Below are 68631 nucleotides of genomic sequence, written 5' to 3'. Positions count from 1 at the left end.
TATGAACCCAGGACCTTCTTGCTGTGAGGCGACCGCGTTAACCACTGCACCACCCTCCTCGTATTGGCGCACAAACTGTAGAAATGTTATTTGCTTTTACAAGGAAGCGTCAAACAGACGTCCCACCATGACGTCAGCGAGTCCACAATCCACCGCTTTTCCGTCCGCGCCCACGCCGCGGGAAATTCAGAGGAAATGGCGTGGATGAAAACGAGTAAATGTGTCATTACGTGTTTCCTGTTTTATTTTGAAGGCTCGCCGGTCTTTCTATTTCTGTTCCTGCCCTGCCTTGCTCACCTGCTCCCCATTTCCCCGGCCGGCTCCCAGCAGTTATGATACCCCGGGTAGGCCGGACTCTGCCGGATGGTTGTGTTAGTGTAACCGGTAGTAGTTTACAGTCGTCACCCTCTCCCGGAAGCGCGCCCTCGCGCTTTGTTATTCCCGCGCTCCGAAGAGACTTCTGAGGATCTGCACACTTCCGGATCCCACCGCTGCCACCAATGTAACCGGTTTTTTTCTTGCCCGGTGCGGGATTCGATTGTACTGCACCAAAAGGCGACATCACTAGCCGCTCGGCTAAAGGGTCAGACCCGTTAGCTAGGGGCTAACGTGTCTTATTAGTAGTTTACATTAGCATTTGTTAGCCGGGCGCTTCAGGCCTTGTCCACGAGCCTTCCTGCTGTTTGTACCCGTCGCTGCAGCTGTTGTGAGTTCGTGTCCTCCATCAAAGCGTCGCTCTCGTCCAGCCCGCGGCCCGTCCCCCGCCGTCTGCATCCGGGTCCTCACGTCCTGCTCTCGGCGAGACAGAACGTGGTCCGCCACCCTTTCCATCCGAGATCACTCGTCCTCATGAATCGCCCCCATGTTGTTTGGGCGCCATTATGTGCAAAGAGAGGGTGCTGTAACTGAGGACAAAGCTGCATTTTTACCCCCCCCCCCGAATTATTGATAAACTCGGGCAGATGTTTAAAGAGTAAAGGTCTCGTGCCTGTGGACTGGACCGATGTGGATTCAAAGTGAACGCCGTTTTTAATGAACCCGTGTGGACTACTAAACATTCTGGAACGGTAGGGCCTATTTCTATTATGAACAAACCGTTCTCACTAGTGGTGTAATTGGGCACAGGTCTTCAGCAGTGTCGTCCAGCAGAGGTCGCTGTTTATTAAAAAGGTTTCAAACAGGGGAAAAAGCTCGGGTCTTTTGCATGAAGACCTTATCCAGCCCATTATCCGAGCGGCTTATCCTGCTGACGGGGTGGCAGGGATGCTGGAGCCTATCCCAGCAGCCACTGGGCGGCAGGCGGGGAGACACCCCGGACAGGCCGCCAGGCCATCACAGGGCAACAGGCTAAATGAAACAAAACCTGCTTTGCATCAAAAGAGCATTAGTTAATTAAGCGGCGATAGATTGCAGCTACATTATTACACTAATGAGATGTGATTTTAACCTTTGTTTACCCGGGCTTGTGCGCTTTTTCAGCAACGTCCTGCTGCACATTCACCCCTGGGAGCTGCCCAGTACAACCACAGTCTTCACTGGTTGCCACTGAGCAGCTCCACCGGAGCGGTTGGTTTGGGGGTTAAGTGCCTTGCTCAAGGGCACATCAGCCGTGGGTATCGAGGGAGGGGCGAGTGCACACATTTTCCTGCTGGTCTGGGGATCGAATGAGCGACCTTCTTGTCACAAGCCCGCTTCTCTAACCTTTAGGCCACAGAATCCCCCCCCCCCCTCCAACTTTTCATATCTAAAACCCTCAAACACAGCATAAGACATTAACCAACATTTTTCATCTGCAGGTGACCAATCCCTGTGATGGCCTGGCGGCCTGTCCGGGGTGTCTCCCCCGGGGGCCTGCCGCCCAGTGGCTGCTGGGATAGGCTCCAGCATCCCCGCCACCCTCAGAGCAGGATAAGCGGTTCGGATAATGGATGGATGGATAAATGACCAACATCATGTTTCTATACCTTTATCCATAACTGTTCCTAACCGTCTCAAGAACTGCGAGGACGTGGTCAGGCTTCTTTATCACAACCAACTTTATTGGTCAAGTGTGCCCAGTAGGATTCCTGTTCACAGCAGCTTCTGGCACTCGCAGACATCCCTCACACAAAAAGACAAAAAAACAAAACAAAACAGAAGAAATAAATGGAACAACAACAACAGGACGGTGGAGGCAAGCGTGTGCGCACAACAGGTTTGTCACTACTACAGAGTCTCGTTATGGTTGAGTAATCACCAACCTATGCCCATATATGAGATACTCTGTTGCCCATACCATATGCCATACCACAACTCCACAACCCATCATGCCCATGTACAATGCTATATACTCCCACTATATTACACTGTATTATCTTGTGTACCAGAAGTATACACTACATATTCACCTCACAACTACATACTGTATTGTATACTACCTATGTTACAACCACAACAATAACGGCAGTGATTATAACCAGTGTACAGCAGCTGTATGTGTATTTATGATTGTACATTTGTATTGCACAAATATTTGTATTGCACATCTGGTTTAGAGAGGCGGTGCACATCTTAGATATGTAGGTGGGACATCTTGACCAGAGGGGGTTGTTTCTTCCTGTCCTCTGGGTCTTCCTCTAGTGCACCAGCCACCTGCGTGTCCTCCCTCACCCCATCCATAAACCTCCTCTTTGGCCTTCCTCTTCTCCTCTCCCCTGGCAGCTCCATATTCAGCCTCCTTCTCCCAGCTTCATCTCTGCCACCTCCAGCTCCGCCTCCTGCCTTCTCATCGGAGCCACTGTCTCCAAACCATACAACATAGCTGGTCTCACCACCATCTTGTAGACCTCCCCTTTAACTCTTGCTGGTACCCTTCTGTCACAAAGCAAGGTTCAAGATCCTTTATTGTGACGTCTCGTTATACAAGCACAAGAGAGTCAAATTCTTGTGTTTCGGCTCCTCAACGCTGCAGCAACAGTTGCGACAAAATAACAACAACAACAAAAACAACAACAAAAAGCAGTAATAATAGTGTGTGGCGTATGTAGGGTGCTGTGTGTATGTAGGCTCTGCCTTAATAAAAGTGCTTATGTGTGTGTCGTTGTTTGCATATTTGTGTGTTTGCATATGCCAAGCTAAGTGTGTGTGTGTGTGTGTGTGTGTGTGTGTGTGTGTGTGTGTGTGTGTGTGTGTGTGTGTGTGTGTGTGTGTTTGTGTGTGTGTGTGTAAACTGATGATCCATTGAAGACCATAGGTCAGTACCAGTCAGTCCGGCAACAGGCTTAGTGTCTTTGTTCAAAAGCCTGGGGGCCTGGTGGACAAAGCTGTTCCAGAACCTACTGGTCCGGGCTTTCAGGCTGCAGTACCGCTTGCCTGATGGTAGCAAATCACTACTGACACTCTTCTCCACCCACTCCACCCTGCCTGCACTCTCTTCGTCACCTCTCCTCCACACTCCCCATTACTTTGAACAGTTGACCCCAAGTATTTAAACTCATCCACCTTTGTCTCCTCTGCTCCTTGCATCCTCACCATCCCACTGTCCTCCCTCTCATTCACGTGTAGGTATTCTGTCTTGCTCCTACTGACTTTCATTCCCCTTCTCTCCAGTGCATACCTCCACCTCTCCAGGCTCTCCTCACCCTGCATCCTACTCTTGCTACAGATCACAGTGTCGTCCGCAAACATCATAGCCCATGGAGACTCCTGCCTGATCTCGTCCGTCAACCTGTCCATCACCACTGCAAACAAGAAAGGGCTCAGAGCCGATTCTTGGTGTAATCCCCCCTCCACCTTGAACTCATCTGTCATTCCAACCACACACCTCACCACTGTCACACTTCCCTCATACATATCCTGCACCACTCCTACATACTTCTCTGCGACTCCCGACTTCCTCAGACAATACCACACCTCCTCTCTCGGCACCCTGTAATATGCTTTCTCTAAATCTACAAAGACACAATGTACCTCCTTCTGGCCTCCTCTATACTTCTCCATCAACACTCTCAAAGCAAACATCGCATCAAACGGCATGGTAGCCCAGTGGTTAGCACTGTTGCCTCACAGCAAAAAGATCCTGGGTTCAAACCCCTGGGTTGTCCAACCTTGGGGGGGGGGGTCATCCCAGGTCGTCCCCTGTGTGGAGTTTGTATGTTCTCCCCGTGTCTGAGGTGGGTTTTCTCCGGGTGCTCCGGTTTCCCCCACCATCAAGCGAAGCATGCATGTTAAGGTTTATACTCCTGTCTGTGCCCCTGACCAAGGCAATGGGAAAAGAACTGGAGCTGGTCCCCGGGCGCAGCATGAAGACGGCAGCCCACTGCTCCTAGCTACACAGATCACAGCTCGGGTGGGTTAATTTGCAGTAGTGCTCTTTCGTGGCATGAAACCATACTGCTGCTCGCTAATCGTCACCTCTCCTCATAACCTAGCTTCTATTACTCTTTCCCATATCTTCATGCTGTGGCTGATCAACTTTATACCTCTGTAGTTGCTACAGTTCTGCACATCACCCTTGTTCTTGAAAATCGGTACCAGTATGCTTCTTCGCTCCTGAGGCATCCTCTCACTTTCCAAGATTGTGTTAAACAATCTTGTTTAAAAACTCCACTGCCATCTCCCCTAAACACCTCCATACCTCCACAGGTATGTCATCTGGACCAACCACCTTTCCACTCTTCATCCTCCTCATAGCCTCACTTCCTCCTTGCAAATCCACCTCACTTCCTGATTCACTATCCCCACATCATCCAACCTTCTCTCTCTCTCATTTTCTTGATTGATCAGCCCCTCAAAGTACTCCTTCCACCTTCTTAACATGCTTTCCTCATTTGTAAGCACGTTTCCAACTTTAATTACTCTAACCTGCTGCACATCCTTCCCAGCTCAGTTCCTCTTACTAGCCAATCGGTACAAGTCCTTTTCTCCTGCCTTAGTGTCCAACCTCTAATACAATCACCATATACATGTTCCTTTGTCTTCACCACCTTTCTTCGCTTTACGCCGCATCTCCTTGTACTCTTGTCTACTTTCTTCATCTCTCTGACTATCCCACTTCTTCTTCACCAACCTCTTCCTCTGTATACTTTCCTATACTTCCTCATTCTACCACCAAGTCTCCTTGTCTTCCTTCCTCTGTCCAGATGACACACCAAGTACCTTCCTAGCTGTCTCCCTCACCATTTTAGCAGCAGTTGCTCAGCCGTCCGCCAACTCTTCACTATCACTCAGTGCCTGTCTTAACTCCTCCCTGAACTCCACACAACAGTCTTTAGCCTTCTTCAGCTGCCACCATTTTATCTGCCTTCACTCTCTTCCTCTTCTTGATCTCCAAAGTCATCCTACACCTGCACCATGCTGTTAAGTACTCATGAGAGAGATGGCCTGTGGGAAAAAAATGTCCCAATGTCTAGTGGTTTTGGTGCCCATTGCTCTGTAGTGCTTGACAGAGGGTAGGAGATCAAACAGACTGTGTCCTGGGTATGGGGAGTCTACGCTGATTATGCTTGCCTGTTTCCGGGGTCTGTTGTCCTTACTGTTTGCTGCAGTCTGTTCCTATCCTGTTTTGTTGCTGCTCCGAACCAGACCGTGATAGATATGCATGGGGCAAATTCAATGCCTGTAGTGTAGAACTGGCTCAACAGCTCCTGTGGCAGACCAGATTTCCTCAATTGCTGCAGAAAGTACATCCTCTGCTGGGCCTTTCTGAGGATGGAGTTGTTGGTCTCCCACCTCAGGTCTTTGGAAAGGATAGTTCCCAGAAAATTGAAGGTCTCCACGGTTGACACAGGGCCGTTGGATGAATAATGTGAGGGGGAGCAGTGCTGAGGGGTGTCTCTTAAAGTCCACTGTCATCTCCACAGTCTTGAGCATGTTCAGCTCCAAGTTGTTCTGACTACACCAGAGCACCAGCTGCTCAACCTCTCACCGATATGCAGACTTGTCGCCATCCTGGACGAGTCCAATGACCGTAGTGTCATCTGCAAACTTCAGTAGTTTAACAGCTGGGTCCTTAGAGATGCAGTCGTATGTGTAAAGGGAGAATACAAGTGGGGAGAGTACACATCTCTGGGGAGCACCAGTGCTTACTGTCCGTATACCAGAAGTGACTCCCCTCAGCCTCACCTGCTGTTTCCTGCCTGTCAGTAAGCTAGTGATCCACTGGCAGGTGGCGGGGGATACAGTGAGCTGGGAGAGGTTGGAGGCGAGGATTTCTGGGACGATAGTGTTGAACGCCGAGCTGAAGTCCATAAACAGGGTCCTTGCATAAGTGCTGGGCAGTCAGGGTGTTGCAGGATGTATTGCAGTCCCATGTGACTGCATCGTCCACGGACCTGTTTGCCCGGTAGGCAAACTGCAGGTGGTCCAGCAGGTGTTATTCATGAGCTGACCTCCGAGTGAGATGTACAAGCAAGGTGGTAAGGGTGGGCGGAGTTTCATAATCGAATGATTTGAAATGATTGGCTGTATGTAAATGAGTGTCTGACAATGTCATGAGCATCAGAAAAAACAAGTTAAGCTGAGAGAAGTTGAACAATAAAAATGGAAAAACTGAAATCTGCCTCACACTTCTTTTCAGCAGAGACTACAACATTAGTGAAGTAATACGGGATGTTAGTGGATATTAGCGTTTCAGTTTTGGTCCACTTGAGTGAACAGTTCTTATTCCCAACTAACAGGCGATAAACATTTTTCACTAATGACCTTGAACCTTTGAAAATGAGTTTGTGCCAGTCCAAATTGAAAATAGTCTGTATTACAACATATTTGAAAATGAACACTGCAGACACAAACAGGCCTTGAAAGTCCAACAAACCCAAGTCAACCAATGCGAAAACGGGGAAATAGGTCAGATAGAAGGCGGATTGAAGAAAGAGGCACAAAAGATGAAATGTAATCCATTTAATGGGAATATTATTTTTCTTTTAATTAATACAATATCTTAACCCACATTCTCTCAAATGCACCTTTGACAAAACACTTAAGCGCTGGTAACTGTTGAAATCTTAAATGCTGAAAAAATATTTCTAAGACGTCATAAAACCAGAAAACTAAATGATAAAGTCTCTCTATACATATAAATACTATAAAATCTGTGTCATCTCGTCACGTCTCTACTCTCGTCACCGTATTCATATCTAGCTCTCACCTGCAAAACAGGCTACGTGTTAAGTGGCTATAGTGAAAATTTGGCAACTTATTTGGCTGTCAGTGGATTTTGCAGGATTCGGCCCCATGCAGTTCAGCACACCGTTTTCATTCTATCTACCAACCCCACCAAAGAAGAAGATGAAGAAGAAAGAAACATAACTAAATGAAATACAGCTTCAGGGTTTCATTTCAAAATGAAATGTTCTAACAAGTCACCTGATTTTCGGTATAAAAGGCACAGGAGAAGACGCCATGCTGTTGAGAATGACTCTTTTGAATGGCTCAACATGGCAGACAGTGTCGGTAGTGTTCAGATGTGGTTTTACGTCCAGAGACTTGAGCATTTCTCATCGTGGAACCGAACCCGTCCAACGCGCATGTGGATAAAAACCGAAGGCCTAAACGACCAGTTTTGTCTCCAAATGCCAGAACAAGAGGATCAAGATGCTCTTTGCTCTCAAACAAGACCCCCTCTACCCAGCCGACGTGGTCTCTCGATGTCGTTTCGGGTCTGGGTTTTTGTGTCCGGGGCAGCAGGGGCATTTCATTTCAGTGCAAGTCGCGTTCTGCTCCACTTGTTTTTGGCTTCCCTTCGGGAACTAAAACCGAAGGCCGCCTCGTAGCCACGACTCGGACACGCGTGTCAGATGCGCCGTCGTCTCCTCTGTGCGCTCCACGACTCGAGCCACGACTCGACCCCTATGCGCTCCACGACTCGGACGCGCGTGTCAGAGGCGCTGTCGTCTCCTCTGTGCGCTCCACGACTCGAGCCACGACTCGAGCCCTGTGCGCTCCACGACTCGGACGCGCGTGTCAGAGGCGCTGTCGTCTCCTCTGTGCGCTCCACGACTCGAGCCACGACTCGGGCCCTGTGCGCTCCACGACTCGGACGCGCGTGTCAGAGGCGCTGTCGTCTCCTCTGTGCGCTCCACGACTCGAGCCACGACTCGAGCCCTGTGCGCTCCACGACTCGAGCCACGACGCGAGCCCTGTGCGCTCCACGACTCGAGCCACGACGCGAGCCACCGTCCGAGTCGTGGAGCGCACAGAGGCGAGGTCGTCTCCTGTGCGCGCGCGGGGTGTCTTCGGTTCAGGGGAAATGGCTTTGGTGATGAAGATGAAGGCCAGCCGCTCACCGGCCAGTGTAGCAGCCCTCTGTGAGGCGGTGTGTGATCCTAGTCCAGCGACGCACAAGGGCGGCAACAAGAGAGACAACAACCCACGTTACACCCTAAACATCCAAACCTTGCAACTCCGGCGGGAAACGGAGCTTTCCACGCGTGAAGAACTCGTCTGACACACCACCGCCCAGCGGCCAGCCGGAGGACCGTCTGAACCCCCCCCCGCTCAAGCAAGGATGCGTGAGAGCCGGCGGAGCTCAGAGTTGCAAGGTTTTTCCAATAACACGTCACCGCGTCTTTGAGCGAGGCACCCCCACCCCACCCCACCCCACCCCCACCCATCCACCTCTTCACTAGTTGTCAGCCACTCCGGATATATGAGCGTAGGGCTATATATTCACTAAAACAAAAAAAAAACAAAAAAAGAAATGTAGAGCACGAGCAGAAAATGAAAAAAAAACCATAACAAAATAAATTATAGTAAACTCAAAAAACGCAAACTTTTCAGTCGAGACGAATAAAATAGGACACCAACTAACTCAAAAATAAAACACGACTTCCGTTGCCTACTCTCGATGGATATGAAAATAATTACACTTCCGGTTATGGAAAGGGGGGGGGCGCCGCTTGGAACAGCAGTTATATAAATGTATTTACAGAAACGTCGCTTTGGCGCGTCTCGCGGTTGAGTACGAAGTGAAAGGAGTGCGCGAGAGACGGTGGAGTCACGCGCACCGATCCGTGCCACCGGATCCATATGAGAGTGGTCGACGAGTTCTTCCGAGGACGTGCATCGACGACGACAAAGGGTCATCGGTCGTCGGCATTCAGCACGACACCAGTCAAACCAACCAAAACCTGACGAATAACCATAACGGCTAAGCTACAACCAAAGAAACGGTAACAAAAGTGGTCACATTTAAAATAGGGGGGGGGGCACGTGGGGAGTACATATTATGATATCTCTGGTTTGGCTGATGAAGCTTCGGGGGTGTTCATCAAGCTGACACCTCGTGATATTCGGAAATATAAAAGTGACCCTTCATTTCTAGACATTTGTCACGGTGCAGCCTCCACATATAAGACTAACCTCCCCAGCCCCCCCACCCCCACCCCCATCCCATCTCCCCACCCCCCAAAAAAAAGATTTTTCAGCAATCGTTTCACTATTCTTCTTCCAGTCCATCTCCACACCCCTTAGAAGTCCGACACGGCGTGGGTGGTCGTCGTGGTCGTCGTGGCCTCGCCGGTCCGCGTTTCCGTGGCAACCATGTGTCGGGTGGTTCTGGTGGTCTTGGTCAACAAGGTGACAGTCCCTTCCTGGTCGGAGGAGATGTGGCGCTCCTCCGACACCTTCTGGGTGGCGAAGTCCAGCCCGGAGGTGTGCAGGCAGAAGGTTCCGGACAGCTCCCCTTCACCCCCCACCTCACCCCGCCGCCGGGCCTGGGGAGAGCCCTCGGGGGTTATCTGGAGGAAGCCTGGAGGTTGTGGAGGAATGGAGGAACGAAGGGAAAAAGGGAAAATATAGGAGAGGAAGAGGAGGAAAGGGGGGGAATAAAGGAGGTAGCAGGGCGAAGTGAGGAGAGGAGAAGGGAAAATGGAAAAGAAAAAGGAAACTTAAAGTAGTAGATTAAGTAGATGTATAGTTTTGTACATACATATATTATATATATATGTATGTCAAATCATATGTAAGTATATGATTTGATACCTATGATACAAAAAGAGGAGGGGGGTGTATAGAATGAAATTTAAATAACTTGAGTAGCAACAACATTATGAATACACTTAAAATCATAAAAGGTAACAATAGAGATAGATATCCGAGTTATACTCGTGTGTGAATACTACCTCCCAACCCATCCCCAACACACACACACGTACACACACATATAACACTGTCCTTGTTCAATGACAAACTGCCAATTTTTTCAAATGCTCCATTACACTTTGCCAGAAGAAAGGATTAGCTGATGTTAAGATAAATACAAAAGATCCGGTCCCAAAATTCTTCAGTCTTAAAAAGTTATTTGCCATGCTTTAGAGCAAAGGGCACTAGAACTTGTTTGATTTCAGTGTTATTAAATTTTAAACTTTGAATATCTCAATTTGTGGAAAAGTGTTCTTACCTGTGGAGTGTGGCTTCAGCGTGAATTTGGGGACCTTGAACCAAGAAGAACCCTCTCTGTTGTCAGCCTCTATCTCCCTGGTGGCCTCCTCCTCGCCCCAAACGTGGGACTGTTCTGACCTTGACTCCATGGTGAAGCTAGTGGACAGCAGAGCAGGAGACTCCGAGCTGTCCCGTTCCAGCATCTCTATCCTGGCATGTGAAGATACCACATCCTCCCTGGCTACCATCTCTGCCTCTTCTTCTTCTTCTCCTCCCACATCACCCCTCTTTTTACTCAAATGAGCAGACATCTCTTCTGGTTTGACCTTTGCCTCTTTCATTTCTGCATCCTCCTCCCTGGCACCAATTTTAGCATATGGAGAGGAGAACGCCACCTTGGGCAGTTTGATTTTACTGCTGGTCCTTTCTTTGTCATCTTTGGCTCCGTTGTGGAGACTTGCCTCTCTCTCGCCATTGAGGCTTGAACTTGAACCTTCACCCTCAAGCTTGACATCAAATGAGCCTGACTTGGCATGTGAAAATGACAGTTTGGGCATTTTAATCTTTCCACCTTTTACCTTTTCCTCTCCCTCCATCTCTCCCTCTGAGCTTGCTGCTGCTCCTTTATCTTTGGAGCTCAACTTCCCGAAGGTCTGCTTCATTTTGATTTTGGGCATCTTTACTTTGACATTGCTTACTTCTGCCTCTGTTGATGCCTGCCCTTCTTGGGCTCCTGCTGACATGTCTGCTTGGTCTGTTTGAGGAGGGTCTACCAGCACAAATACAGCTTTCTTTATTTTGGGCATCTTAGGGCCTTCATACCCAAGCTCTTTCCCATAAACATGAATTCCTGCTTCAGGAGAGGCGATGGAAGGTAATGGGACACCAAATTTAGGGATTTTTACTTTCTGGCCTTTTGCTGATTTCTCCTTCTCATCATGTGATGTGCCGATATTAAAATCCATGTCCAGGGTCCTGAGGGATTTGACTTCTACACTGGGGATTGAGAGGCTGCTCTCTCCACCTACTCCTGTGGACTTCGCACCCGAGTCTTGTGAAGGACCGGAGAATTCCACATCGGGGAGGGAAGCGTTTGGAAGTGCTGTACTGCCTAATTCAACCTCTGGTAGCTCAATGCTTCCTTTGTCAGGTTTGGTTTTCTTGATTTTGAATCGACCACTCACCCCTTCATCATCCTTCTCTTTTCCAGGCTTTTTCATTTCCACTTTTGCATCACTGTTGTTTTTCATTTTTGGCATTCCAATCTTGAATTTGGTTCCTTTTATTTTAGGCCCCTTTACTTTGCCGGTGGTACCTGTTGTATTGAGATCCAAGTCAGGTAGTTCAATCTTCTTTCTGTCCTTTTTGTCTTCACCTCTGTGAAGCCCTATATCGAGCTCCAGGTCTCCTTTTGGACCTTTGATGTCTATTGTTGGCATCCTAAGTTTCAAACCCTTATGCTCTCCCTCGTCACTGAGGTCAGTTTTCCCATGATATTCTGTTTTTTGTTTAGATTTACCAATATTCACATCAAGGACCACATCAACCTGTGGTGCCTTAATGTCGCCCTCTGTCTCAGCCTTGGGTAATTTGATATCTGTATCAGTAGACATCCCCTTTGCCACTGATATATCCACATTTGGCAGTTCGACGTCTGGCGCTTTGAATTTTCCTTCCTTGACATCAATATTCACATCTGGTGCTTTAAGATCTCTAATATTTATTTCAGGAAGTGAAACATCTACTTTTGGCACTTTGACATGTGGTGTTTCAAATTTGCCTCCACCCCCTTTTGTGTCAATTTCTGGGCCTTCCATTTCCCCTGATTTCCATGTGGGTAGTGATACATCAACATGAGGCATCTTAATATGAGGCATTTTGATCTTGCCTCCTCCCTTGGCCCCCTCTTTTGCAGTTGATGCATCGATATCAACTTTTCCCTTTGGAAGAGATATATCAACTTTTGGCATTTTGACATAAGCCGTCTTGAATGCTCCATCATCTCCCTCAATTTCTACCTCTGGACCTTCAGCCTTCCCAGATTTCCCTTTTAGCAATGACATGTCCACAGAGGGCACTGCCATGTGAGGCATTTTAAATTCCCCTCCACCTGTCTTTAGCTTCATCTCAGGCCCTTCAACCTCAGCCTTTCCTTTTGGTAGTGAAATGTCCACTTTGGGTAATTTGACATGAGGCATCTTGAACTTCCCTCCCTCTCCTTCTAATTCTGTATCAGGAGTTTCAACTTTGCCCGGCTTTGTCCTGGCAAGCGATATGTCAACATCAGGCATTTTCATAAGAGGCATTTTGGATTTCTCTCCTCCACCTTTTATCTTGACTTCTGGACCTTTAATCTCAACAGTTTTTCCTTTGGGTGGTGGAATATCGACTTTTGGCTTTTTGATACCTGGCATTTCAAACTTGGCTTCTTCTCCTTCAACCTCCACAACTATATCTGGTGTGTCAGTTTTTCCAGTTTGTACAGCAGGCAGTGAAATGTCAATGCTTGGCATTTTTACACCTGGTAACCTAAACTTCCCACCACTTTCCCCCTCTATCTTAGGGTCCGCTCCTTCAACATTTCCACCTTTTCCTTTTGGGAGAGAAATGTCAATATTTGGAATTTTTACATGAGGCATTTTGAACTTTTCTCTCTCTCCCTCAACATCCACTTCTGGTGACTTTATCCCCCCAAACCTTGCTTTGGGCAGTGATATGTCCAAGGTTGGCATATTAATCAGTGGTGGTTTGAATTTCCCACCCTCTACTTTGATATCCATCTCTGGCCCTTCAATCTTCCCTGTATTTTCTTTGGGAAGAGATATGTCTACATCAGAGACTTTCATATCGGGGATCTTAAATTTTCCTGCTCCATCTCCTTCTATCTCCATTTGCGGTCCTTCCATTTTTCCAGTTTTTACTTTTGGTAGTGACACATCAATGGAGGGCATCGTAAACTGTGGCATTTCAAGTTTTCCACCTTCCCCTTCAAACTCCACTGCTGGGCCCTCTAACTTTCCTTTGGGCAGTGAGATATCAACATCAGGCATTCTAATATGAGGCATTTTAAATTTATCTCCTTTACCCCCTATCTTGACATCTGGACCCTCAACTTCAACAGTTTTTCCTTTGGGCAGAGATATATTGACTTTTGGCATTTTTAACCTAGATTTTCCACCCTCAACCTCTACATCCATATGTGGTGTCTCACTCCTTCCCATTTTTACTGTTGGTAGAATTATGTCAACATTTGGCATTTTGACATGAGGCACTTTAAACTTGACACCTCCCTCCCTTTCTGGTTGAGTATCTGATGGACTCGGGTCCCTCAGTCGGCCTTTGGGAATAGAAATGTCTATTGATGGCATTGTGATCTGTGGCATCTCGATTTTTCCTCCATCTCCTTCGAGGTCCACTTCTGGTTCTTTGAATTTGGCAGACTTTCCTTTTGGAAGGGATATATCCACATCGGGCATGTTGATGTGAGGAATCTTGAACTTCCCTCCCTCTGCCTCAGCTTCAATCTCACTTCCTTTGATGTCAATTGTTTTTCCCTTGGGAAGTGGCAGGTCAATGTCAGGCATTTTAATGTTTGGCATTCTGAATTTACCACTTTCTCCGTCAGTCTTCGTTTCATGCTTAACTCTAGGCAGAGATATATCCAAATCTATCTTGGGGACAGAGACATCAATTGTGGGTAATTTAGGGATCTTGAGGTTTCCCTCATAGCCTCTGATATCAGCCTCTGAGACGTCAACTTCAGATTTGGGGAGAAGGACCTCTGTTTCTGGAGACTTTGCTACTGGTAGTGACAGCTCAACAGAGGGCATCTTGACCTTAGCTTTAGTGTCAAGGTCACCACTTGGCCTGCGTAAATCTCCCTCTTTAGACCCAAACCCTGGCATAGAGAACTTGGGCAATTTGATGTTGACATCAGGTGCTTGGAAGCTTCCTTTTGTCTCTATATCTCCTTCCATCCTGGCATCAACCTCTCCCTCTGGTAAATTACCCTTCGATGATATTTTAAATTTGGGGAATTTCACCTTGTATTTAGTTTTATCATCTACTCTCACCTCATGCTGAGGAGTGTCAATTTTACCCTTCTTCACTTTAACGTCCACCTCAGGACAAGACAAGGACATGTCATCCTTCTTAGATATTCCAAATGAAGGCATTTTGATTTTAGGCTTTTTTGCTTTTACTTTAACTTTCCCATCACCATCGAACTCTACAGATGGTGCTCTGAGCTCTCCTTCTGCATGTGGTGGACTGAGGGAAATATTTCCCTTGGGTGCCTGTCCCTCTATCTCCAGGTCACTGCTCTTGGCCTTCCCACCAAACTTTGGTAGAGAGAATTTGGGCATTTTGAGGGAGACATCGGGCAAATCAAAGCTGCCGCCCGAGGAAGGCCTCCCGCCCTCTGCCTTAAGAAGCTCCACCTCCACATCATCCCCTTTTGTTTTGGTGAGGCCAAAATCTACCTTCGGAGCTGAGATGTCAACCGTTGGTAGTTTGACAGTGGGAAGTTTAATGGATCCACTTGTAGCCTCTACAGTACCCGTTTCAATGCCCATACCCTTAATTTTCCCTTTGGGCAGCTTAGCATCTCCTTTGACAGCTAGGGCAGCATTTATATCATCTTTGCCTTTTGTGCCTATCTTTGGCAAGGAGGGCATTCTAAAATGACCACTAGATATCTCAAGATTTCCAGATGCATCAACACTACCAGAATCTACCTTGGGGCTGTCTTTGTGTCCGGATGGGAGGCTAAGGTCAATATCAAATTTGGGGACATTGATATCAAGAATTGGCATGTGGAGCCTACCACTTTTTTTACCAGTTGCATCCAACTCTACTTCACCAGATACTGCCTTTTTGGGTAGTGAGACATCTATTTCAGGCATCTCAAAACTGCCACCTCTGACCTCAGGGCCCTTTATATTGACATCTGCTTCTTTTGTTTTTATTTCTGGGAGTGTTACATCAACTTCGGGCATTTCAAACTTTCCTCTTTTTCCTGACAGTCCTTCAACACTGACACTTCCCTCTGCTTTTCCTGTGGGAAGGGAAATATCCACAGATGGCATCTCAACATTTCCTCCCTTCATCTCTGGTCTTTCTACTTTGACATCACCCTCTGGAAGACTGACCTTTGGTAGGGAAACATCAAATTTGGGCATTTTAAATTTACTCCCTTTTATTTTGGGACCCCCAATATTGACATCACCCTCTACTTTTCCTTTAGGCGGTGAAAGATCAATGTCTGGCATGTTGGGCTTTTCTCCTTTCATCTCAGGTGCTTCAATATTCACCTCTCCTCCCTTAGCTTTCATCTTAGGAAGGGAGATATCAATAGAGGGCATATGGAATTTGCCTCCTTTGCCAACATGCCCCTCAGTCTCAATCCCTCCCTCGACTTTTCCTTTAGGAAGTGTAATATCAATATCTGGCACCTCAATTTTTCCTCCCTTCATGTCTGCTCCACCAGTGTTGACATCACCTTGTGGAAGATTCACCTTTGGTAGTGATAAATCAAATCTGGGCATTTTGAATTTACCACCTTTTACCTCAGGCCCCCGAATATTGACATCACCTTCAATGCTTCCTGTAGGATGGGAAATGTCGGTACTTGGCAAATCAGCCCCCTCTATGCTAACTTCCCCTCTTGGTGATTTAATTTTAGGCAATGAAACATCAAGTGATGGCATTTTGAATTTTCCACCTTTGACTTCAGGTGCTTCCATATCAAATTCCAGTCCCTTGGTTTTCATTTTAGGAAGCGAGATATCGACTGAAGGAATATCAATATTTCCTTTCATCTCTGGTCCTTTCACATTGACATCACCCTCTGGAAGATTCATCTTTGGTAATGAAATATCAAATTTTGGTACTTTGAATTTACCTCCTTTTCCATCAGGGCCCTCAATAGTGACATCACCTTCAACTTTTCCTTTTGGAAGTGAAATGTCAATATCTGGCATCTCAATCTTTTCCCCTTTGATTTTAGGTCCTTCAACATCAACATCAACACCCTTGGTTTTCAGTTTAGGAAGAGAGATATTGATAGAAGGTAAATGGAACTTTCCTCCTTTGTTTCCCGGTCCTTCAATCTCAAAATCTCCTTCTATTTTTCCTTTTGGGAGTGAAATATCAATGGCTGGCATTTCAATGTTTCCTTTCATTTCTGGTCCTGCCAAATTGACGCCACTCTCTGGAAGATTCATCTTTGGAAGGGACACATCAAATTTGGGCATTTTGAACTTTCCACCTTTTCCACCAGGGCCTTCAATTTTTCCCTTGGGGGGTGAAATGTCCACAGATGGGATTTCAGTCTTTCCTTTGACATTCAAATCACCTTCAGGGAGATTCATCTTCGGTAAGGAAAGGTCAAATTTTGGCATTTTAAATTTACCCCCTTTTCCATCAGGACACTCAATGTTGACATCACCTTCAACTTTTCCTGTTGGAAGTGAAATGTCAATATTTGGCATCTCAATCTTTTCACCTCTGATTTCAGGTCCTTCAACATCAACATCAACTCCCTTGGTTTTCATTTTAGGAAGAGAGATATCAATGGAAGGTATATGGAACTTGCCTCCTTTTCCTCCATGTCCATCAATCCCAATATCTCCCTCCACTTTTCCTTTTGGAAGAGAAATATCAATGGTCGGCATTTCAATGTTCCCTTTCATTTCTGGCCCCTTCACATTGGCATCACCTTGTGGTAGAGTCACCTTTGGTAGTGAAACATCTAATTTGGGCATTTTGAATTTACCACCTTTTACCTCAGGACCCTCAACACTGACATCACCTTCAACCTTTCCTTTTGGAAGAGAAATATCAATACTTGGCATATTAGGACTCTCTATGCTGACCTCCCCTTTTGGTGATTTAATTTTAGGGAGTGAAACATCAAGTGAAGGCATGTCGAACTTTCCACCTTTGACTTCAGCTCCCTCAATATCAATATCCAGTCCCTTGGTTTTCATCTTAGGAAGAGAGATATCGATTGTGGGCATTTCAGTCTTTCCTTTCATATTTGGTCCTTTCACATTGACATCACCCTCTGGAAGATTCATCTTTGGTAATGAAACATCAAATTTGGGCAGTTTGAATTTACCACTTTTTCCACCTGGACCATCAATGTTAACATCCGCCTCACATGTTCCCTTTGGAATTGAGATGTCAGTGGTTGGCATCTCAATCTTTCCACCTTTAATTTTAGGACCTTCAACATCAACATCAATATCAGCTCCTTTGGATTTCATTTTAGGAAGAGAGATATTAATGGAGGGCATATGGAACTTGCCTCCTTTGCCTTCGTGTCCTCCAATTTCAATATCTCCCTCTACTTTGCCTCTCGGGAGAGTAATGTCAGTGGTTGGCATTTCAATGTTTCCTTTCATATCTGGTCCTTTCACATTGACATCACCCTCTGGAAGATTTATCTTTGGTAGTGAAACATCAAATTTAGGCATTTTAAATTTACTCCCTTTTATTTTGGGTCCCTCAACGTTGACATCACCCTCTACTTTTCCTTTAGGCAGTGAAAGATCAGTGTCTGGCATGTTGGGCTTTCCACCTTTCATCTCAGGTCCTTCAATATTCACCTCTCCTCCCTTAGCTTTCATCTTAGGAAGGGAGATATTAATAGAGGGCATATGGAATTTACCTCCTTTGGCAGCATGCCCCTCAGTCTCTATCCTGCCCTCTACTTTTCCTTTAGGGAGTGTAATATCGATATCTGGCATCTCAGTTTTTCCTCCCCTCATGTCTGCTCCAGCTAGGTGGACATTACCTTGTGGCAGATTCACCTTTGGTAGTGTTACATCAAATTTGGGCATTTTGAATTTACCTCCTTTTACCTCAGGACCCTCAACACTGACATCACCTTCAACCTTTCCTTTTGGAAGAGAAATGTCAATAGTTGGCATATTAGGACTCTCCATGCTGACCTCCCCTTTTGGTGATTTAATTTTGGGGAGTGAAACATCAAGTGAAGGCATGTCGAACTTTCCACCGTGGACTTTAGGTGCTTCAATATCAACATCCAGTCCCTTGGTTTTCATTTTAGGAAGAGAGATATCGATTGAGGGCATGTCAATCTTTCCTTTCATATCTGGTCCTTTCACATTGACATCACCCTCAGGAAGATTCATCTTTGGTAGTGAAACATCAAATTTGGGCATTTTGAATTTACCTCCTTTTACCTCAGGACCCTCAACATTGACTTTACCTTCAACCTTTCCTTTTGGAAGAGAAATGTCAATACTTGGCACATCAGGACCCTCTCTGCTGACCTCCCCTTCGGGTGATTTAATTTTAGGTAGTGAAACATCAAGTGAAGGCATGTCGAACTTTCCACCGTGGACTTTAGGTGCTTCAATATCAACATCCAGTCCCTTGGTTTTCATTTTAGGAAGAGAGATATCGATTGAGGGCATGTCAATCTTTCCTTTCATATCTGGTCCTTTCACATTGACATCACCCTCAGGAAGATTCATCTTTGGTAGTGAAACATCAAATTTGGGCATTTTGAATTTACCTCCTTTTACCTCAGGACCCTCAACATTGACTTTACCTTCAACCTTTCCTTTTGGAAGAGAAATGTCAATACTTGGCACATCAGGACCCTCTCTGCTGACCTCCCCTTCGGGTGATTCAATTTTAGGTAGTGAAACATCAAGTGAAGGCATGTTGAACTCTCCACCTTGGACTTCAGGTGCTTCAATATCAACATCCAGTCCCTTGGTTTTCATTTTAGGAAGAGAGATATCGATTGAGGGCATGTCAATCTTTCCTTTCATATCTGGTCCTTTCACATTGACATCACCCTCAGGAAGAGTAATCTTTGGTAATGAAACATCAAATTTGGGCATTTTGAATTTACCTCCTTTTCCATCAGGGCCCTCAATGTTAAAATCCCCCTCACATGTTCCCTTCGGAAGTGAGATGTCAGTGGTTGGTATCTCAATCTTTCCACCTTTGATTTTAGGACCTTTAATGTCAACATCAACATCAATATCAGCTCCCTTGGTTTTCATTTTAGGAAGAGAAATATTAATGGAAGGCATATGGAACTTGCCCCCTTTGCTCCCATGTCCTTCAATTTCAATATCTCCCTCTACTTTTCCTTTTGGGAGAGAAATGTCAGTAGTTTGCATTTCAATGTTTCCTTTCATATCTGGTCCTTTCACATTGACATCACCCTCTGGAAGATTTACCTTTGGTAGGGAAACATCAAATTTGGGCATTTTAAATTTACTTCCTTTTATTTTGGGTCCCTCAATGTTGACATCACCCTCTACTTTTCCTTTAGGCAGTGAAAGATCAATGTCTGGCATGTTGAGCTTTCCTCCTTTCATCTCACGTCCTTCAATATTCACCTCTCCTCCCTTAGCTTTCATCTTAGGAAGGGAGATATTAATAGAGGGCATATGGAATTTACCTCCTTTGCCAACATGTCCCTCAGTCTCAATCGCTCCCTTGACTTTTCCTTTAGGGAGTGTAATATCAATATCTGGCATCTCAATTTTCCCTCCCTTCATGTCTGCTCCACCTATGTTGACATCACCTTGTGGAAGATTCACCTTTGGTAGTGATAAATCAAATCTGGGCATTTTGAATTTACCTCCTTTTACCTCAGGACCCTCAATATTGACATCACCCTCAATGCTTCCTGTAGGACGGGAAATGTCGGTACTTGGCAAATCAGCCCCCTCTATGCTAACTTCCCCTTTTGGTGATTTAATTTTTGGTAGCGAAACGTCAAGTGATGGCATGTTGAACTTTCCGCCTTGGGCTTCAGGTGCTTCAATATCAACATCCAGTCCCTTGGTTTTCATTTTAGGAAGAGAGATATTGATTGAGGGCATGTCAATCTTTCCTTTCATCTCTGATCCTTTCATATTGGCATCACCCTCTGGAAGATCCATCTTTGGTAATGAAACATCAAATTTGGGCAGTTTGAATTTACCTCCTTTTCCATCAGGGCCCTCAATAGTGACATCACCGTCAGCTTTTCCTTTCGGAAGATCAATAGAAGTGGTTGGCATTTCAATGTTTCCTTTCACCTCTGGTCCTTTCATATTGATGTTTCCTTCAGGAAGAGTCATCTTTGGTAGTGAAATATCAAATTTGGGCATTTTAAATTTACCCCCCTTAATCTCAGAGCCCTCAATGTTGACATCACCTTCTACTTTTCCTTTAGGGAGTGAAAGGTCAATGTCTGGCATATTGAGCTTTCCTTCTTTCATCTCAGGTCCATCAATATTTACCTCTCCCCCCTTAGATTTCATCTTGGGTAGAGAAATACCTACAGAGGGTATATGGAATTTCCCCCCTTTTTCAATTCCCCCAACCTCAAACTCTCCCTCTGCTTTTTCTTTAGAGGAGGAAATATCAATGTCTGGCATCTCAATCTTTTTTGCCTTTATATCCAGTCCTTGTAGGTGCACATCACCCTCTGGAAATTTCACTTTTGGTAGTGAGACATCAAATTTGGGCATTTTGAATTTACCTCCTTTGCCTTCAGTGCCTTCAATGAGCCCATCTCCTGCCAAACTTAGATCTGCTTCAGGTGACTTGGCCTTGGGAAGAGAGATGTCAAATGAGGGCATGGTGAATTTAGTTCCGTTTCCACCCTCTCCTTCAATATTTATGTCTTTCTCTATTTTTCCTTTGGGAAGTGAAACGTCAACGGCGGGTATCTCAATCTTTCCTCCTTTCAACTCAGGACCTTTGATGTTGACATCACCCCCCTTTGATTTGATCTTTGGTAGTGACAAGCTCAAAGAGGGCATTTGGAACTTTCCTCCTTTAGTTTCTGGGCATTTGATTGTCACTTCTCCTTCAGGTGATTTCACTGCAGGGAGAGATGTGTCGAGTGACGCTGTCCCAAACTCTGCTCCACCTTTGACTTGTGGACCTTCGATATTAACTTCTCCGTCTTTGGACTTAATCTTTGGCGAAGAGATGTCAAAAGTGGGCATCTTGAACTTGGCTCCTTTTCTACCAGAGCCTTCAAGGTCCCCTTCTACTTTCCCTTTGGCAATTGAGAGGTCAATGGATGGCAGTTCAATCTTTCCTCCCTTTGCCTCTGGCAGCTTCATTTTAGGAGGACAGATGTCAGAAGGTATGGTGAATTTTCCTTTCAGTCCTTCACCTCCCTCAATATTCAAATCCCCCTCAACCTTTCCTTGAGGGAGAGAAATATCAGTTTTTGGCATCTTTATTGTACCACCTTTGATTTCAGGTCCCTCTGGAGTGAGCTCACCCTCTGGTGACTTCAATTTTGGGAGGGATATGTCAAATTTTGGCATTTTAAACTGGCCTTTTTTTTCCACAATGCCAACCTCACTCTTGGCTTTAGTTTTTGGGAATGAAATGTCTACTGATGGCACATCAAATTCTCCTCCTTTGATCTCAGGGCCTTCTATATCAACCACACCACCAGATGCTCTCATCTTTGGCAGTGAGATGTTAAGAGAGGGCATTTTAAACCTGCCTCCCTTAGTAGATGGTCCCTCTATTTCAAAATTTCTCTCTGCCTCTTCTTTTGGCAGGGATATATCAATAGATGGCACCTGTATTTTACCACTAGCCTTTACGTCTGCCCCTTCTATAGCAACATGACCCTCTGGTTGTTTTACTTTTGGTAAAGAAACATCAAAGGTTGGTATTTCGATTTTGCTTCCCATCCCAGCACTCCCTCCCAGCTCAACATCACCTTCCATTTTCCCTTTGGGTAAGGAAAAGTCAATTTTTGGCATTTTAAATTTACCATCTTTTGCTTCTGGACCTTCAATGTTGACTTCCACCTCATCTGTCTTCATTTTAGGGAGAGAAATATCAAGGGGTGGTGCCTGAAATTTTGCTCCTTTGTCTTCTTCAATGTCAATTTCAACTTTGCCTTTGGGAAGAGTCAGGTCCACTTTCGGCAACTTGAAGCCTCCTTTGATTTCTGGTCCTTTGATATCAACTTCTCCCCGTGGTTGCCTAATTTTGGGGTAAGAGATATCAAAATCAGGCATTTTGAATTTCCCATCTCCACCAACAAAATGCTCCATATCAACATCTTCTTCTCCGTGTGTTTTCATCTTGGGGAGAGAAATGTCAATAGAAGGCAAGCTGATTCCCCCTCCAGCTTTCGGGCAATTGATCTCAACTTTGGGCAATTCCATTTTGGGTGAGGAGATGTCAACTGTTGGCATGGCGATATTGGGGGCTTTGAAATTGGGGCCTTCAACCTCATCAGGAACTCTCCGCTCAGTATCCAACCCCAGATTGGCATCAGGCACAGAGATGTCGATGGCAGGCATTTGGATTCCCATCTTTCCACCTGCCTCATGCTGTGGGAAGAAGACTCCCATGTGGGATTTTCCCTTCACTTTTGGCAAAGAGATATCCACAGAGGGCATCTTAATTGATGGGTCTTTCCCCGAGATCCCCTCAAAACTGCCCTCTGTCTTTGGTTTGGTGACATGCATTTTGGGGAGGTCTACATCAACCTCACCCTTTATCTTTGGCTCAGGGGCTTTGATATCCCCCTCCACGCCTGCCTTCATAGAGGGTAAAGAGAAGTCCACATCTACCTCAGGAGCTGTGATGTCAATATGGGGTATTTTCAAACCTGTTGTTTCAGGGTCTTTCACTTTTAACTTAATGTCACCATCTACTTCATCACAGTCAGAGTGACGTGAAAGTCTGACTTTGGGTAGTTTTAGCTTTGGCATTCTCAGCTTTCCATCTCCTTTGCCAACATCATCATCCCCTCGCCCTTTTAGGACTTTGATTTTTCCCTCAGCCCCAGCTGCATTCACTCCTCCTTTGATGTCCATTTTAGGTGCCTTGATTCTTGCTTTCCCTTCCCCAGTGGGCAAAGATGCATCAGCTCTCCCAGAAGGAAGTGAGAACTTCACATCAGGTGTGCTCAACTTTGCTTCCCCTTTCTCCACCTCCATATTGCCATCAAGGTCGCCAGAGAAACTGAACTCTACTGATGGTGGGTGGAATTTTGCATCTGGCGGCTTCAGATCCACAGAACTGGTAGCAAAGGATGTGTCAGTCTTTGTGTTTTTGGTCTTGGGAAAGGTGATTCCAAACTTGTGTCCCTTCCCCTTGGATTTCCCTTTAGCTCCAGACACGTCAGGTGAAGAGATATCTACCTTCCCCTCCAGTTTTTCAGTTTCCACTTTTCCTCCTGCTGCAGCACCAGCATACCCCTTTACTTTCATACGGGGAAACCTGGGAAAACAGGATACATAAAATATAGAGAGGAGTGGGGGGAAACAGAATAGCACAGTGAAGGTTTTTTTTCCGCTTTCAATATGTTTTTTTGTCTTATTTCTCTTGTTGTTTACAGTAGTTGAGTTTTTATTGTGCAGCACAACTTGCATTGAATTTGAACTATACAGTACAGTGGGAATTGAGTTTGAAATGTATAGTAGCCGAATTAACTTAAGAGTAAGTGAGAAGGGGTTGGAAAAAAACAAGTGTATACTTCCTAGTACTCCTTTTCAGACATGTGACAAATAATCTGATGCATGCGGAGATTTGTTCGCTAAGTTTGATGTGTGGATTTGTTGATCACTTATTAATATTGGCAATGGCTTATCTGTATGTTATATGCTGCTTATTTATACATGTTTGAAATAACTCATCATTCATGCAATAAATCATCATCATTCATTCAAGTATAATGTTAAGAGATAGTTGTTAAAAGTCTAATTTTAAAATGCTATGCATTAATTTGGGAAAATATCATTAAGTAATCATTCAATATCGCGACAAAATTTCAGTCTGTAGACATGCAAGTGTCTTTATGCATACTCAATATAGACATGCAAGTTTGTTTTTGTTGCTTGATGACATTGGCCCTCTGTTGTCTGAACCCCCCCCCCTCCCCTTAATTTGTTCATTTTTTTTGTCAATGTCACTAAACTAAGTTTGTCACTAAAGCTGTTTACCCAATATCAAATACAGCCCCAGTCTATATGGGTCCAAGCATTTTCCTCTATCAAAGATTTTAGTTAACAACTTACCTTTGAATGGTACCCTACTTCGGTCCTGGTTTTAGCTTTCATATATTTTGCATAAGCAGATGGTCAAGGTTTTCAACTAGTGGATGTCTTGGTTCAGAACAAACCTCTTTGTGATGCTTGCAGACAGCCATATCTACCTTTGATTATGTATCATGTGATTAAGCATCCTCCAACACGTGAATAGACCACTGACGTGTATATGCGCTGTTATCATTTTATATATCTTTTTTTTAGCGATCTCGACAGTAATTTAACTTCTCTGACATGCCAATAGACGTGTTCTCTTGTTTACATGCGCCAAATGTGCGTGCGCAGATTGTGAGGCAAAAAAAAGGGGCCACGAGTCTTGTGTTTGTAAACATAACTACTGTAAACTACTAATAAGACACGCTAACCGCTAGACTAAAGGGTCAGACCCGCGAGCCAGCGGCCAGCGTGTCTTCTTATCCATGCACGTTACAATATACTTGGCGTGACTATGAGGCGTTCCGCCACGTCCCTCCAGCCGATGTTTGGCACCTTGGTGACGTCACTTGTCCACTGAGCTCCAGCAAGGCAGAAACGGGCCGGGAAGTTTTTCTCCGGCGCTTAGCGGAAGTTTCGACTCGTACTGCTTGTTTCTGTCTTCCTTGTGTTGCAAGCGGAGGCCCGCCTCTGTAGGAGGGGGCTTTGTGGGTAATCTGTGGGAGTGACGTGGACACAGCCGCGTGTGTATTGTAGCGAATTCGGGGGGCAGTCTGGGAGACCGTCGCCACAGCCGGGACGCGAACGCGTGTCTCTCACTCCGCAAGCGACAACGTTAACCAGTCGACTAAAGCAGTGGTTCTCAACCTTTTTGGGGTCCTGGACCCCCTGCGTATTTTTGATCTACCCTGAGGACCCCTCCGCCTGATCTTGGGGGAGGGGGGTTGCAATTTGATAGAAACAGTAGAAACTGCATTTTAAATTGCATTATAGCATTTATTCACTCTTTGGGGCAAAAATAAGAGCGTTCAGTTGTAACTTAGATATAGTTAACAAAACAGAATTCTAATGCAGGAACTTTCAGATATATGTAACAACAGAATTTTTATGCAGTAACTTTTAACAATGCAAACGGGAGCGAGATCTCTTATTAAAATACAATAAATTACACTTGTGAAACAGATGTAATTAGAGAAAAAAAGTCCTGTTACCCTTTATAGTTTAGGTAGATAAAGGTCTCAGTCACATTTGAGTAAAATAATCCTATTTCTATAAATGTCATAGGATCTTTTTTTTAAAGATATTTTATTTTCACGGACCCCTTGCAATTACACCACGGACCACTAGGGGTCCGCGGACCCCCGGTTGAGAAACACTGGACTAAAGGGTCCGACCCGTTAATCAAGGGCCAACGTGTCTACTTATTCATGCACGTTACAGTATGTTCCGTTTCTTCGCCGCAGCCACAGAGAGAGCGGTGTGCCGACGGATCGCAAGGCTGCCCGCCAGAGGGAGCTTGTGCGTCAAATTGTGCTGCAGTGCTGAAATAAAAGCGCCCCCTTCTCCACCGCAGAGTTGGTCCGGACTCTGAAGCTTGCTACCAGCTACGAGCTAGGCTAAGCTAAACAGGCTAGCGAGACACCAGAGGCTTCCAACTACTGGAGTGGTGACACCGGGGGCTCGTCTGGGACCTACCCTGCAAGTAAGAGACACACCTTATTGTTCGGCGAGGGAAGAATAAGAGTAAACCTGCAGCGTACCGAGCGAGAGGGGGGAAAATGGCAGCGCTCGGGACGAACAAGCGGACGGAGCGAGAGAAAATGGCGGGGAGGGGGGGTGTCGACTCGGCAGCGTCAAGAAGTACGTCAAGTTAATCGTCCAGAATATCAATGCAAATCTATTTTAAGCGGGTGTGACAGAGACTTTTCGAGCTAACGCGAACTCTGTTAAACCAGCGGCATGCCGCTAGCGTGGAGCTAGCATTAGCCGCATGTGAAACGGCGGCCCACACAACACCGCTGTGGCCAACCGCGGGATGGCGACTCACCCCAGGTCCACCCTTGTATCCTGCCAACCCCTTCACTGCACCGTCGGCCCAGCTAATGGCTGCATATTCCCTCAGTTGGATTACAGCCTCACTAGAGGCGCAGCCTTCGTCCCCTGACCCATTGTCACCATTTTGCAAAGGAACTGATTCAACCCCAGCTTCTGCTTCCACTGCTGGTTCCCGGCTACTTAACCCCTTCACCCCCTAGAACTGTAATTATTGTGACACCAGCACCCCAGCTGCCCTGGCCCACGCACCATTCCCACAACAGACTTTGCCACCATTCACCACTTGTATGTCTCAGCATGTAGGACCGGGTCATGGAGCGCGTGCCCTGGGCTGCAAACGCACCCTGCCCAGAGATACACCGCCGCAAAGGGGTGGAGAACCCAAGCTGTGTGATTATGGCCTTGCAGACAGCAGTGATGAGCACTAAGGACAAAAGGAGAGGATTCCCATGCTGCGGCCAGGTCAGTTTGATGGATGCATGGAAAGGCTTTCGTTCCACTTTGAAAGCTGTGCATGAGCTAACCGCTGGACAGAGGAAACTATAGCGGTTCAGCTTAGGTTCGGTTTATTGGAGCAGCTGGTGCTATTGTCCATAAGAATTCAAGATCTGGTCGGTGGAGCTATCAGCGGATTGTAGATGAGATAGAGGCCACCTACGGGCTGTGCTCGGAGCACGCGGCACTCATCGGCATTGAACTGAAACAAAGAATCAGGCAGCCAAGTGAACCCTTGCATGCATTGAGAGATGACATCTATGAAAAGGTTTCTATCTTGTATGGTGATCGTACAGAGCTGGAGCAGGACGCCATCGGTGTGGAGACCTTCATTAATGCCCTGGCCGACGCAGAGATGGTGCAAAAACTCTTGGAGGAGCAGCCATGCACCCTGGCGAGAGCCTATAACATAGCCCACAGGTATGAGACAACTAGGAGGGCCGCCAAAGCAGTCACACAGCTGATGTGGGCAGGTGCGCCCAGTTCTACAGAGTGGAGAGCCAGAGCAGCTACACTACGTGGAAATGCTTACGCGCTGCAGCGTGAGGAACCAGGGAGAGCAGCTGTATGGACCACTCACCCACCAGAGGGGGTGCAAAAATCTCACCAGCGGTGGTGGGCCCAGAGAAATAAGGGGCAGGGGAAAAAGGACTTTGGGAAGCTTGTCGGCCACAACTGCTCAGGCATTGGACACATTCAAAGAAATTGCCCCTCCCCTTGCTGGCCCGAGCAGCGTGCTGTGAGTGCCAGGCCGACACCAGCATCTAACCCAGGCACAGTGGTCATCAGAACTAAAGGCCAGGAAGACGAGACCTGTGCGCAGGTAACAATGCACGGGCTGGAGATTTGCGCCTTGCAGGACTCTGATGCTCAGAGGAGTGTGCTACCATTCCACCGCTTCAACTCCTTTCCCCATCAAGGCCAGACCCCCCCATACAACGATTGGTTGCTCGAACCCTGCAGGGCGTCAGGCCAGAAGGCCTGCCAGTCTTACGAGAAGTTGACATCCCAGTGTACATTGGGGGCTATGTTACAAGTGTGAACTTTGTTGTGGCCGACACTGCTGGGAACACCGAGGTCATCCTGGGGCATGCTTTCCTGCAGCAGGCACGGGCCTGCTTGGACTATGGCCACGGAGAAATAACACTCTTCGGGGAAAAAGTACCCCAATGTTTCAGAGGTACACACATTGTTTCTCAGCCATGTTTTGCCACACGTTCTGCGCGCACATCTTGTTTACAACGCAGCTTTTACGTCACGCTTTAAGGGGTCTATTCAGTTTAGCTAACATTTTTCATTGAGCAACATAAAACATTGAAGTATTGAAGATTGAGTGACGCCATGATTAAAAAAAAGAAATAATTTGGGATCAAAGGAGTAGGCTAAAAAGTCAATCGAGGGGAATTTGTAAACTGACCTAAAGTGATCATAAACTGCAAGACTTCTGGACCTGACCAGACTGGTGATCGGACTCATCCTTTGCAACCTGTTCTCATTCCCAGGTCGTCAAATACCCAGAGGCGTAGGGGAGGGGCCAGCCAGGCTTGCACTGGAGGGGGGGGGGGGGCTAACGTTGGGTAATTTTTTTTAAACATCTATATTAATTAAAAAAAAAAAGTTGGGAACCAAACCTTTACTGAGCTATCAACCTTATAATTGTTTAAAAATGAATACATTTTAAAAGATGGTAGCCTGTGTTATCCAATCACAGTCGCCCCAGTGATTTTGAGCTTTAACCTTGTGTATATGTCACGTGAAACATTGGCCATGAAAAGGTCATTTTGCAGCAACAATTCCAAATCAGTGGGGTGCAAAAACGGCAAAATGAGACGAATAAAAAAAGAAATCAGGCAAAACTACCGGAAACATCTTTAATATTTATGGCTGCGAAAGCAATTACAAATGCAGGGGATGCCAGTGCAGATGCAGATAGCACTGGGGCAAACGTAGGGGCATCTGTTAGCAACATGGAGGCTAAAGCTGCAATCTGCACCCCTCCTGATCAGCAAGTAGACACGGAGACTGAGCCTGGTGATGGCCATCAAGAAAAAATCACATGCAGAAAATGATGAAGAGTATCCATCAGACAAGGCTAATTTCCCGGTGGATTTAACAGATCCCACGTTGAAGACAAGTGAATACTAGACAGTGAATACAAACGTCAAGTTTTTGGGCCAAAGTGTTAAGAATCACAGATGTCACTCTGGCATTAATCCATCCATCCATTATCTTAACCGCTTATCCTGCTCTCAGGGTCGCGGGGATGCCGGAGCCTATTCCAGCATCAGCTTCATGTAAAATAGCTTTTAGGGGGGGCATCGTGAGAAGGTGGGTGAGCTCAAAAATGGGAACCTCTTGTCAATAATAGAATAGATATGATCCCATTTTGCGGGAGTTGCTCGATAAAGGACACAATGTTAATCATTTAAGCCCTTCAATTCAAAACGATGTAAATCCGTTATCACAGAAAGTACGCGACCAGGTTGCTTCTGAAATAAAGAAAGCCGGGTTTTATTCAACTCAGTCAAGTTTTCAGATCAGTCACAATTCACATCAGATTTTCCATCACTACTACTACTACTACTACTACTACTACTGCAGCTACTTTCATTTCGAAATGCTCTGAGGCCAGAAATAAAAACCATTGAAATGGGTTGAATTAAAGTTTTGACCGAGCTCTTGTTCCTGAGACATTCTGCCTAGGGTCAAACACGTGGCTACTGCTCTTAAGCTTTTTAAAAAAAATTTTTTTTTTACTATTCCTGTCACCGTGGCAAGTGCTGAGAGATCTTTTTCAAGACTGAAAATCATGAAAAACTATCTGAGGAGCACTGTGTCCCAGGGATAGACTCTCCGGCCTAGCGATTCTCAGCATTGAAGGGCAGGTGGATTTAACAAATACTGTCAAGGAATTCGCACAGAGGAATGGAAGGAGGAAATGACATCTTGGTCATTTTTAAAGGTAAGAAAGAATACATTTGATTCTGTTAGGGATTTTTATTAATCATGGCATCAGATTAACACAGGGTAAACTGTTGGCCTAGCTTTAGGCTTATTGTGTGTGTTTTCTGTGCTCGTTTATGAATGGACGGTCCATTAGACTCGTGCATTCGTTCTGTGCTGGCTACAAAAATATCTGTCTTGGCCTTGGTTGAGCGGCTGCAGTTTGTATTTGCCTGTTGCCACGGTATCGATTGTTTTTGGCTTGCTATTACAGAGCTGTATGTTGGTTAGCGTTACATGGTTTGTGTGATAGGTTTTATTCCAAGTTGCGTAATCGGAAGATGACATTAACTACCAACTTGGCTATCTTAACAAGTTTGCAATATACATAGCATGTTGATAATTTTACTGTCTACTACTACTACTTCTACTTCTACTACTACTTCTACTACTACTACTGCTACTACTACTGCTACTGCTACTACTACTACTACCTTTGGCTGCTCCCGTTAGGGGTCGCCACAGCGGATCATCCTTTGCATCGTCCTCTGTTACACCAGCCACCTGCATGTCCTCTCTCGCCACATCTATGAACCTCCTCTTTGGCCTTCCTCTTTTCCTCTTCCCTGGCAGCTCCATATTCAGCAAAGTTCCGACTCTCACCTCCACACTCCTACCTTCCTCCTCTCCCGCTGCCTCTGGACATGCCTTCTCCCTCTCCTTCGCCCAACAGTAGAATAGTTTCCACCGGCACCCTGCTGGCCAACAGTACCAGTGGTACTTGTGGTCCTTGGTAACCCGGGCCTCGACTGATCCAGTACGGAAATCTGATTTATGATCTGCATATTTTATTTGGCAAAGATTTTTATTACTTTGATCATTTTACTGTAAGTCGCACAATTGTTACATGCATGTGTGTATGTGTGCGTTTGTGCGCGCACGCTTGTAATATTTATTTTTTAGTTAATTTTGCTGGTGCCACTGTAACCGCACCTCCATTGTGAAAGGGCCCACACCCCCTCCCTGTGGGGTGCCACGGGATTTTACGGTACGCCATAGCAAATACCAATGCTTTGTCACGCACTGCGGTGTCAGATACCGACGCACAAGGCACATAAAAACCACACAAATGTTGATTTATTGAGGATATTCTAGCAAGTATTGTAGAAGCGCGTTTTGGGGTTGTGTTCAATGTCAGAAACAGTGGATCCAACAAATTTCTGGCAAGACCTGAAAGAATCTTTGTGATAACCAACAAAATAAAGATCACATACTTTCACTGAATGAAGATTATGAAAATGCACAGTTCTCGTTAAAAATGTTATCAAAATACATTTTAATACCAGAACTATCTTAAATATTGCATTTTCCACAGAGAATAAAAGGAATGGCAGTCATTTATTTTTCAGATCTTCGCAGACAGAAACCTGATCATCACGTGATGTTGACGCAGGCTCCATCAACATTGGCTGTAAATTGAAATGCTGACAAGAAACGTATTTTTGGTTCAGCAATGTCGAGATCTTAACTTTGGTTTAGTTTATTCTGGCTACTGGGTTGATGGGGAAAATACTTCCGGCTGGTAAAGCGTGTTATAACGTTGTGGTCGGGTTAATATTGGAGTGAATGGATGGCCGGCCGGCCTGCCTGGTTATTTACTACTGGGATAGGCTCCAGCATCCCCGCGACCCAGATAAGTGGTTTGGATAATGGATGGATGGATGGATGGATGGCCAGAGCAGTTGCTCTTGGTGTCAAATATTGCTGCGGATGGGTTTACATTGAAGTTAGTTGAAAGCCCGGTGCGTCTCATACAGATGCTAAAAGGTGCCTTGTGCGTCAGTATCAGACGCCGAGGGGCATGGCAAAGCGTTGGTATTTGACGACCTGGTTGAGAACAGGTTGTCCTTTGAGGTGCGCACTTTGTGGGGGGAAACAATGCAGACAATAAGAAAAACTTAATTTGCGCTCAAGGACACCACCACAACAAGGCTATCAAAGACACATCATTGGCCGATAAGGGCAGAAAGGCGTACCACTTCGTTCAGAATTGAGTTTCCATCCCAGCAGAGTAAATAAATAAAGTCCCTGACCCCGTCAAGAGGAACTTAGATGAGTCACGACTCAGTGTCAAAGACTCAAACAGCAGCAGTGTCTTTACACTCAACAAGGCAACCTTATGTGATGTAGAACTTTGTAAAATTTTACCGTCATGTTTCGCAGATTTAGCTTCCCCATACCCGAGGCCCTAGCGCCGCCTATGCAGGAAGCCCTGCCTTACTTATAATGCCTTGAGATTTGAAAAGCAAACATGCAAGACACAAACACAACTGACCTGATCTTGCTCTTTTTCTTCTCTAAGGCTGCAGCTCCTCTAGCACTTTCCACTGTGGCCTTAGCGCTCCTTTTTTGTTTGAATGTCGGGAGACTAAACTCCACGTCCATGTCACCTGTTTCCAGCCTGGGGGGAGTTCCCTCGATCACCAGCTCCTCCCTGCTCTTCTTCTCTTTAAGCCTCTTCAGACCAAAACGGCCACCTCTCTTCCTCTTGGTCTTAAAAGGCTTGGTGCTTTTGACGCTCTGAAACACATGCACCACATATTTTATGTTGAGTTACAGTAGCCCTTGAACTAAGTTTGTCTGTATGTTGATTTTATGGATTCATTTAAATGGAAATGTGTTGGATTTATTTTTAAAATTAAGGTGTTTATTTTTTATACAAGAACTAGCTGTCGCCTATGACAATATGGAGTTTAAATTTGTCAGTTTCAATAGTTTGTAAAGATTGGAGTGAAATGGGCTCATATTTTCAGGTAAATCTGATGTTTGTAACAAAAGACCCCCATAAATCTACTTTCTAGGTACTTGTAACTGACAAACTCCCGAAAAACCACATATTAGTCCTTCAGTGTGACATTTACTAGAGTCAGAGTCCATGAAAAACACAATGACATTGATTTTACCAATTATAATTATAATCATACCATTTCTCTTTTTTTGCATTACACTTTTCACAAGAAAGTGTTGAAAATAGACAAGGAAAATAAAACAAGTGAAAAAAAGATCTATAGCTTCAATGCTATCAATGTTCAAGTATCAATCAAGTATCATACTCATTATATTCAGTGATAATTATAGTAATCAATTCATACTGATAGCATATTCTGACTGATTCTTGTCAGCGAATGGTGTAAAGATGTCAGCAAAGTTACCATTTTGGTTATCTTGGCCTTGGGTCCTTTAACCTCCACACTGGGAGCCCCAGGATGCACACCGACCTCTTCCTTGGGGACTGTCCTCTTCAGCTGGAAGCTGACCTTATACGGCTCTGCACACTGCAGGATCTTCAGGGCGTCTTCGTATTTCACATTGTCAAAGTAGACTTTGGCGCTTAGCAGCTGATCACCTAGAGAGAGAGTGTTAACAATCAATGTAATGAGTTCAACTCCGACTAGGTGTCTGAGCATGAGTGATACTGTTGGCTGTCTTGACCTCTGACCCTTGCGTTTGTACATGTATGTGTTCCTCAGGATAACGAAGCAAGTTGTCTATTAGATGATACACCGATCAGCCATAACATTAAAACCACCTGCCTAATATTGTGTAGGTCCCCTTCATGCCGCCAAAACAGCCTCTGGCCCATCGAGACATGGACTCCACAAGACCTCTGAAGGTGACCTCTGGTATCTGGCACCAAGATGTTAGCAGCAGATCCTTTAAATCATGTAAGTTGCGAGGTGAGGCCTCCATGGATCAAACTTGTTTTTCCCACAGATGTGCTGGAAAAACAAGTTCGATTGGCTTGAGATCTAGGGAAGTTGAAGGCCCAGGCAACACTATGAACTTTTTGTCATGTTCCTCGAACCATTCCTGAACAACTTTTGCAGTGTGGCAGGGCATGCTATCCTGCTGAAAGAGGCCACTGCCATCAGGGAATGCCGTTGCCATGAAGGGGTTTACATGAGCTGCAACAATGTTTACGCAGGTGGCACTTGTCAAAGTAGCATCCACATGAATGCCAGGACCCAAGGTTTCCCAGAAGAGCATTGGCCAGAGCTTCACACTGCCTTTCTTCCCACAGTGCATCCTGGTAAACGACTCACATGCATCCGGCCATCCACATGATGTAAAAGAAAATGTGACTCATAGGATCAGGCGACCATCTTGCACTGCTCTATGATCCAGTTCTGACACTCATGTTCCCATTTTAGATGCTTTTGACTGGACAGGCATAATCATGGGCACTCTGACCGGTCTGCAGCTATGCAGCCCCATATGCAGCAAGCTGCAATGCACTGTGTTCTGACACCTGTCTATCATAGTCAGAATTAACTTTTTCAGCAATTTCTGCTACAGTAACTCTTCTGTGGGATCGTAATGAGATAATCATTGTTATTAAATTTACCCGTCAGTGGTTTTAAAGTTTTGGCTGATTGGTGTATGAAAATGCCCTCGCTTAGAGACCTTTTTTGCGTGGACTGTAAATCATTTTATTCACTGCGTGAATTTTCACAATTTATTCTGGTCGGTGTCTGTATCCCGCCCCAGGCCTGTGTTAAAGAGGAGTTAAAATGCCTGGCTGATCAAATTACAATCGTGGAGCACAAATATCCAGACTCCCTTCTCATTACCCTTGGGGATTTCAACAGAGCAAACCTCGGCCACGAACTGCCAAAATGCAGAGCATGTTAAATGCCCCTCCATGGACAAAAACACTCTGGATCATTGCTACTTAATATTAAAGGATGCCTATCGGTCTGTCCCCCATGCAGCCCTGGGACTCTCGGATCACTGTCTGATTTATCTTCTCCCAACCTACAGGCAGAAACTAAAATCTGAAAAGCCTGTGCTTTAAACTGTGAGGAAATGGACCAGTGAATCAAAACTGGAGCGCCAGGCCTGCTTTGACTGCACTGTTTAGAGTGATTGAGGCTGCATCTACAGACCTGGATTAACTTACTGACACTGTGACATCTTACGTCAGCTTTTATGAGGACATATGTGTGTCCACCGATACTTTATTTATTTATTTGTTTGTTTGTTTGAACCCCCCCCCCCACTCTTCCTAGCCATCCCGGTCGCTGCTCTACCCCCTCTGCTGATCCGGGGAGGGCTGCAGACTACCACATGCCTCCTCCGATACATGTGAGTCACCAGCTGCTTCTTTTCACCTGACAGTGAGGAGTTTCACCAGGGGGACGTAATGCGCATGGGAGGATCACACTGTTCCCCCCAGTTCCCCTTTCCCCCTGAACAGGCACCCCGGCCAACCAGAGGAGGCGCTAGTGCAGCGACCGGGACACATACCCACATCCGGCTTCTCACCCGCAGACATGGCCAATTGTGTCTGTAGGGGCACCTGACCAAGCCGGAGGTAACACGGATTCGAACTGGCCACTGATACTTTCTGTACCTTCAACAACAATAAGCCCTGGTTCACAGCAAAACTCAGGCAGCTTCGTCAGGCCGGAGAGGAAGCCTATAGGAGTGGAGATAGGATCCGGTACAACCAAGCCAGAAATACGCTGACAGAGGAGATCAGAGTGGCAAAAAGGTGCGACAAGTTGAAAAGTTGGTTTACTGCCAGTGATCCAGCATCAGTCTAGAGAGGGTTGAATGACATTACCAACTACAGGAGACCCTCCCCCCACAGTGCAGGGAACCATCAACTAGCTGATGATCTAAATGGATTTAGTTGCAGGTTTGATAAGCGCGCTTTCACACCCCTCACCGTCTCTGGTCATAACACACAACCAACTGCACCCCCTGCTAGCCCCTCTCCCCTCAGGATCTGTGTTGAGGATGTGCGCCAGCTCTTCCAGAGACAGAAGACCAGGAAGGCACTGGGCCCGGACTGCGTGTCACCCTCCTGTCTGAAAGTCTGTGCGGACCAGCTGGCCCCCATTTTCACACTGATCTTCGACAAATCACTGGAGCTGTGTGAAGTCCCCACCTGCTTCAAGAGCTCCACTATCATCCCAGTCCATCAAAAAAACTCGTATCACAAGATTAAATGACTACAGGTCCATTGCCCAAATGTCTGTGGTCATGAAATCCTTTGAGAGGGTTGGTGGTGTTGGCTCCCCTGAAGGAAATCACAGGCCCCCTGCTCGACCCCGTGCAGTTTGCTTACCGAGCAAACAGGTCGGTGAGGATTCAGTCAACATGGGATTGCGCTACATCTTCCAACACTTCGACTCCCCAGCGATATACGCAAGGGTCCTGTTCGTGGACTTCAGCTTAGCGTTCACCATCATCCCAGATATTCTCCACTCCAAACTCATCCACCTCACTGTACCAGCCCCCATCTGCCAGTGGATTAAAAACTTCCTGACAGACAGAAGGCAGCAGATGAGGCTGAGGTAAGTCACATCCAGCACCTGGTGCCCCCCAGGGGTGTGTGCTCTCCCCTGTACTCTTCTCCCTCTACACTCATAACTGCACCTCAGGTGACCTGTCTGTTAAACTCCTGAAGTTTGCACATGGCACAAGTCCGCATAGAGATGGGAGGTTGAACAGCTGGCCCTCTGGTGTGGCCAAAACATCCTGGTGCTGAACACGCTCAAAACTGTGGCGATGACAGTAGACTTCAGGAGGAGCCCCCCCCCAACACTGCCCCCCTCACTATACTCAACAGCACAGTGTCTGTGGTGACCTAAAGTGGGCATCCAACATAGACACAATCATCAAAAAGGCCCAGCAGAGGATGTACTTTCTCCACCAGCTCAGGAAGTTCAACTTGCCGCAGGAAGTGCAGATTCAGTTCTACGTTGCAATAATCCAGCCTGTCCTCTACGCATCCATCACTGTCTGGGTTGGGTCAGCCACCCAAACAAGACATAACAGACAGTTAAGTCTGCAGAGAAAATCATTGGTGCCATCCTGCCCTCCATTCAGGACTTATACATCTCCGTAGTCAGGAAATGGGCAGGCAACATCACCTCAGACTCATCACTCTCTGGTCACAACCTGTTCCAGCTCCTCCCCTCTTGCAGGTGCTAAAGAGCACTGTACCCCAAAACAACCAGTTTCTTTCCGCATGCTGTCATTCAAATGAATGCTTAACACAATAAATCCAACCATTTCGTATATATTGTACTGTACATTGTACGTATACTTGACTGGTGTGCTCTGTTATGTCCATATACCTCAGGCATGTATGTAAGTAACCTGCTAACATCTAGTATTTCAGCATCTCTGGTATATTCTCTGCACCATTGCACTTTCTCACCTCTCATCCTTGTGTATATATATCTGAAGATTGTTGTGTTGTAGTGTTGTTATTCTATGTTAAGTACACTGAGAGAGCCACAAAACCCGAGTCAAATTCCATGTATGTGCAAATTTACATAGCCTAAAAACCTGATTCTTATTCTAATGACTGGCTACATAGCCCCCTTGGGTCAGTTGCTAAAGCTGGGATTGGATGCGGAAACTTTTCAGATGGGCTCATCTGTCTTATGATGTAAAACACTAAGAGAAATTCATTCATTCAGACAGTCTTTGGCCTCATATCTTAAATTTGTGTTTTTTTCCTTTTTTCTGATTTTTTTTTTAATCTACGTCCTTGATAAAAGCTCTCTCTGCAAACCGGTATGGGGGCCCTTGGGCCTCAGTACCTTGCTGCAGACTGAGGTGTTTGGCGGCGGGCGAGTCTTTGAGGACATCTTTGACAAAGATGCCTCTTTCACCTCCACCTGTCACACTGTATCCACTGGCTCCGGCCTCCGCCTCCGTCTCCACCACGATCTCGACGGGCGGACATACCGCCTCCACCGTCTGGTACACACAAAGACACATAGACATAAACGTTAACTGCACAAGTACACACACATAGACGCAGGCGTGCACACGCACACTCAGTAATGCACATGGCATCCATCAGACTTGAACAACGACTGTCCCGGAAATGAGTCAGATTTGTTTCTTGGCAGGGTGATCAGTCGCCAGCTATTCTCATTTCACTCCAAAAATACCTGTTGTGTGAAAAAGACATTGCTTAATCATCTTTTATTGTCACAGTTTACTTCGTTGGCGTGATTTAAAATGTTCCCATGATGCATCTCTTTACCATCTTGTTTACATCTCCTCACCGAAGACAGTGTTTGATATAATTTATATGCATGCATACATAAACACATACACTGATCAGCCAAAACATTAAAACCACCTGCCTAACATTTTGTTGGTCCCCCTCATGCCGCCAAAAAAGCTCTGACCCGTCGAGACACGGACTCTGCAAGACCTCTGAAGGTTTCTTCTGGTATCTGGCACCAAGATGTTACCAGCAGATCCTTTAAGTCCAGTAAGTTGCGAGGTGGGGCCTCCATGGATCGGACTTGTTCTTCCAGCACATCCCACAGATGCTCGACCCAGTTGAGATCTGGGGAATTTGGAGGCCAAGGCAACACCGTGGAGTCTTTGTCATGTGCCTCAAACCATTCCTGAACAATGTGTGCAGTGTGGCAGGGTGCATTATCCTGCTGAAAGAGACCACTGCCATCAGGGAATGCCGTTGCCATGAAGGACTGTACCTGGTCTGCAACGATGTTGAGGTCGGTGGCACATGTCAAAGTAGCATCCACATGAATGCCGGGACCCAAGGTTTCCCAACCGAGAACATTGCTCCATGGCCCAGTTCTGACGCACATGTGCCCATTGTAGGTGCTTTCGACGGTGGACGGGGGTCATCATGGGCGATCTGACACCACAAGACCTGCCGTTTTGGAGATGCTCTGACCCAGTCGTCTAGCCGTAATTTGGCCCTCGTCAATGTTGCTCAAATCTTTACGCTTGCCTATTTTTCCTGTTTCCAACACATCAACTTCAAGAACTGATTGTTCACTTGCTGTCTAATATATCCCACCCCTTGTCAGATGCCATTGTAACGAGATAAGCAGTGTTATTCACTTACCTGTAAGTGGTTTTAATGTTTTGCTGATTGGTGTATAACCTACATACATTGGCACATGAAAACCTAACCTAAGTTAGACCTAACCTACATACATTGGCGCGTATACTTGGTTGTACCTACACATATTCATCTACATGTGTTCACATGTAATACCAATACTCTACAAACCTACTGACAATGCAATACAATAATGCGATAATAACTACATTTAAATCTTAAAATCTTACAATCAACCATCCAATTGTCATACCGTTCTTAATTGCGTTGTCGTAATGAATTTAACAGTTCTAAAAATGAAAGTCTGTCTTCCCATTTCAGTTTTTATTTTTGGTAGTAAATAATGATTTTATCTCTTATTCTTATGTTAACTTGATGTTTATCATGTACTAATAACAGTTTGTCCTTAATACTGACTGGCTTTTTAAACTTTCACATTTTTGAAATTAGCACAGTAGAATGTTGTCTCACATGCTCTACTGCCGTGGGCCATCCCACTATAAAATATGTTGTTCACTTACTCCTTTTTCAAACCCACAACTTGAAGGCCATTCTTGCTGCCGGGTTTTATGTGATTTGCAGTCTTCTCATATCTGTGTTGCATGGTCCCACACTGCACAGCAGTACATAATGTGGCTTTTAATAAGACTATGAGACGTTACCTTAAGGATGTCTTTTGATAAAAACTTTACAATTCGTCCAACCATTCCTAACATTTTCATCACTTTTTTTAGAAAGACTGTATATGAGCCACCCATGAGAGATTGTTTTAATAATAATAATAATAAATCAAATTCATATAGTTTTGTATTTTAATTCCTAATAATTTACCATCTTTAATTTGAACACTGCTATATGTTAAGTACCATGGCTTCAGTTTCTTCCTCTTTCTTGCAGTACGTATGATAATTTTTAAAAATTTACATTCAATACCAATTTATTGTTTTCCACCCATTTGATGACGCATTTAAAATCATTTGATACATTTTCATGCAACTGTGTTTGTGAATCGGCTACTGCAGTGATTGTTGTATCATCTGCAAACATGTGCATTTGAGTTGGCTAACACTAAAGGAAGATCATTTGTGTATGCTATATTAAACAACAGTGGTCCGAGGTAGCTCCCTCGTTGGATGCCACAATCATATGTGGGGAAGAAAAAGAGCCATGAACATAGATAGATTGCTTTCTACTATAGGATTTCATCCCATTGATAGCATTCTTACTGAAGCCTTAATGAAGTGATTTCTTTCAGCAGAATTGTGTGATCCATCAAATCGAATGCTGCAGTGAAATCAAGAAGTAGGCACAAAACTTTACCTTAATCAAGGGCACTTAGCCATTCATCTGTCATATGTATCAAAGCAGTTTCAGTAGAATGATTTTTATGCTATGCATGTTTAGCATATGTTATAAGGTTATTAATTTCCATATATTTCCAAATGTGATCACTTACTACTCTATCCAATATTTTGCTTAAGAATGAGAGTAAGCTAATTGCGCGAGTGTAGGGTGCAGTAAAAGCTATTTTAGCATCCTTTGCATGTTTGCTTTCTGTGGGTAACTTTCCCTGTCGCAAAGAACGGTCAAATAGATAGTTTACAGGTCTACAGGGCTGCAGATTTCAACAATTTGTTGTCAATAAGATCATACCCTGGGGATTTCTTGTCAGGGTGTGAAATAAAAATGTTCTTAATGTCATCTAATGATAAATCTGGTGATGCAAAACTGCAAGTTTCCCCTTCATAATTTTTTTTTTGTCTAATTCATCCATCCATCCATTATCCAAACTGCTCTCAGGGTCGTGGAGATGCTATTCACCTACCGATAATTTGTTTGAGGCATCGTTATTCATACTGGGCCTGAGAGCATTTACCATTGATTCAAAATAGTCAGAATTGGCACCTGCTGTGTTCTTATCTTTCCATTTGACGTACCAAGCAAACCATTCACCATTTGCCATATCCGTTTTGAATTGTTTCTGCATCCCTCAATAGCTTTTTTATATTAAAGGGACTTTTACTGATGATTCAGTTTTACAACAAATTTTCTGCATTTTCTATAAAGCATAATATCTTGAGTCTGATCCTGATCTAGATGCTACAGCTTTTGCCTCATCTCTCTGAGATATTGCTTCTCTTAGTTCTTGGTCAATCCAGGGGAATGGTTTGGCTTGAATTATACTTTTCTTTATAGGATGATGACATATTGCTGATGCACAGAGAATTTAACACAATGCCCAATCGATCCTACCTTTTAGCTATGTGAAACGTCATTACGTACGATATTTTTTTATGATTTTTTAATTGTTATTGTTACATGGGTCGTGTTGATAATCAATGGGAAAATATTGGTCCCTTGAAATCCACTGCTCTAGCCTACCTACAACTCCCTCAAAAAAATTAAAAAGAGAAAAAAACAAAATTAAGAGACGAAGAGAAAAGAGAAAAGAGTGTACTTCTTCTATGGAATGCTTTTGCAGTTTTTCTCCTACCACTCGCTGTTCCTCGGTGGGCAAGTCCATCTCAGGTTGGGCTAGTTGGCAGGTGGACTCTCTCAGAAGACTCCTCTTTAAACTTAGCACCTGTTTCAGCTCCGCATGGAGCCGCTCCTTCTGCACCTGGAAGATAGAGCCAATAATATAGTAGTATGCCAAAAGATGAGACTCACTGCCAAGCAATGCAGTTGTACAAAATGAAACAAAAAAAGTCATACGACAGATGAAAACACATAAAAAAGATGAACTGCAGAGTTTTTGATGACTGGTGGCACTACCGACTAACAGACATCTCTAAGCCGATGAGCTGAAATCTGGATTTAAACATCGGAGCCTTTTAAATATTAAAAAGTGAGATTTTCTGAACATCTTCGAACGTGATAACTTTTGTCACCATTGATATTGGGGTTGAACAACACGCTCTACATCTACACAAGTAGAATTATAAATGACAACAAACCCATATTTGTTTACATGGAAAACTCCACAGTTAATAGGCTTTACTGTGGCTTAGTACGTGCAAGTTATCGTTTTGATTGAGGTGGCCAAATTCATTACTGGGGTTTTTAGGATCCTTTAATATCTTCTGGGCTGTGGTCTGTTTTGAGGGGGTGCAGCAGTTTTATGAGGTACTTCTTCTTTCGGCTTGTTCTCTGTTTCCCAGGGATTGCCACAGTTGGTGAAGTTTTATGAAGTACAGTCTGTTTCATATTGACGAGACTGTTCCAGTGAATTTGAGCCCTTTTCTTGGTAAGGCCTTGGTCACTATACAAGAGAATGGAGTCAGCATTTGTCTTTGAGATAGCCGTCGTAAAAATGTATATCATAAACTAAAATGACTTGCCAGTGATGGTGAAATTAGCTTCCCACTAGCGGTGCCCGTTGGTTTCAGAGGAATGCTAAAAATGCTAACACGCAGGTTTTCGTTTCCTGAGCGTTGACCAAAGTGTTTACAACGCGTCTGAGTCCCCCAACACCTGTTCATGGCTTCCCATCTGCCACCGTCAGGGGTTCTTTATTATCCACCACCGTGTTCAGCAGCCAGCAGTTGACCTGCTGCAGGGTGAAAAGCCCAGGACTGGCTTTTCTGCTGAGCCGGGAGAAATGAATGGCTGTTTATGTGAGAGGAGAATGACCTCAGCAGATCAGGCCTGGACTATTGTGACAGCCAAGGCTATTGGCAGGGTCAGGGGGTCGGTGGCGCCAGTGCAATCCGTTCGAACCTATCGTGCAAGCTTCAGAATTATGTATTGTGTTTTAGTCTGCGTGGGCCCTGGTTTGGAGAATCTCAAGGTCAGTCTCAGCAGTGCAGTCCTCTATATAAACGTGTCCAAACAGAAGCATACTACAGATTAACTCTGGTCCTCCGGCCACTTGTGGCGCAAAGCAAACTGGCCCGTACACGAGTGATGCGGCCAGTCTTTCTTCCTGTTTGCAGTACCAAGTTTATAACTACAAATATACAGACACGCTTTAGAATGCAGAGACAATTAAAGATGTGAACGTTAAAAGGGTCTCGTGTAAATCAGAATTACACGTTAGTTTCTGAGGGTGAACCTAGCCAGGATGAAGCACACTTCGTCCACCCGGCGTCTCATCCGCGCTCGCGCTAGGGCGATACTGTGTGGACGTGCATGTGTGTTATACTTGGTGCATGCCGTCTCACCACTCTCTCGGGGCTGTCCTGGCTGTCGGTGGTCCCACTGTGGTGGGGGTTGGTGTGGGGGGCAGAAGGGGGTCTGTCAGATGGGGGTGACCGCCTCTTGTCTTTCACCTGTTCAAATAGGGGAGGGAGGAAGTGGGGCATTCAGCTTGTGAAATGATGTATAGAGCTAATGATTGTTATTGTGATATTCTGGTTAGTGTAGTACTAAACACGGACGCTGTGACGGACTGGTGATTTGTCTGTCCGCTGCCCAATGCATGCTGGGATGTACAACATGATACCCTAGCATCCGCATTGCCCCGGGATTACTTAATCGGTGTTCTTCCAGGATTAGTAACAAACAACAACAGTGGGATTTTTGGGCTGTGTTGCACTGAGTGGACTGTGTTGTTGCTGTTTGTGGGTTTTTTCCCCCCCACTTCTCTCTGGTTCTTTTGTGTGGCACCGCTGTGGGCTGGGGGAAACGGAATTGTGTTTCTTTTGTGCACGCAAGTACGTGGAATGAAATGACAATACGTTGTCCCTGATCCCCGGAAAGGAACCAGCGAGCGGAGTTATGACAGCTGGCACGTCCTAGAAAAGAGGTGCCAAGCTGTTTGGACATTTCTGATGCGTCAGACGTTCGATAACGGCCCACCACTGGCCTTCAAAAAGCAGGGCTACCTATGCACCTACCTATGACGCCCAAAACATCAGTTACTTTTAACCTCCATATATGCTTTCCTTTAGGATGTGGCTATAGAGACTAACCAGCCAGTTTATTTGCTCGACCCAACTAAAGTTGAGTTCACGCAAACTGAAAAGAAGTTATCCCGGGCAAACGTCAGGGATGTTTTATGTCCCCTTTACTCAACTACTAATCGCATTACCGTTTTTACCCTACCCCTTTCTTGGCTGTGCCCTGCTATCTGTTATAGCAGAGGGCAATTTCCCCCATGCGTGACATTAAACTTTGATCAAATCTAATTTAAACAGATTAGATTAGACTCCTGTGCACGGCCCTCGAAATAGCATCAGTGGTCTGCGAAATTGGGAGGGATGTTTTTTCACTGTTAGGTTGCAGGTTGAAATCGTTGACCGACTGAAAATTTAGGCAGGGGAGAGTAGATGAGAAATACTCCTCTGCTTTTGCTACAACTCACTCATCATGTAATGGCCCCTGTTGTTGACAAGAGGGAGAAGAGTGTTATGGAAAACTTCCCTGAAAAGTCCTGGGGGGGGGGGGAATTCCTAGTGAAGAGTTGGAAACGAGGAGTTTACTACAGCAGTACTGCTGTCATTCATTGTCTATGATGCACCCTTTTGGTCCACCGGGCTGAATGCAGGGAGGAATTCTGGCCGATAGCTAGTCGACTGCAGGATACATTCTCACACCTGAGGACGAGGCTGGAGGTTGGAGCAAACCAGAGTGCCAGAAGGAAACTCCTGAAAACATCAGAAGGACATTCCCAGCCCACACAGACAGGCTTGGACCCCAAACTCTCTCGCTATCAGATAACTATTAAGACATAAACGTAAAACCTCGGCCTACTAGAATCTGGATCTATTGTAGATGAGCTGTCTCAGTCCTGAGAGGAAATGGCGGAGGCCGGTGTTGACTTACGGCTGGTTCTCTGCTCTGGCTGAAAGCATGGCTGTCCTCTTGGTCTCTGTCAGAGTCTGCAACACCAAGGTAGAGAAAAGAGCTCTGGTTATTCTGGTTATCACGATGACTTACTTACCGTTCAATTTGCTTTCGATCCAATTAAAGTGCGAGTCCAATAACAGAGAGCGCTCTTGTTCGGTCGTTTCATTATGCTCGGGGCGTAAGGACCTTTTGCCTTTCGCGAATTGGCTGAACCCCATTAACCAAACTGTTTGTCCTCGCAAATGGAGCACGTACCCGAGAATTGAATTAAACTGAGGCCCGTCTATAAACAGCCTCCACCTCTAAACACGTGGGCCAAGACGCAGGGCCAAAAACCAAAAGAAGATAAATACCCCGCTTAACCCTCCATAGAGTACGGCAGACATTCTGGTTTTTGAAGACGTAAGTGAATTCATTTGTTTTACTTGGAACAAGACCGATCCAGGGAGGTCCCTGATATTGTAGACCAGAAGGGATCTACAGCCCCCTAGGGAAGAATACTAATCCCTTATGCAGTCTATAGACAGGACAGCTTCACATTACATCAGAGCAGCTCCAGTCGTGGTCTGGAGGAGGCCGAGTGTCCGGTGTACATGTCAGGCTGTGCACGTCGAGCTAAAAGGTGTGATTTAGTGACAGGACTGCCAGACGGAGGCCTGTGGAACGGCGGTCTTGGCATTTTTTCCATGCGACTTGGTCGGGCCCCTCTTCCAGCTATGCTGGCCCTCCCTTAACCAGACGCGTTTCCTCGGTGTCTGCACTGTACCACCACCGCCGTACAGCTTGCGGTACTGCTGACGTTGGTGTCGACAAGACCGACCGTGACATCCAGTCAAACGAAATGCCTTGTTAACCCTGTAGGGCCGCGGTTTTCAACTGTGGTCCTCAGCTACCATCGCTACCAATACTACATTGTCATACCGCGGCGTCATATATTGACACTGTTGACAAACCTTTTTTTTTGTTGTTTACTTTATTGCAAAATATTGATATGTACAAATATAGCAGACATGTGCTCCACAAAATGGTACAGCAAGAAAGGACTTTAAATAAATGATAATGACAAAAAAGAAATCTGCTAGGGGTCATGAAAATGAGAGGACAACCCATACAAACAAACCGAAAGAAAGAAAATAAACACAGGAGAAAAAACAAACAAGTGACATTGTAGAACCTGATAATGTAATAAATCCCCCCGATAATGTAGTAACCCCGATAATGTAATAAAAAATGCACTTGGGGCCATTGAAAGTGCAATAAAACCTGACAATGTAATAACTTCCTGGTAATGTAATAAAGTGCATTTCCCGATAATGTAATAAACTTTTTACCGATGATGTAATAAAGTATTGCATTAACAGGAGGTTATTACATGATCAGGTTAGCCTTCATTTTGCAGGTCCTGATAATGTAATAATTCCCCAATATTGTGATAACTTAACAGCAGACCACCTATTAATGGGTTCAAGTGGTGGTACTGTGTTGGCAACTCTAGCTCCAGAGCTCTAGCGCCACCAACAGGTCAAAGTTGGACATGCAAATGCACTTTATTACATTATCGGGGATTTATTACATTATCAGGTTCTACAGACGTCATTCCTCTGAAAATATCCTTGTACAGCTTAATGGTTTTGTTATTTTTCTTAGTGTCACTGAAAGTCAGAGTTTTAATATAATTATAAATTCGCATAAGAAACCAATAAAACTGGGGGAAACCTTTGTGTGTATGAAATTTACCGTACAAAATTAACAAATTCACAATAAATTCAATGTCTTGTTTTCCGTGTTTAAAATACAAAACTGACATTTTTGCATTCAATTTTGATATTGTCATTCATTTTACACAATGCATAATTTTCCATCCGGGCCCCAAAAGTAATGGTAAAATAAACGTGTTAAAGATTCTGGTTCATCATTACAAAAAGCTACATTTGTTGTCAATGTCTAAGAATTTAGAGGAAATACAAATTCGTTGGATATACTATATTGTGTAAAATTTTGATGCGCACTTCTTTTATCTGGTTAGTAATACAGAATTTATAACCAGGTCTTCTGTCAGTCGATGTCTACAAAAATGTTGTCCCAAAGCGTTTTCCCTCTAGGAGAAGGGACAGGCCATCAGGAATAGCTTTTGTTACATAGTTAAACTCTTTGCTTCTAATAGGGAAGGATTTGGTAAGAAGGAAACGCTCATGACTCAACAATACTCCATTACTGTCAAAGAGATCATTTACATAAATGATACCTTTATCAACCCAATTCTGCTTAAATATAGATTTCCTAACCGTAATGTCTCCATCGTTCCATATGATAGTGTATATGTGTAAAGTTACACTGTCGACAAACTGCTGATATATTGAGGGTACCTGCAATGTCTGAATAGAGATGTGGTGGGTATTCCTGTGGCTCAAATATGAAACATCTGCCCTGATTTATGAATATTAATTACATACAGGTTAGTTAGTGGTTAAGTTTAGGTTTAAGATTAGGTAGCAGTTAACCTGGAGCATCTCATACTGATGCTTTTTTCTTCTTCCCCTTTCCCCCCCCAATTTAATTTGGCCAATTACACCACTCCTCCGAGCCGTCCCGGTCTCTGCTCCACCCCCTCTGCCGAGCCGGGGAGGGCTGCAGACTACCACATGTCTCCTCCGATACATGTGGAGTCCCCAGCCGCTTCTTTTCACCTGACAGTGAGGAGTTTCACCAGGGGGACGTAGCACGCGGGAGGATCACGTTCTTCCCCATAGTACCCCCCCTCCCGAACAGGCGCCCCGACCGACCAGAGGAGGTGCTAGTGCAGCAACTAGGACACATACCACATCGGGCTTCCCTAGGGTACCTTGGGCCGGGATGTCTTCTACAGCTCATATTCTGACTTAAATGGACCGGCACAAACTGTTTCTTCCTACATATCCCCCTGTGTGGACTCCAACATTCCCTGTAAAAACATTACAGTCTTCCCTCATAAACAATGGGTTTCTAAAATACTAAAAAATGTCATAAACAAGAAGAAAAGCATTTTTTTATATAGAGGGAATAGCCAGGAAAAGAAGGAAACTGCCAAAGAAGTGAGGAATGAGACAAGAAAAGCTAAAAGAATGTATAAGGATAGGATGGAACATAAGTGTAGCAGAGGTGATCTGCGGGCAGCTTGGAGGGGAATTATATCTGTCCTCAATCACTCAGGGAAATAATGATAGTGACAGGAAACATCTTAAAATCGAGGGAATAAACAATACCGATCCCCCAAATATTTTTAACTTGACTTTTCTGAAAACATCTCTGTCCTAAGAGGGTTTCTCTCTTCTGACTGTGATATTGTCGTCAGTCAATAATGTGTTAGAGATCGTCTAAAACTGGTAAACATCAGGAAGGCCCCTGGTCCAGATCACGTTTTTGGACACACATTGTGATACTGTGCTGACCATCTTAGCGGTGTCCTCCACCACATCGTCCAGATGTTACTTGATTGTAACCAAATCCCCGTTATCTGGAAATCTTCTACTGTGATACCTGTCCCAAAGAACACAAATCCCAGGCAACTTAATGATTTTAGACCAGTCGCGTTAACATCATTAATCATCAAAATCTTTAAGAAAATTGTTAAAAAGCTTGTTTTATTAACTGTGGATGTAAAACTTGATCCACTGTAATTTGCTTACCAGGCGGGGAGAGGTGTGGAGGATGCAAAGCTTTTTATTCTCAGTAACCTGTATATTCACGTAGAAAAGCTACAAGCCCATGCCGGGCTTTTGTGCTGACTTTTCATCAGCTTTCAATACGATGCAGCCGCATCTTTCGATAGATCGCTTGCTATGTAATTTTAGTTTGCCTCACCAACTTGTATTGTGGGTCGTGGACTTCTTGACTGACAGAGAGCAGAGGATGTCTGTAAATCGCTTTCTCTCAGACTCTAGCTTTGTCCAGAGGCTCAATGCAAGGATGTCTCTTTTTGCCCTTATTTTTGTTTATGTATACTGATGGATAAAGGAGCACTCAGGAGGACAGCTATTTGGTCAAATTTTCTGATGACACCGTGTTACTGACCCTTCTCTGAGGTTCAGAACCTGTCCACGAGAATGCTCTGACTGATTTTATTTCTTTGTTTGATAACTTCTTGGACTCAAATATTTCTAAAACCACGAAACTGAGTACTGATTTTAGATGTAACAGGGATGCAGCCAAAAAGGGCATCATACATAATGAAAGCGTGGAAATGGTTACATCATACAAATATTTGGGTACTATTATCGATAATCACCTGACATTTGACGCGGACACCGAGGCTATCGTGAAGCGGAGACAGCAGAGAATTCACCTTTTCCGTAAACTAATTTCCTATTCCGTCAGTCCCGTCACCCTCTGTGGCTTTTATCAATCTTTTATTGGGAGTCTTGTGAATTTTTCTTTTATATGCTGGTTTCACAGCCTCACGGTAAAAGACAGAAACAGCCTGAACAGCATTGTTAAAATCTGTTCTAAGATCACCGGAGTGAAACAAAGAGATCTGGATTCTTTTTGCAACTAACAAATCCTCCAGAAAGCAGCAAGTATTTTGACTTCTTCTGGACATGGTCTTGCAAGGGAATTTTCTCTCATGCCATCAGGGCGTTGTTATGTTTTACCTGCTTGTAAAACTAATTGTTATTCTAAATCATTCATTCCCTCTGCAACTCAACTACTTAATGTTTCGTAGTTTTTTACCATTCTTATTGTAGGTGATTTTTTTTATGTGATCTTTCTATTGTGTTTATCAAGTTTATCTTGCCTATCAATATTATTTATTTGTGGGTCGTGTAGATTTTATTCCATATTTAGCTCCCTGGAATGTTATTATTAATTGTTTGTTTATTTGTATTTTACTGTGTTTTGTGTACAACCGGCTGTCCTAAACAAATCGTCCCTAGTGGGATTGATAAAGTTGTTTGTATTGTATTGTATTGTATTGTATGTATTGACGCTTTCTCAATAGCGTCAGTATATGGGAAATGGGTTCCAAGTGCTGCTGACTTTCTGTTCTGCCAGGTTCATTATCTTCACCTGTGGTGCAAGTATGAAACCTCCCTTAGATGGAGGGATACATGGCAGAATAGATAACCAGTAGTGTTGGGATCTACAGGAATTGAACTGAGGGCCAAAAGTAATCATAAAAATTATGACTCCAGTTGAACTCGAACCCACAACCTTTGAACCACTTCCCTTACATGCATCTAGAAGTCCAATGCGCTGCCCATTGTGCCTCAAAGCCACGTTCATGAATTACATTGTCATGATAGCTCACAATATACCACCTTATACAACTAATAGTTTGTCAAGTCTTGCTCTACTAGCTTAAAATTATCTTGAAAATTCCCACAATGCTCAGCTAGCCCATGCATTTTGCGTTTCTGTGTCAGCTCTTGTGGAAACCAGGGACACGGTTAGCTTGATGAAACCTCACGAGACTGACTGGTGACAAAGGATGTTTCCTGCACGTTGTATTTACAGTATGCCTTACCGACATTATTAATAACTTAAATGAGTCTTTTCTTGGACCACTGATTGTGATTCTCATTGATTCGGATCCCCGATAAATCCCCTTCCCCTCATACATTCTCATTCATCCCAGTCACTTTGGACTGGGAATCACCTGACTTTCTGTCGGTAGGGGGAGCGGCGGAGACGGCATTCCACACGGTCCTGTCTTCATGTGACCTCTTTTTAGGTGTGTGTGTGTGTGTGTGTGTGTGTGTGTGTGTGTGTGTGTGTGTGTGTGTGTGTGTGTGTGTGTGTGTGTGTGTGTGTGTGTGTGTGTGTGTTTGGATGATCTCATATGAGTTTGTGTATTTGTGTCTGCATGGGTTTGTGTGTTTGCATGTGTGTTAAGGTACACAGTGTAGAGTGTCCGCGTGGCGGACATGCCAGTTAGGGCGGTCTGGAGGGATCTGGTATCTCGTAGGTCACAGGAACACATTGCACACATTCACCAGAGCTGCCGGGCCGGCACGCCCTTCCAGGTCACACAGAGACGGGGGCGCGCTCATTAAGTGGCGAGGCTCACATCATGATCAGCCGCGTGTCTGCGCACATAACCACGTCCGATGATCATATCGATAACCCTGCTTCACTATGGCGGCGGAGAGCAGTGCACAGCGGAGAGGTAGGGGAGCAGGAGTGATATGCAGCATCTTTTTGGGTAACGCGCACACGCGCGCACACACACACACACACACACACACACACACACACACACACACACGCACACACACACACCGTTCACAATCATACATACCTGCATACCTGGATTATTGAGGATTAGGTAAAATGCAAAAAAGAACACCTCCATGATAACTTCTGAACGGCGGAGAGAATTTCCTTTCTATAATTCTCATTCCCAGACACTCTGGGATTACAGTTTGAAACGTTTCTGAACCCCCTGACCCCCCCCCGGGGGGGGGGGGGAGTTCAGAAATTTCTTGTTCAGGAGTGAGGGTAGGATGGAGCGGGAGGTTGACAGGCAGATTGGTGCAGCATCAGCAGTAATGCGGACGCTGTACCGGACCGTTGTGGTGAAGAGGGAGCTGAGCCGGAAGGCAAAGCTCTCGATTCACCAGTCAGTCTTCGTTCCAGCCCTCACCTATGGTCACGAGCTTTGGGTGGTGACCGAAAGGGTGAGATCGAGCGGCTGAAATGAGTTTCCACCGTAGGGTGTCTGGGCTCAGCCTTAGAGGTAGGGCGAGGAGCTCGGACATCAGGAGGGAGCTCGGAGTAGAGCCGCTGCTCCTTCGCGTCGAAAGGAGTCAGCTGAGGTGATTCGGGCATCTGATTAGGATGCCTCCTGGGCGCCTCCCTTTGGAGGGTTTCCGGGCACGTCCAACTGGGAGGAGACCCCCGGGGTAGACCCAGAACTCGCTGGAGGGACTACTTGTCCAATCTGGCCTGGGAACGCCCTGGGATCCCCCAGGAGGAGCTTGAGGGCGTTGCTGGGGAGAGGGACGTCCGGAGTGCCCTACTAAGCTCGCTGCCACCGCGACCCGACCCCGGAGAAGCAGCTGATGATGAGATGAGATGAGACAAAAACAAACTGGGTTTTCTTCATAAATGAGATATCACCTGACTAAAAACAGTAGTTAACAGTGAATTTTCTTCGACAGTCGGATAAGTGGAACAAAATACATCAGGTTCCCGTGTTTTGAAGGATAATAATAGTCCAAAGAAGACCACTTATATTGTATTATTATTATTAATAATAATGAATTTTATTTATAGAACACTTTCCAGAGTACTCAGATGCTTTACATAAGTAAAAATAAACATAAAGCAACACACCAATATCATGTAACACACAACATTAACCACACATTAAAAGCAGTTCTGAAGAGGAGTTTAGATGAAGGATGTGAAGGTGGACAGATCGGTGCAGTCTCTGATGTGCTTGGGGGGGGGGTTCCAGAGGGAGGGGGCAGCTATGGAGAAAGCTCTTTTTTTGTTGTTGATTTTCCCCCCCCTTTTTCTCCCCAATTGTACTTGGCCAATTACCCCACTCTTCCAAGCCGCCCCACTCTCGAGCCCCTCTGCCGACCCGGGGAGGGCTGCAGACTACCACATGCCTCCTCCCATACATGTGGAGTCGCCAGCCGCTTGTTTTCACCTGACAGTGAGGAGTTTCACCAGGGGGGCGTAGCACGTGGGAGAGTAACGCTACCCCCCCCCCCGAAAAGGCGCCCCTACCAACCAGAGGAGGCGCTAGTGCAGCCACCAGGACACATACCCACATCCGGCTTCCCACCCGCAGACACGGCCAGTTGTGTCTGTAGGGACGCCCAACCAAGCCGGAAGTAACACGGGGATTCGATCCGGCGATCCCCGTGTTGGTAGACAACGAAGTTGACCACTACGCTACCCGGATGCCCTGAGAGGGCTGTGTCGCCCCAGGTCCGGTGTTTGGTCCCGTGTAGTGGAGACAGGAGGTTGGCACGGAGGAGCGAAGGCTGCAGGAAGGAATATGGTCGTGGAGCAGGTCGGCGAGCTTGGAGGGGGCCTGGTTGTGGAGGGCTTTGTGAGTGAGGAGAAGGAATGTGATCTGTTGTGGGACAGGGGGCCAGTGGAGGTTCTGGAGGGCAGGAGTGATGTGGTTACGGTAGCGGGAGCGGGAGTGGGCGGGTAGCAGGGTTCTGGATGTTCTGGAGTTTGTTTAGGACTTTGGGTTGTCGTTAATCAACCCGTTTTAAACTCTCTCTGTAAAGTGGAATTAGCCATGAAACACTTCCAATTGCATGTCAATGAAAATGTGACACGTCAGTAGAGTTTGAGTGACCATCTGACTTCTGAAGAATGGATCCTTTATCCGCAGAGATGCTGAATGAGGTCCAGTAACAGTTTCCAGAATGGATTTTGAAAATTACAATGATAAAATTGAAAGAAATCAAATTAACTGTTTAAACATAGACGTTGTGTTTGTCATGGGATCCACGACGCTCCTCTGACATGCCTATTATGATGGGAACTCGGCTTGGATTCTCGGGTTCAGTTGCGGAAGTGCCGGACTAATCTGTATGAATGTAGTTACTGTAAAACTGCCCCAACATTGATACCCCAGCCTAGCTGGAAATGAAGCAGCTTGTGTCAGGAGGAGCCACCTGCGGTCTTCAGGCTTCAGCCTCCCAGTTGCCACCTTGTCGCAAAACAGTCAGAAAGACCCTCGTGCATTTTTCAGATGGTCTCACGAGCTGTGGCACCGCAGAGTTCAGCTCAGCCAGTCACACGTTGGGCTGTCCTGTAAATCAACTGGGAAACAACTAGAATGCAAGTGTCCCTCCTCTGTGAGCCGGAGCCAAGCTCAGCTCTGCGTGAATGACTGAAGCAGGTGGAAGCGGAGGGACGGAGGCAAAATAGAGGGGTGAAGAGAGGGAGGAGGTGAGAGGGAGGAGTAGGAGGTGGGACGGGGGGGTGAAGGTTTGACATACCTCCCACAAACGCTCTTAATATAGATGTGTCTCTGGTACACATCTGCATGCCACCACAGGCCGCGGTCAAAATCTTCCACCTCCGCAATTTTAAAGAGTGCCGAATTCCGGATTTCCAGCTCGATGTTAAAAATCGAAAAAAAGTCAAAAGCAAACGAACATCGAATGCGATTTCAGACCACTCCATTAAGTTTCAGCAAATGAATTACAAATTCAGATGAGGTAATCTAAGTTCAGTTTGTTTCCGATACATTAATTCAGCATTACCATGTCACGTGGCAGACCAGATTAAGTCCCTGTCGCTACCAAATACTGTCCCTGCATACTGGCTCACCTGCTGTGTCCAACCCCTACCAGTTTCCCCTCCACATACTGGCTCACCTGCTGTTTTGAAACCTCGCCAGTTTCCTCTCCGCGTACTGGCTCACCTGCTGTGTCGAACCCTTACCAGTTCCCCCTCCACATACTGGCTCACCTGCTGTGTCCAACCCTTACCAGTTTCCCCTCCACATACTGGCTCACCTGCCGTGTCCAACCCTTACCAGTTTCCTCTCCACATACTGGCTCACCTGCTGTGTCCAACCTTTACCAGTTTCCTCTCCACATACTGGCTCACCTGCTGTGTCCAACCCTTACCAGTTTCCTCTCCACATACTGGCTCACCTGCTGTGTCCAACCCTTACCAGTTTCCTCCCCACATACTGGCTCACCTGCTGTGTCCAACACTTACCAGTTTCCTCTCCACATACTGGCTCACCTGCTGTGTCCAACCCTTACCAGTTTCCCCTCCACATACTGGCTCACCTACTGTGTCGAACCCTTACCAGTTTCCTCTCCACATACTGGCTCACCTGCTGTGTCCAACCCTTACCAGTTTCCTCTCCACATACTGGCTCACCTGCCGTGTCCAACCTTTACCAGTTTCCTCTCCACATACTGGCTCACCTGCTGTGTCCAACCCCTACCAGTTTCCCCTCCACATACTGGCTCACCTGTTATGTCCAACCTTTACCAGTTTCCCCTCCACATACTGGCTCACCTGCCATGTCCATCCAACCCTTACCAGTTTCCTCTCCACACACTGGCTCACCTGCCGTGTCCAACCCCTACCAGTTTCCTCTCCACACACTGGCTCACCTGCCATGTCCAACCCCTACCAGTTTCCTCCCCACATACTGGCTCACCTGCTGTGTCCAACCCTTACCAGTTTCCGCTTCACATACTGGCTCACCTATTGTGTCGAACCCTTACCAGTTTCCTCTCCACATACTGGCTCACCTACTGTGTCGAACCCCTACCAGTTTCCCCTCCACATACTGGCTCACCTACTGTGTCGAACCCCTACCAGTTTCCTCTCCACATACTGGCTCACCTACCGTGTCCAACCCTTACCAGTTTCCCCTCCACATACTGGCTCACCTGCTGTGTCCAACCCTTACCAGTTTCCTCTCCACATACTGGTTCACCTCATGTCCAACCCTTACCAGTTCTGGAAAAAAATCCGCTTGGACCAGAACAATTCCCAAATCAAGTTTTCCAATTACAGCTAGATCTCAGACTTCCTTAACAACGTCACAAACCCCTTAATCCAGTTTCTAGCTCTTGAGATGCGGACTTGGGTAAACGCTTCATAAAACGTAATGAATTTAACTGTCATGCCAGTAACACCCCACAGCCTCTCCAGCCTCTGGTCTGGCAGAGCTCATACATCTCCTGCAAGCCAGGGGACAGACAAAGCAGGGCCAAGACCAGACATACCGAATTCTAACTGTAACATCGCCATGCTTTTACTAACTAGGGATGTGCATGGCAAGAATTTGGCAATACAATATCTGTGATGACGTAAGTGTCACGATTTGATAAATTGTGATGAAGTATGATGCTACAAACACTGCCATCATTTGCATTATTTGTCAAAATTTTAGAAAAATGTTCATAAAGAAAACCCCTCAATATGCATAAAATCACAGTATTCAGAGGTACAGCTAGTGTGACACTGCTAATGCCTGCTGTTGTTGCGGTTCTGGACCTGCCACCTAGTGGTCAGAGATGTAAACTACACAAATGAAGTCGTTTTGCTGCAACATCTTTGTGTGTAATCTTAAGAATCAATGACGTTTTGGAAAAACAGGAGCATAAATACCCCCCCCCCTTGTTTTTAATGTCTCTAGCCATAAAAAAAGACATGCGTGTTGGGGTTAATACTCCTGTCTGTGCCCCTGACCGAGGCAATAGGAAGAAATAACTGGAGCTGGTCCCCGGGCCCTGCACGCCGGCTGCCCGCTGCTCATAGCTACACAGCTAGGATGGGTTATATGAAGAGAGTACATTTTTTTTGTGTGTATGTACAAAATTACTAATAAAGAGTATTCTGTTCTGTTCTCTTAAGCCATCAGCACCATGCTGAAAACCCGCTGAGCCATGGCGTTCCAGCACAGAGCCTGGACTAGCTTAGGCGCCACCTTGAGCGGTGTGCAGATCTCACACTTCCTGCCTTGCCACTGTACTCATCCATCCATCCATCCATTCATTATCCAACCCGCTTATCCTACTCAGGGTCGCGGGGATGCTGGAGCCTATCCCAGCAGCCTATCCCAGCAGTCATTGGGCGGCAGATGGGCAGACACCCTGGACAGGCCGCCAGGCCATCACAGGGCCCACGCACACACATTCTGTTTAGTCCGGCCCATTCACCTGACCTACATGTCTTCGGACTGTGGGAGGAAACCGGAGCACCCGGAGGAAACCCACGCAGACACGGGGAGAACATGCAAACTCCACACAGAGGACGACCCGGGACGACCCACCAAGGTTGGACTACCCCGGGGCTCAAAGCCAGGACCTCCTTGCTGTGAAGCGACCACACTAACCACTGCACTGAGTTCAAGTAGCTTGTTTGCAGTCACGTGATTCTGATGACGCGCAAGATTCAGATGGAGGGCCGGAAGTGAAAGGCAGAATGGACGAGATGGAGCTAGCTTAGACGATATTATGAGATAAAGGTACTATAAAGCCATTTTTTCCGGCGTTTTCAGTCAATTTCTTGCGCCCCCCCCTCATGAACAACTTTTGGTCCTCAATAAAAACGTTCTCAGTTAACGACTCCAAACATAGGCATTTCGAAAGTTTGTGATGGTGCTTCCTGTGTAGAAAATCACTTCCTGCCCTCCACCTGTAGCTCGTGACGTCATATGCAAACAGCCTATCGGAACCCTGTTCGTGTTTGCAGTTGACGTTTTAAAGCTCAGCCAATCAGATCACAGCTTTGTGTGACGTACAAGGTATCAGGGCTCAGAGAAACTGTACCATGACCTATATTTTCCGACATCCCTATTACGTAGATGTACATGACTAGTTATATAACCAAGATAATGTCCCCTGGGCAGTCTCAGTTGCTTGAACTCAGCTGCTAGGCATTCCGGGCTTTATGCCTTGCTAAAGGGCACCTTAGTGATAATATGATAGGTGCAAAAGTAGAATGCCTTTTATCATCAGGTGCCAGCTGCCCATTAGCCGGTCTGCTGGACGTGATGGTCCACACCAGGTCAACCACACATGACAGAAGCCTGCCACCCCTGTCAGGGAATGTGATAGAGGGAGGTGGTCTGATGTTTTGGCCGTCATGACCCATACCGTGCTGTGTTCACACCAGCGGCGGCCTGGTGAAGGCCGCCCTGGCACTGTAATCCACACGAGAGGCCGATCTAAGCCTGTTGGAGACCGACGTGTCAATGGTGTTTTGGTTGGCTCAGTGATGGAGGCGGGAGGAATCGTCAGTTGTCCCTTCCAAAAACCCCCCAAAAAAACAAAAACAAAAACAAAAATAAGCAGTCCTGTGCCCTTTCTAAAAGTTGCTCATCCTTGTTGGTCATGATACGCTGCAGCACATGTGCAGCCTGCAGAGGGAACCGTGTGTTGGGGGATTTGGATATGAATATGCTGATCAGTCCAGGACAGGCAACAAAAGGTTGTAGTCTGTGTTTTGGTAGCATTTGGACATGCACATATACACATGCCTGTTGATATGCTCATACATTCAACCCCCCCCCCCTCCACACACACACACACACACACACACACAAAGACTTGCTAGCACACAAACACACACACACACACACACACACACACACACACACACACACACACACACACACACACACACACACACACACACACACACACACACACACACACAAAGACTTGCTAGCACACACACACACAAAGACTTGCTAGCACACAAACACACACACACACAAAGACTTGCTAGCACACACACACACAAAGACTTGCTAGTACACACACACACAAAGACTTGCCAGCACACACACACAGACTTGCTAGCACACAAACACACAAAGACTTGCTAGCACACACACACACAAAGACTTGCCAGCACACACACACACAAAGTCTTGCTAGCACACACACACACAAAGACTTGCTAGCACACACACACACAAAGACTTGCTAGCACACACACACAGACTTGCTAGCACACAAACACACAAAGTCTTGCTAGCACACACACACACAAAGACTTGCCAGCACACACACACACAAAGTCTTGCTAGCACACACACACACAAAGACTTGCTAGCACACACACACACAAAGACTTGCTAGCACACACACACACAAAGACTTGCTAGCACACACACAAAGACTTGCTAGCACACACACACACAAAGACTTGCTAGCACACACACACAAAGACTTGCTAACACACACACACACACACACACACACACACACACACACACACACACACACACACACACACACACAAAGACTTTGCTAGCACACACACACACACAAAGGACAGTGGCCCTCTGGCACAATTGGTGGCAGCATGTGCACGTAATCCAGACCTTATTGCAGTTGATTTTAGCTGAGTTCAGGACGGTCATGAGACCGGAGTGGAGACAGCGGACCACATTATGGTCCCACTAATAATCCCCCTGTTCCTCTTCTACACAACCAGACGGGCGGCAAATACCTGAGCCACCAAACATCCGCCTTCATGAACAGAAAGGGAACTCAGGAATCAAAGTCACCGCTCTCCAGTTCGGGACAAGAAGTCAATGGAAATCAAATCTGATGATACGCACACACACACACACACACACACACACACAGAGTATATATACACAATACACACACAAGCATACTCACATCCACACACATGCATGCTATGAATCCATAAAAACATGACTGGTAATGTTAGTGCAGGTATAAAAGGACAATAAGGTGTATGTAAATCCTGTGCACGTGGATGGATGGATAGATAGACAGGTGAAGCTCAACAAGAACAGCTTATATCAAATGATTAATCATCTGAATATCATATTAAATAACAACTCCTTTTGAAAGAAATCAGATGTTGTCATACATACAAATCCAAATCAAATCAGATCTCTAATCAAACGTGTGTGTTGTGTGGTGAGCTGGTGAGCCGTTAGCTTTATTCTCATGTGCCGAGCAGGCGGCCTCCTGTCAAAACCGCCTAAGATTTGTGGCACAGATGCGCGGGTGTCTCCCGGCTCTGTGAGAACTCAGATGGGGGGGGGGAAAAACCCCCAACCACACCCGCCGGCGTGCGGCTCCTGACAGGAAATGCCTCCTTGTAAACAGGAAACTGGGGTATTTCTGACAGATAAGACACGCTTAGCACACCAGTTACCAGACGTAAACAAAGCGCTGTGTGCAGCACGCCGTGCACGGCGGCCACTCTGTGGGCGTAGCAGAACTCAGAAGTACCGCGCAGCCCCCGAATCTCCACGCATCATCAACACAACGGAGCCCTCCTCATCTGATTACACCACCCTCCCCCCGCCAGGAATACCTCGTCCGCACTTGCATACGTCAAACGCCGTTTCCTCGTGAGGCTTCCTCAGCTTCCTCCCACCCGGGTCGCCCAATCGACTCTTGACCCTACTTCCTGGTCCATGCCTAACCCCACCCACCTCCACCCTAGAAGTCTGTCGCCAGGAAACTGTCAGCGGCGTCCATTATTTCATTCCTTAGGTTATCTGCCCGCTGGCCCATGGGTGCCCACGCCAAATTACATGGCAGCCCCCCACAGCAGAATAACAGTGATTACGGTCCCAAATGGGTCCGGGATTACACAACAGCACAGGACTTGAACACCCAAAAGGCTTTATTCACAACATGGGACGGAGGCCTCAGTCCCCTGTGAGAATATGTACCCGCTGCATTAGCAGGGTGTCTCGTTACAGGCCGGTCTTTAACCACGGGGGCCAGCTGGAACCGGGAGAGGATCTGCCTGGTTTCTGGTCCACAACGCGGGTGAATCAGCAACTATATTTAGCCCGTCGACATCATCAACATGCACTGCTGGACAAACAAACGTTAAAAAAACACGCATGAACTCTACATGACCTGTCCATTACAGGCTTTTTGGTTCTGTTTTTTTTTAAAAATTATCATTAAAATAACATGGACACAACACTAGCATCATGTGAGCAAACTACAAATACGACAGGGAAAGGACGTGCGGTGGTCCAACATCGTGCGTTCGCAGGAATGCAAAAATCACATAATAACAGACGAGGGCCGAGTAAAATGTCCCCAGTAAACAATTATTTGACAGGCCGGCTCAGAGCAGCGTCTGAATGTTTCACATTACTATAAATAATGATAATAATGATGACGATGATAATAATAATCCATTTTATTTGTGCAGCACTTTACAAAGTACTCAAAAATGCTTTGCGTATGTAAAAATAAACATAAAAGCAACGCACAAAAGGCCTCAAACACGCAGCATCAATCACACATTGAAGTTAATCCTGAAGAGGCGAGTTTTGACGAGTGGAGTGAACATGGACAGATCGGCGCAGTCTCTGATGTGTTTGGGGAGGGAGGGGGCAGCGATGGAGAAGACTGTCGCCCCAGGTCCGGTGCATGGTTCTGTGTGGTGGAGACAGGAGGTTGGTGTTGGAGAAGCGAAGGCTGCGGGGAGGAGTATGGTAGTGGAGCAGGTCAGTGAGGTAGGAGCGGGCTTGGTTACGGAGGGCTTTGGGAGTGAGGAGAAGGACTTTGAATTGGATCCGTTTTGGGACAGGGAGCCAGTGGAGGTTTTGGAGGACGGGGGTTCTGTGGTTGTGGGAGCAGGAGTGTGTGAGCAGGCAGGCAGCAGAGTTCTGGATGTGCTGGAGTTTGTTTAGGACTTTGGATGATGAGCCACAGAAAATGCTGCTGCAGTAGTCAATGCTGGATGTGATGAAGGGAAAAGGACGTTCTGGGGATTTGATTGACGTGGTGTTCAAAGGAGAGGTTGTTGTTGACAATTATTCCAAGGCTGCAGACGCGTGGGTAGGGAGACATAGTGGAATCAACGGTGGCAAGCCAGAAGTTGTGACTGGTTTTGTTAAGGGATTTTGGATCGATGATGATCATGTCAGATTTTTCACAATTCAGTTTAAGGAAGTTGGCTTGCATCCATGATTTAATTACAGTGAGATATTTGGTCAGACTGGAGTCAGTAGTAGTGGTGATGGATTTCGTGGTGATGTAGAGCTGGGCGTCATCGGCATAGCAGTGAAAGTGGAGACCCTCGACAACATGTGACGTTATCAAGGGGGAGCATGAGAAGGATGAACAGCAGAGGCCCAAGCACCGAACCCTGGGGGACACCTCGGAACAGAGGAGCAGTGAAGGAGGTGCAGTTGTTGATGCTGATAAACTGTTGTCTGTTTGTGAGATATGACTTTAGCAAGGAGAGAGCGGTGTCGGTGATGTTGAGAGAAGGATTCAAGGTGGGAGAGAAGAATGGTGTGGTTGATGGTGTCAAAAGCTGCAGTGCGGTTGAGGAGGAGGAGAATGCTGAGGTGACCAGAGTCTGCCGAGGAGGAGGTCGTTAGTGACGTTTAAGGAGGGCTGTTTCTGTGCTGAGTGGAAACCAGATTGAAATGGTTCAAACATGTCGTTGGAGATGAGGTGAGCTTTGAGTTGGGAGGTGACAACAAGATCCAGTATTTTTGAAAGAAAGGGGAGATTAGAGATAGGCCAAATATTCCTCATGATATCAGGGTTGAGTCCAGGTTTTTGAGGGTGGGGGTGACAACAGCCAGTTTAAGGGGACTGAACCAGAGCTGAAGGAAGAGTTACTGATTTCTGTGATGAGTGAGGAGCTACCTGGGAGACAAACAAGATCGGATGGGATGGGATCCAGAACACAAGTGGAGCTTCTCATCTCTACCATAAAGTTGGAAAGCTCCATTGGGGACACAGCGGAGAACTTTGATAGGGGCTGAGTGATAAAGGGGGGAAGACGGGTGGGGAGATGGTCAGGTTGCTCTAGATGGTCAATTTTAGTTTGGAAAAATGAAAGTATAGAGTTACACTTGTTAGCTGTGAACATATTGGAGGAACTGCCACTGATTTTGAGAAGTTTGTTTATTGTGGAAAAGAGAGCCTTGGGGTTGGTGGAGCCAGAGTGTATGAGGTATGAGTAGTAGGTGGACCGGGCTGTGATGTTGAAGGTAGTCTGCGTGGGCTTGGAGATGCACTGTTAAACCGGTTTTCTTGCAAAGGCTTTTGAGATGGTGCTTCCAGCATTTCATTTGATGGAGTTCAGGAGTATACCAAGGAGCTGAGTGCGTGAAGGAGACTATTTTGGTTTCAGTGGAGAGCATCAAGACAGGAGGAGATTGAGCCATTATGAAATATTATAGTGCCAATAACGTCTGGTTTTGTGGATGTAGTGCACACCGCTGTGCACCCCGGCTTGCTTATCTCTTTCATGAAACATGATAATGTTAATTATACACTTAATAAAACCTATGTGAGGCAAACAAAATGCCCCTCTGTCAAAGTTGATTGCCTGTCCGTTTCTTATGCTCTGGTGCCAACCCCTGGAAGTCCAACGACATTAGCACAGAGGATTTTATGAATGACGATGCAGAAGCTCGTGTGCACCGATGCATTCTGGTATACGTAGGCACTGTGGGAAAGACTTTGTGAGCAGGAGAATACCGATTTTCCCGCCAAAATAGGACCCAATGAGTACTTTATTGCGTCAATCTACTTCATTACTTATCAGGACTGATTGCACATACACATAACATCAGTGGGATTTCCTTTTAAAGTGGCCATATCATGCTCATTCTAGCTCTATATTTTCATTCTTGAGTTCCACTACCGATCCGGGGAGGGCTGCAGACTACCACATGTCTCCTCTGATACATGGGAAGTCGCCAGCCGTTTCTTTTCACCTGACGGTGAGGAGCTTCGCCAGGAGGACGTAGCGCGTGTGACGATCATGCTATCGCCCCAATTCCCCATCCCCTCCCCCAAACAGGCGCCCCGACCAACCAGAGCAGGCGCTAGTGCAGTGACAGGACACATACACACCTCCAGCTTCCCACCTGCAGACACGGCCACTTGTGTCTGTAGGGGCGCACGACCAAGCCGGAGGTAACACGGGGATTCGAACCGGCGACCCCATGTGTTGGTAGGCGGAATAGACCATATGCATGTGACGTCAAACTTAATCTGAAATCGAGGCCGCTGCCATGTTGGTGTTGCACATGGAATTGCAATAAACGGATTTAAAGAACGTGTTCTTCACACAGCTTGCCAGGGGATGGAAGAAGGATCTTCCTCTTTCCGAATATGCAAAGTCGCTACAAGACCTTGTTCTCCTGCCACACAAGAACAAAATCTCAGTTGTTGGAATCGACCCTTTCTTAACAAGTGAGAGGAACTTTGATCCAGATAGACTACCACCAACAGAATCGATGGATCTTGTCAATGTTTTGGTTCTAGAAACCAGTTTTTATACCCGGAATCAGTTCAAGGCCTTCCGTAGCCTTCAAGCTTATAACCAAATGGTGTCTGGCTTTGTCAGCAGTGCGATGGGGGAGATAGTCGGGGGTCACTTTGTTGTTTTGGGAAAGGTCCGTCTTTCGCAAAAAGTAAATGATCCTCATATTGCTGTTTGGGTGATTGCAACAGCTGATGGGACAGTGCTGAGTGGTCATTGTCGAGGTATGGCTGGTCTTGGCGAATGTTGCTCACATGTGGCGAGTATCCTATCGTAGCGAATTCGGGAGTCAACGCAACCACAGGAACTGCCGCGGCCGGGAAGCGAACCCGTATCGCCCGCACCGCAGGAGACATCGCTAACCGCTAGACTAAAGGGTCAGACCCGCCAGCCAGCGGCAAGCGTGTCTAGTTATCCATGCACGTTACACTATTTTATGTCGAAACATATAACAGGATAAAGGGAAAGTTGGCCTGTACACAAACTACATGTTCATGGATTTTGCCTCCCAACATTGAGGATGTGTCGTATGCAGAAGTTAGAGAAATACATGTTTGATCAGCCAGCAAACTGAAAGATACTCAGGCAGTTAAATTTACGCCGGGCTTCAAAGAACATCAAGGTGTTGCTGAATCAGAAAAGAGTAAGCAGACTCTCGCTGTTCCAAATGCCACCGAGATAAATGATTTATTTGAGAAATAAATAAATAAACCAGTTATATTGAGTGTTGCACACCCCATTCTCCGAGTCCTTTGTTCCAAAAAGTAGGCATACACAAACAATTCCTGACTCGTTTGACGAACAGTATCTTGACATGGATTATCATAGTCTACCGCAAGCATGCACAACTGTTAGTATCAACTTGACAGCATCTGATATCTGAAGAGGAAACAAGGGAGCAAGCAAGCAGATCTTTATTTTACAAGCATGGAGCTGGAAGGATTTGGTGCCTCTGTTAGTAAGCAGGCCAGCCATACAAACCCAGCACAACCCTCTCAGTCTCTGATCAGAATGATTTGCTCCCCAAGCATCTTCAAGTTTGTGACAGTGTGACAGCTTGGAAGGGTGAATGGTGCATTCACAGTCTGTTGCAAATTAGCAATACAGTAGGTTCATGTTCATCGCTTGCTTTGTTCTGTTGTGCAATTTGAGCGGTAATGGTGTTTAACTGTGATCTACAGAGCGGTCTTGATCCGGTAGTCTGAGATCGATTGCTTCTGTCTCCGCCCACTACCAAGGGGAATTCGCGGTCATTTCCTCGTTCCGATGAGACGCTCGCCGAGGAAACACCCCGTCTTATCACTTTAGTGATTATTCCCCCCCTTTCAGGTATGTTGTGGATTTAATGTGACTTTAGTGACTTGCTAACATGTTAAGAGTGTTCAGAGGTTGCTGTTGTGAGATTTTGAGCAAATTAGAGCCGAATTTTGTCGAGCTTAGTTAAGCGTCTGTATGTGTGTGTGAGAGAGAGCGCGCCACCCCACTGTAGTAACCAAGCAACCTGTTCTGCCGCGTGCAGACGCCATTTTGTGCTACTACTGTGGATTCACATGTTGTCACGTATTTTGCACTGTTATATTCGTTTAACATTTAATGCGTTTTGGTAAATTTTGAGAGTTACTGAGCTTCAACTATTTCTGGTAAAATACTGTAACGTGCCGCCCTGGTGGCCGAGCGGAATAAACCGCTGTTCTTGCAGTCCGCTCGTCACGTGGCTGGGAGCTTCGTATCCCAGACTCGCCGTAACCGGTCCCGGCTAGAGCGTCCACGGGGTGAGGCCTTCATTAGGCCACCCTTACCCGAGGGATAGTGGGTGTAGATCGGTGTCGTGTTGGGGGATTCGTCGTTCTCCAGCGACCCCTCTGGCCCACCCGGGCGCCTGCAGCCAAGCAACTGAAAGCATTCCCCCTACGCCTCCTTCGCGGCCTGCAGGTGATGCAATCCATGCGAAGCTTCAGCGAGTAAACTAGCGAGAGCAGCGACACGAGTTCGAAGGAAGCTGGTGTTACGACTGTCTCCTTCCTGTGGAAACGTGAGCCAGGGGAGTTATTCCACAAGAGTTCCGGCCATAGGCCATTGGGTTACTCGGGTGGGATAAGGGGAAAAACTATATAAAAAAATACTGTAACGTTCACGGATGAGTAGGCTCGGCGGCCCTTGGCTAACGGGTCGGACCCTATAGTCGACTGGTTAACATTGTCGCTTGCGGTGCGGGAGATGAAGGTTGGCGTCCCGGCTGTGACGGTTCCCGAGCTGCCCCCCTGAATTCGCTACGATACGGCGTGTACTGTCTTACTTCTCTACTTACCTGTAGCTGTGTTATTTTGTAAATTGTCGCTTATTTGGGAAGAATTGATTCCAATAAAATACTCATCGAGGAAACACCCGTCTTATCACTTTAGTGATTATTTTAAAAAGGGGTGTAACAACAGCAGCCACTGATCGTGGTTGCATACATGAAAAGTCTGCAGTAAAAGCATGTGGGGATTTTATGAAACAGCATCATGTAAAATGTAAAACTGAGCAATGTGGAATATTCATTGATGAAGGCCATCAATGGCAACATGCAACTCCAGATTTTATGTGCAATTGTAGCTGTTGTGGTCTGGGATGTGGTGAGGGTAAATGCCCGTATTGCTCGAAGGATGCTGATTTTAATGCCTTTGTGTCAAAGCGCAGCTCTTGCTTGTTTGTTCGAGGTTCGGAGTATCTTCTTTAAAAGAACCACCAGTACTACTACCAGGTGCTGCAGCAGCTACTTCTTATAGATAGATCATAGCTCATACTGTGACGTCATTGTATGTGGCGTCAGCGATACAAAGGAGGCAGAGCTGGTTATAAACAGGATTCTTCCTGACCCTGCACATAGGGATGTTGTTCTGTCGTGGCTTACGCATTTCTGGAGATACTGCATTTTACCCGAAGTTCTTGGGAGATGGTACACGCAGAGAAGAGATTTGCAACATATTGAGAGTGCCAAATCAACACGCTTTTGCAGAATTTCATGAGCAGTTTGACCTTTTCTCGTCCACCTTTTTCAATTTCTCTGCAACCTCTTTTTCTTGCTGCTCTTTGCGACGTTTCTGGCGTTGTGCAGCTCGCTCTGCAGTTTTCTCATTTTCATCTCCATGGTTCGAGTGGCCAAGGCCAGTGGTTCTCAACCTTTTTGGGGTCCTGGACCCCCTGCGTATTTTTGATCTACCCTGAGGACCCCTCCACCTGATCTTGGGGGAGGGGGTTGCAATTTGTAGAAACAGTAGAAACTGCATTTTAAATTGCATTATAGCATTTATTCACTCTTTGGGGCAAAAATAAGAGCTTTCAGTTGTAACTTAGATATAGTTAACAAAACAGAGTTCTTATGCAGTAACTTTCAGATATATGTAACAACATAATTTTGATGCAGTAACTTTTAACAATGCAAACGGGAGCGAGATCTCTTATTAAAATACAATAAATTACACTTGTGAAACAGATGTAATTAGAGAAAACAGTCCTGTTACCCTTTATAGTTTAGGTAGATAAAGCTCTAAGTCACATTTGAGTAAAATAATCCTATTTCTATAAATGTCATAGGATCTTTTTTTTAAAGATATTTTATTTTCACGGACCCCTTGCAATTACACCACGGACCACTAGGGGTCCGCGGACTCCCGGTTGAGAAACACTGCGATAGAGGACAAACGCTTCAGTGATATAATGTTACCTGCAGCTTGCACTTCCGGCTCCTCAACACGGCCCTTTACAGATGGAACAGCCCCCGTCTTTTAGCACTAGCCTAGCCAAAAATAATCCGGTTGAGAACAACCACACACGTTGGCCAATGGCTGTTGTTGGCCCCCAAAAAGAAATCGTATCCAGTGTTGTCTGGTGCTTTCTGAAAAGGTTGACGCTAGATCCAACGGGGTGTAGGCACGGAAGTAGCAGTGATTGGCTGTTGCGTCGGCCAATAGACAGCGCGGAACCGCGAAGCGCACTGACTGCCAGACCAACGGACAGAGCAATAGTTGGGGCGATGTAAGTTAACGTTAGTTAGCTAGTGATAGCAATAGCGTTAGGGTTAGGGTTAAAGTACGATCTGGCAATATTAAGGTCAGTTGTTCGCTAGCTAGCTAGCTAAAGTCAGTGCGCTTCGAGGTTCCGAGCTGTTTATTGGCCGACGCAACAGCCAATCACGGCTGCCACAGCCAATCACGGCTACTTCCGTGCCTACACCCCGTTGGCTCTAGCATCAAGCTGAATACGTGTTACATAGTGACGTAGATAAGTAACGGAAGAAAAGGCTGGACAACAAACGAGGCGTTTCAGGCAGTGTTTTGTTGTTGAAGAGAACTCCCTTTGGCGTGGACTTTGGGCTTTGTAGCTCTGCAGATGTTTTACATGCGCCCCCACCTATACAACACACTAGAGGGAAGGGAAAAACCCAAAAAGCAGGATATGACCTCTTTAAAGAAGCTATAGAGGAAGATGCATCTATGTCAGCATTAAGTACAAGATGTGGTCTGCACTGATAAAAACAGTAGCTATAGCCAACACACACACACACACATTCACCAACAACCTGTTTAGATCCAGGGGAAAAAATAGATTTTTCAAATTTCAGTTTTAGCCCTCGCTCACTGCTGTGGGGGTCATGACACCCAGATCTACATTTCGGGACACTGACAGGAAACGCTGCCTCAGTCGTCCCCTCATGTTTATTTTTATCCCAGAGAAACTCCTTGTTACCGGTTCAAACAAATGACCTACGCTGTGCATCACCGTTTCCTACCGGGTAGCGCTATCTATATTGGATCTGTGCTAACCAGAACTATTATATCCCACTGCACTACCCTAAAATATCTGACCTGTCTTTGTTAGCAGGGATGCGCCAACATCACTCTTCTCCTGCTCATGCCGATTCTGAACACGGATCTTTCAACATCGGCCTTTAAAGAGTACCTATCTGATCCGTTACTTTTACTGAATAGTGCACATTTAGACCAATAGGTTGGAGTCAATGGGCAAAGTAACTGAGATGGGATCCATTTTTTTCCTTATCGTTTAATTGTACAGGCTTTTATATGGGCTTCAATGTGCCCAAAAAATGCAGCAAACGAAACCATTTGCTTTTATTCATGACGTGTTACTCATGGCTTTTGATATCAGAGTTTAGTCTTGGGTAAAATCTCCAATAACAATACTCCAGTTTAGCCTGGTATCGGCCCGATATCCAGTGCCAGTATCGGTATCAGTGCATCCATTTTACTACCCAAAATACAGATAGCTACAGAGAGATATACTATCTGCGTCACCCAAAATATTTGATCTGTCTGTACTACTGAAAAATATTTCATC

The 68631-nt window shown here is 45.8% G+C and overlaps 1 protein-coding gene across 1 annotated transcript; it reads right to left on the bottom strand.

Moving 5' to 3' along the window:
* Positions 1 to 9446: 9446 nt before the first annotated feature.
* Positions 9447 to 54651, bottom strand: prx (periaxin). The gene is made up of 11 exons (XM_056282909.1): positions 54645 to 54651; positions 44536 to 44591; positions 42933 to 43040; positions 41228 to 41389; positions 37478 to 37607; positions 33071 to 33264; positions 32194 to 32438; positions 14369 to 23604; positions 10482 to 14257; positions 10379 to 10430; positions 9447 to 9727 (listed from the first exon to the last, which is right to left on the bottom strand). The coding sequence occupies exons 1-11, from the start codon at positions 54649 to 54651 to the stop codon at positions 9447 to 9449; spliced, it is 14247 nt and encodes a 4748-aa protein (XP_056138884.1).
* Positions 54652 to 68631: the final 13980 nt, after the last annotated feature.

Source organism: Lampris incognitus, chromosome 7, assembly GCF_029633865.1.
Source record: "Lampris incognitus isolate fLamInc1 chromosome 7, fLamInc1.hap2, whole genome shotgun sequence".
NCBI lineage: Eukaryota > Metazoa > Chordata > Actinopteri > Lampriformes > Lampridae > Lampris > Lampris incognitus.
This window is presented reverse-complemented; position numbering and strand designations above follow the sequence as displayed.

Bases quoted from the DNA above. Each gene is read 5' to 3' on its own strand.
- prx (XM_056282909.1), bottom strand. The intron at 41,390-42,932 runs GTGAGACGGCAT...TCTATCTTCCAG, and splicing joins AGGACAGCCCCGAGAGAGTG to GTGCAGAAGGAGCGGCTCCA. The intron at 32,439-33,070 runs GTAACTTTGCTG...CATGTGTTTCAG, and splicing joins AGGCCAAGATAACCAAAATG to AGCGTCAAAAGCACCAAGCC.